Source organism: Myotis daubentonii, chromosome 2 (assembly GCF_963259705.1).
Source record: "Myotis daubentonii chromosome 2, mMyoDau2.1, whole genome shotgun sequence".
In the NCBI taxonomy this organism is placed as follows: domain Eukaryota; kingdom Metazoa; phylum Chordata; class Mammalia; order Chiroptera; family Vespertilionidae; genus Myotis; species Myotis daubentonii.
In genome coordinates, this window is record NC_081841.1 from 26,008,391 (window position 1) to 26,079,645 (window position 71,255).

At 44.8% G+C, this 71,255-nt stretch overlaps 2 protein-coding genes and 2 pseudogenes across 3 annotated transcripts; 2 read left to right on the top strand and 2 right to left on the bottom strand.

Annotated features, from left to right (window-relative positions):
- Positions 1-12,088: 12,088 nt before the first annotated feature.
- Positions 12,089-15,246, bottom strand: LOC132227314 (ATP synthase subunit alpha, mitochondrial-like; annotated as a pseudogene).
- Positions 15,247-15,977: 731 nt separating this feature from the next.
- On the top strand, positions 15,978-41,383 carry FAM234B (family with sequence similarity 234 member B). 2 transcript variants are annotated; one of them, XM_059682253.1, is made up of 13 exons: positions 15,978-16,148; positions 22,401-22,799; positions 23,850-23,948; positions 27,009-27,197; positions 28,201-28,331; positions 29,570-29,717; positions 30,083-30,224; positions 31,195-31,338; positions 31,497-31,578; positions 33,726-33,881; positions 36,050-36,167; positions 38,079-38,299; positions 38,828-41,383. In XM_059682253.1, exons 1-13 carry the CDS (start codon positions 16,112-16,114, stop codon positions 38,849-38,851), a joined length of 1,890 nt encoding a protein of 629 aa, XP_059538236.1. In that variant the 5' UTR covers positions 15,978-16,111; the 3' UTR covers positions 38,852-41,383. The 2 variants fall into 2 exon arrangements, with proteins under 2 accessions (XP_059538236.1, XP_059538237.1); XM_059682254.1 differs by having other exon boundaries at positions 15,990-16,148; positions 38,872-41,383.
- On the top strand, positions 36,174-38,068 carry LOC132227317 (ATP synthase subunit ATP5MJ, mitochondrial-like; annotated as a pseudogene).
- Positions 41,371-60,322, bottom strand: GSG1 (germ cell associated 1). Its single transcript, XM_059682255.1, has 5 exons — positions 60,012-60,322; positions 49,950-50,268; positions 46,342-46,512; positions 45,502-45,656; positions 41,371-42,500 (listed from the first exon to the last, which is right to left on the bottom strand). The coding sequence occupies exons 1-5, from the start codon at positions 60,057-60,059 to the stop codon at positions 42,186-42,188; spliced, it is 1,008 nt and encodes a 335-aa protein (XP_059538238.1). The 5' UTR covers positions 60,060-60,322; the 3' UTR covers positions 41,371-42,185.
- Between the last annotated feature and the right edge of the window lie 10,933 nt (positions 60,323-71,255).

Here is a 71,255-nt window from a genome sequence, read left to right on the forward strand (position 1 = left end):
GGACTGCTGGCTCCTAATCGCTCACCTGCCTGCCTGCCTGGTCGCCCCTAACTGCCACCCCTGCTGGCCTGATTGCCCCTCACTGCCTCTGCATGCTGGCCTGATCACCCCTAACTGCCTCCCCCCGCCCCCACCGGCCTGGTTGCCCCTCATGCCCCCCCTCTCCGCCAGCCTGGTTGTAGGTAGCCATCTTGTGAGGGCATGAGGGTTAATTTGCATATTATCTCTTTATTATATAGGATAAAGTTAGAGGCTAGAAGTTCAAGATCAAGGTGTTGGCAGGGTTGGTTCTTTCTTAGGATTGGGAGGAAAAGGTCTATTCTAGGCTTTTTTTCTAGTTTCTGGTGGTCTCAGACAAAAGAAGGAAGAATGAAGCAGAAAAGGAGGAAAAGATACCTGAGAACACCTCACTGAGTTGATCCCACTGTGGGGAGCTAGAGGTTAATCCTTCTTGGAATTCTTTGGGAAGCGATGTAGAGAGTGCATGTGAGAATTGTCTGCTTGAAAGGGAAGAAGGGAATATTTATCACTCACTCCCATTCTTGTATGAGGATTGGCCATGTGGTATTAACTTCCTTGCATTTCCAGTTTTTAGAAAAATTATTCGGTTCTTTTGTATCCGCTAAAGTTTAGGGTTTGTTTTTTAAAAAAATATATATTTTATTGATTTTTTTACAGAGAGGAAGGGAGAGGGATAGAGAGTTAGAAACATCAATGAGAGAGAAACATCAATCAGCTGCCTCCTGCACACCTCCTACTGGGGATGTGCCCGCAACCAAGGTACATACCCTTGACCGGAATTGAACCTGGGACCCTCAGTCCACAGGCCAACGCTCTATCCACTGAGCCAAACCTGTTAGGGCGGGTTGTTTTTTTAAAGTATTATAAACTTACAGACTTTATCATGTGTTATATGTTTTTATTGCAATCATTTTTCTTATTGATAATGTTCTATATTTGGCTATTGGGAGCCCTTTCACACTGTTTCAGTTTTGACCATTGCAAGCTTCTTCACATTGGTTCCTGTGACCTTTCAAAGTGACCCCAGTGGACTTCAATAGCGCCCTTGTTTCCTAGTATGAGTAGGTATTCCATCTTATTCCTGCTCACACAGGAACTCATCCATTTCCCCAAGGAACCCAGGTTCATTTTCATGAGAAAAGGTATTTAGAGATTACAATCTGGGCACTAGGGGTCCTCATTGAGTTGGTCATTGCTTTCAGGCCTTTTCCCTTGATAGAGCTAGAAATATGTATTCTATGAAAAAGGAAATACCTCATGAGTTAATACTCATATTTCCAATTCAAATACAATGTTATAGTTTTGTTTATCTAACTTCTTTGATTTCATATCTTTTTACTCTTACTCAGTAACATAATTACTTAATTTTCTTGAGCTTATTCTATGTGTATATATGGTAGTTTCAAACAGCATTAACAGATTTCTTATTTGCTTTATCTTATTATATACATGTGCATAACAATTTCATACTGTTGTTATTAGCAATAGGACCCCTGCATGGAATTTAAGATTCTTTTTGCAATTCTAGTTTTCCCTTTAGAATGTATTCCACTAGGATGGTATAGTCAAATTGCTGTATTTTAAGTTATCAAATTAATTCTTCTCTATATAGTTAACCTATTAACATGATACATTTGATATTTTGTTTTCCATTTTCAAGGATTGATATTCTATCTTGATTTAGTTTTGTTTTAAAACTATTTAAATGGTTTTTAAGTTAAAAGCTATAAAGCAAAGTATATTCAGAGAAGTTAACTTCTATTCTTTCTAACCTGCTCCTTCCTTTCTCCCTTTTCTATTACATTTTAATATATTCTTCCATTTTTGAAAATATGTGCATTTTTTCATATTTTCTCTATTTTTAGGTAAAAGGTGGAGTCTATACACTTTATCCTGCACTTGCTTTTTTTTCACCTAATCACACATCAGGGAATTCACTCCATACAGGTGTGAATTCCTTTCTACATCTGCATAGTTCTCCATTGTGTGAATTTATAAATTGAATACAGTACCAATAGATTTGGAATCAGTAACTAGACAGATAGAATTGTCACTTATTGCAACCGGGAAGGCTGAAAAATGACCAGGTTTTAGGGGGAATATCAGGAGTTTGGTTGAGGATACATTTTGTTTGAGATGCCTATTCAAAATCCACAGAGAGTTATGAATAGACAGTTTTGTCTGTATGAGTCTGGAGTTCAAGGCAAGGTCCAGACTAGATGTGTAACTTGGAAGTCAGTCAGGAAGCATGGTGAAGAAATGGAGGAGTACATGCTTCAGGCCCGTCAGTTCTGTCCTGTTTTTATTGACTCCTAACTCTGGCTGAGATTTTGGTTGCCTGGTTTTATTTGCTGGTCCCCTATTTCACCGATTTCCCTGGTGAACACAGAGGCAATCATTGCCTTAAAGCAGAATAGGGAAGAAGCAAAAGGAAGTGTAAAGTTGTTGCCACTAACCTACTTCTCTCTGCAATCTTCTGCCTCAGGCTATAGCCAATCCCTGGCTCACTCCCTTCAGGCATACTGCTTCCATCTCCCCAGAAGTTTCTTACTGTCCACGTCATTAGCTTCTAGAATTCATGCTCCCTTTAAGCTTTTCCTTGTTTGATTCTCGGGAAGGGAGTCAGCAATCTGTGCCAGGTTTCCATCGTTATAGGAACCAGAAATTCTGTTTGATTTTTAATTAAACAAGGAAAACAAATATTTATTTATTTCTAAGAGAAAAAAGATGGAGAAACTCTGGCTTATCATCCCTTTCAAACATCCTATGAAAACATAACAAAGAGATTGAACCTGATTAGAGTCAAGTCGAGGAAAACAGGGATTCAACAAAGCTGGGAACTGCATACTGCGTCAGAAAATGAAAAATTGACTACTGCTAGAAAAAAAGTCTATGTAAAGAAATATTATAACAAAAAATTCTGAAAATCTACCATAAACTTGTGTAATGTCTCCTCAAGAGATACTTTCCCTGTCTAAGTATGCTGAACCCAGGTCCAATCTGACCCCATGGATCAGACACCTGGTGTGCTCCTGCTACCTACAACAGAAATTAGTACTATATAACTTCTCTTGATTGACTCTGTGTGTAAGTGTGTGTGTGTGTGTGTGTGTGTGTGTGTATATTTTTTCTATTTCTGTTCTGATGGCAACTTAAAATTTTTTTTACAAGAAATATATCCTTTCAGTCCATTAGTACAGGTGAATATAGAGTCAAAGTAAATGTTTTCCTGTAACAGTAATCTCCCTTCATGGGTACAAAGCAACATACCTCCCAGAGATAACCACTCTTGACTGAGTATTTATCTTGCCTATCTTCATCTGTTCATGCTGCTACAACAAAAGCATCATAGACTGGGTGGCATATAAACAACAGAAGTTTATCTCTCACAGTTCTGGAGGCTGGGAAGTCTGAGATCAAGGTGCCAGTGTTGTAGGTGGTGGGAAACGCCACCCGGTGTCTGATCCATGAGGTCAGATTGGACCTGGGTTCAGCAACCTCAGTACTTGGGTTCTGGCTAGGAAAGAATTCAGAGCCAAGACCCAAACTGTAAGAGAACATTTATTGGGTAAATTACTGAGGTAGAAAAAGTAATTCCTAGAAGAAATGGGCTTAGGAAACAAGTTTTAGAGGTAAAGCAAGGGCCCTTGGAACTTGGGAGTGAGGAGGGTAATGGTAACGTGCCTAGGGGGTATCGGGGAGAAGGTGTGGGCATGCATGCTCCCAGGAGGGAGAAGGGGAGGGGGAGGGAGAGGGAGAGGGAGAGGGAGAGGGAGAGGGAGAGGGAGAGGGAGAGGGGGAGGGAGAGTACACTGGGCCCTCTGTCCTAAGAGTTTTAAGGGTGGTGATTTTAGCAAAGTTTCCAGGGGGAAGATCTTAATAGAATATTCAGTAGCTTTCCAGGTGTGTCCTTTCAGGGTTGTGGTCTCCACTGATTGATTGGCTGGCACCAGGGCAGGGGTTGTCCTTGCTGGTCCTGAGGCTGTTTCTGTTGCTTATCTGGGCCTAGAGCTGAAATACAACTTGAGGTCTAGATGTTATCTCTAGGAAAGGAAGGTCAGGGGGTCCAAACCACAAGACCAGCAATATGCTAGGGTAAGAAAGTCACCGTGGAGGGGAGGCCCCACTCTACAATTGATCTTCCGTTGCTAGGGACCTGGGGCTTTCCACCCTAGTGACCTTCTGTACTTGGCTCATCATCCTTGCTCCGCTCACATCTGTCTAATTGCCTCCCACACAAGAAGATTTAGTGTCTGGTAAGAACCTGCTTCCTGTTTCAGAGATGGCATATACTTGTGTCCTTGCATGGCAAAGTGGGGAGTGGGTTCTCTGGAGTCTCTTTTATCAGGGCACTAATCCCATCCCTTTGCCCTCTTGCCCTTATCACCTCCCAAAGACCTCACCTCAAAATACCATTACACTGGGGATTAGGTTTCAACATACAAATCTGCGCGTGTGTGTGTGTGTGTGTGTGCAACAAACATTCAGTCCATTGAGTCTTTTTGTATGTATCATACATTTTACATGTACACACATTCCCACGGTCACATTCCCATATTAATACATTTAGATCTACGTCATTATTTTAGGTAGCTGAAGTGTATTTTGTACATGTATGAATACACTGTATTTTTATTTTATTGAAATGACACACAAAAAGATAACATTGAAATGAGTCATACCTTCTTGGTTCTCTTAAAATGAAAACATAAATACAGGGTGGGGCAAAAGTAGGTTTATAGTTGTGAATACTACACAAGAGTTTATTCTTGAATTATTTATTAATTATTGTATTATTTTCCATATGAACAATTGTGAACCTACTTCTGAATAAGTAGTGCATGATCATTGGCCCCAGTTGTATCTCTTCTTTTCTAAGTTGCTATGATATGTATATTTTGCTCCCTCAAAGAGAGAACAAAGCCAGAGATCTATAATGCTCAGGGGTAAGAAGCAATCCATTAGTAACAGAAGCATCCTGATCTTTAAGACTGGTGAGCGGAGGAAAATGTCTTCAGCAGTTTCTCAGATAAGGGAACAAAGGTGCAGGATTAAAATGAACATTAAAGAAATAATTTGTGAAAGATTATATGGGGTAGGCAGAAAAGCTTCATGCAAAATTCCTTTCTCTAAGGTGCTTTCTCTTATTTAAGGTTGGCCTGTTAAAGAAGAAAGGAGCTGCATGCTTAGAAATGAGGACAAAATCTCAGGTCTTTAAGGTTAACATGGAAAAAGAAACAAGGAGAGAATTCTCCTTAAAAAGACTGCTCTCTATAGAATGTGAGGCTTGATTGCTGAAGGATAAATTAATGTCAAAGGAAGCCTCTTGCATTAGGAGACAAAACTTCATGTACTTAAGGCAAAGGGAAGGGGCGGGGGAGGAAAAACATTTTTTATAAAAAAGAGGAAATAACTTCCAGCGAAATTTCTTAAGAGCCCTGCCTCATATTTCAGGCATTTTAACAGTTGCCATATGGACCAGGGATTAGGCTTTGGAAGGGAGAGTTAGTATTGCTGGGTGTGGTCACGGGTAACAGGCACTAAGTTACCCAACCGTATATATCTACTGTATGCCACCCCCTCCCAGGGTCTGACAATGTCCACGCAGAGATGAAATGACTATTACAGAAGCAATTCCTACTCAGTGGGGATCAGATCTGCAGGCCTCTGAGATCCCTTCCAATATTGAGAGCCAGTGTTATTAAAAGAAACAACCAGGCATAGTCAAATCCCCTTCAGCAGGGCTGACACTGGACATGGGGTGGGAGTGAAGGGGGGGGGCTCTGTGTGGTGGGGAGGCTATTGGTGGGTGGAGGAGGGGCTGTGGAAATGTTTCCAGCAGGCCTCTTCAATCAAAACACTTAAATTAAAAAAATGAGACATATGCAATACTTTCAACAATAAAGAATTTAAATAAAAAAATGCATTGTGAAGTTCATGGGCATATGGGTGGGAGCAGGGTCGGAGAGCTCCCCCAAGGAGGGAAACAGGAGCCCGCAGGGATATGCTCCCCCAGAATGGCACCAAACCCCACTTGGTCCCAGGTATTGGAGGGGGCTGGGAATATTTCAAGGAAGATACTTCAAAGCCTGGGGTGCCTTGAGGCATAAGGCCTAGAACAGTAGCCCCTTTGCCCTAGTGTGAAGGTGTGAAGGCTATACTGCTCTTAAGACTGAAATTGTCACCCTGTTACTGAGGCATTTAATTGAACACCCCATAACACTTACCACCTACAACTTCTATACTTCATTCCTCTCCCCTCTTCTGTTTTTCTCCATAATATCTGACACCTTCTCCCCTGCCTGGCTCCCTACACCATGAGGACAAAGATTTTTGTCTATTTTGTTTGATCTTACAGTTCTAGCATCTAGAATAGGTTCCAGAAAGTAGCAGTCACTCAAATATTTGTTGAATGAATAATTTTAAAAAAATGAATGAATGAATGAGTCCCATAGGGAAATAGGTAAGCGTGTTCTCCTTCCTTCTTCTGACTCATCAATCAGAAAATTCACTTCTTCCATGGTGCTCAAGCAGAAATCTGAGGAGTGGGGAACAAGCATTCCCCTAAAAAAGTAATGAAGGAAAATATGACAACTTATTTGAAAATATCTCCTCAAACAAGACCATATCAAATAAGGTGGCATTTAAGACTGAGGAAATAGAAGATGAGCTTCATGCAAAATCTTCTAAGTGAAGAACAAAACTCAGGTTTTTAAGATTAACTTAGAAAAAAGACACAAAATGAGACAATTTGTGTTAGGAAGGAGGAAATACCTTTACACAAAATTTCATCTTTAAGCAAACCACCTTGGTTTTTAAGACTGGGGTAGGGAATAAAAAGTAGATACTCAGATGAAAGAATAAAATTTAAAAGTCTTGAAGATTACGGTATAAAAAGATAATATTTATAAGAGAAAGAGAAAAAAGGAATGAATAAGATTTTAGAAACTAGGTAAGTAAAAAGAAAAATTTCCTAGTTCTTTAAAGACAAGCTCTTGGGAGGAAAACAAAATAGAAAAGAATGAGTGAAAATATTTGTGGTGGCAAAGGTAGATTTATTTCTCATAACCTCTGCATGGTTTGTGGCCACATACATCCCATTCGTTTAGCTCTGCCATTGTGATTGCTCCTCTCAAACCCTCAAACAACATCTGAGAGATGAATTAAGCATCAGATTAAGTACTGTGTCATATTAAACCTCAGACTGACAAACCAAGCTTGTTGCCAAACCCAGAAAGCCAGCCAGATGGAATGATGATCAGTTTTATTAGATTATTATAGAGGCAAGATTATAATAAAAATATGTAAGAAATAATTTTTAGATCATAAGATTATAACAAAGGGCATCTAAGAAACAATTTTTAGGTCAAATATTTCTAGGTTTAATGTAATTCGTGAAATTAAATTATTATTTTTTTTTAAATATATTTTATTGATTTTTTACAGAGAGGAAGGGAGAGAGATAGAGAGTTAGAAACATCGATGAGAGCGGAACATCGACCAGCTGCCTCCTGCACATCTCCTACTGGGGATATGCCCGCAACCCAGGTACATGCCCTTGACCGGAATCAAACCTGGGACCTTTCAGTCCGCAGGCTGACGCTCTATCCACTGAGCCAAACCGGTTTCGGCCATGAAATTACATTATAACAATGTGCTTCCAGTGAGGAAAGCTGAAAATGTTCATTGTATAGAAATGAGAATAATCTATAGTATTTAATATAATTGTGTGTTAGAACTTTTATCTCATATCATGGCTGTTTATCTTTCCTTCAGGACAGATCAATATGGAGGGAAAGACATCGTGTGTTGGGCTGTCATCTAAGGGGATGGTTCCACATAGCCCAGTGGCATCGTTCAGGCTGGAGTGAGCCAGGAGCCTCAGTGTCTGTGTGGGTTGATCTAGTCCTTTGACAGGTGAGAGCAGGGAGACTGGCTGCTGGAGTGGCAGGTCCACCCTTCAGGCTGGGTATAGGTAAGTGTGCCATCTTCTCCCAGGAGAAGAAATACGAATTCTGTAAGGTTTAATAGTTTGTGTAATAAGAGGAAAATAAACAGGAACCGCCCTTTCTTTCTTGCTAGAACAGGAAAGCAGGTAGAACAAGTCAGAATCTGTGCACGCATTGTGTGAGAGAGACAAAGCATGAGTAACTTAATTCACTGTGACCTCTTTCTTGTAACTTGGTGCGACCAGAAGCAGTGACAGAATTTGAGAACATTTGGATGACACGAATCAAGGAATGTGAACTTAGAAAAAAAGGGTTTTATTAATTATAAAGATGTCTTCCCTGCTTTTAAAACTTTTCCCTAAGTTGATTTCATTTCTCTTCTATAATGTGCTATTCATTTGTGAATTTACATTTATTCAAAATCTGGGGCAATGTGCTCTGCATTGTTTAGGGCTAAGAATATATAAAGATTTCATTTTATTCTTAAGAACTCAACATTTAGTAGGAGAGTTTGAATATGGCAGACATATATTCCAATAATTACAGCACACAGATTCCTGTGATAAACACTCTAAGGAGAGAAAAATGAAGAGCTCTGGCATGTCAGTGACACACCAGTGGCACCCTAATTATTGACTTTTAGAGGATTACTTAGGACTTAACCAGTGAGCTAGAAGTGCAGAACTAAAAAGACTCAACCAGGGGTGTAGTCTAAATATTAACAAACCAACACTGCCTCGGTCCCGACCATCAATCAGAACGTGTCGGACTCATCAGCTGAGACTCCCAAGAGAGTAGAACAAACGTTGACCAAATATCAGCTACAGTCAACACTGAATACCTACCATAAATCAGGTACTGGATTAGCAGGGGTTTTAGTCTGGTTACTATGATATATGTGAGGCACGGGTTACAAATAATTTTCATTTTTCAGCAAAGTCAAATTGATAGGTAGTGGCCCCCTGGAGAGCTGAGTTGGGGATTCTGAAGCTGAGTGTAGGCTCCCTGTGAAAGAATGTGGTGACTGATGTGTGGTATGGATGATGAAAGGACAAATTGTAGTACATGTGCCATGTATTTGATGTATTTGCTCACAATTAAATTACAGACACCCCTGCATTCAAGTCCACTTTCAAGCACGTAGACCCTGTGACTTTGGGCAAGTGGCTTTATCTATCTAGCTTAAACATGCTCACTGTAAGACTGGGGTAGTAATACCCACCTCATAGGATCATCGTGAGACTTGAAATATGAGAACATATTGGAAGGGTAGTGTGAGCATTCCATTGTATGATGTGGCAGCTTCCGTGAAAATATTCTGCCATCTGTGAGATGGAGGTGAGATTCTAGCTTTATTTTGAGGCTAATTGCAGCAGGAGGCAGGAAAGGGAAGAGGAGAAAGATTAAAAGCAGGACACACCTGAGAGTGTCCTGGTGGAGGAGGTTGCAGTGATGGAGCCAGGAGCAGAGACCTGGGAGAAGAGATGTATCTAACATATTTTTAGGGGGCGATAGTCAGTGTGCCCTGTGATCCTCCCCCTGGTGCCCTTGAATCTTCAGGAAAACCACACAGGTCACAATATGCTTGGTTCACTGTTCTTTTTTCGGGGAGGTTGGGGGAAGCTGCTGGTGAACATGGTGGTATTGGTTCCAGGAGGAAGCAGTGAAATCAACTGAGAGGCTCAGGACCGGCAGAAGGGCCAGTGTCCAGGGAATGGTAAATATTAGATGACCAGATTTGATCATGATCCCATGCAGGACACTTAGCGATTCCGAGCAACACTTGGGATATCATCCTATCTAATAATAGACAAACATGGTAATTAACCATACCTTTGACATGCTTCCCATTGGCTAATCAGGGCGATATGCAAATTAACTGCCAACCAATATGGCGGCCGGCAGCCAGGCAGCTGAAGCGAACAGGAGGCTTGCTTGCTCCAGTGACGGAGGAAGGCAAGGTTCCCTGCCTGCCACAGCCCGGCTCTGAGCTGCAGTCTAAGAAACTATGCTGCAATTATAGAAGCTAAACAATCCCCAGAAACTGGCTTTCAGCCGGCCGGCCTCGGAGCTGGAGCTGAAATAGTGTTTCAAGTATAGAAGCCAAACAAACCCAGATCAGCAGCCGAGGTCTCAGAGCTAGAGCCGAGCCTCAGCTAAAGCCGGCTCTCAGTCCAGTGACAGCCATAGAAGGTAAATAAATCCCAGAATAATAAAAAAAGAAAAAAAGGAGAGGTTGGGAGCTTCAGCCACCCGCCAGCCTGAAAATGGCCCTCAGCCCCTCACCCAGACTGGGCAGGCACCCCAGTGAAGACCCCCACCCTGAAGGGGGTGTGACCAGCTGCAAACAGCCATCATCCCCTCATCCAGGCTGGCCAGGCACCCAAGCGGGACCCCCACCCTGATCCAGGACACCCTTCAGGGCAAACCAGCCAGCCCCTACTCATGCACCAGGCCTCTATCCTATATAGTAAAAGGGTAATATACCTCCCAGCACTGGGATCAGCAGAGCCGCGAGGCCTCCCAGGACCGGGATTAGCTGAGCAGCGAGGCCTCACTGCCCTGGAGTCAAGCAGAGCTGCGAGGCCTCCCAGCACTGGGATCAGCGGAGCTGGAACCACAAGGCCTCCCAGGCCCCTGGAGAAGCGTGATGGGGGCAGCGCCCAAACCCCCTGATCGCCCTGCGGCTCTGTGTGTGACAGGGGGTGGGGCCACAACCTCCCTATCTGCCCTGCTCTGTTCATGACAGGGGAAGGCGCCCCAACCCCCTGATCGGCCCTGCTGTGTGTGTGACAGGGTGTGGCACCCCAACCCCTCCATGGGCCCTGCTCTGTGTGTGACGGGGTAGAGCCGCAATCTCCCCATCAGCCCTGCCCTGAGTGTGACAGGAGGGAGTGCCCCAACCCCCTGATCTGCCCTGCTCTGTGCGTGACAGCGGGGAGCTCCCCAACCCCATGATCGGCCCTGCTCTGTGCGTGACAGGGGGTGGCGCCGCAACCTTCCCATCGACCCTGCCTTGAGTGTGACAGGGGGCGGTGCCCCAACCCCCCAATCGGCCCTACCCTGAGCGTGACTGGGGGTGGTATCACAACCTCCCGATCCGCTGTGCTCTGTGCATGACAGGGGGTGGCGCCCCAACTCCCCAATCAGCCCTGCTCTGACCCGGACCAGGGGCTGCACCTAGGGATTGGGCCTGCCCTCTGCCACCCGGAAGCAGGCCTAAGCCAGCAGGTCGTTATCTCCCGAGGGGTCCCAGACTGTGAGAGAGCACAAGTGGGGCTGAGGGACACCCCTCCCCCTCCGCTAGTGCACAAATTTTTGTGCACCGGGCGTCTAGCAAAGGTAATAAGAACCAACAAATATGGGTTTCTGCTGGAAGCTATTGGAAGCTTGGAAGCTTGGGGAAGAAGACTCCCTTGCATATCAATATAGGAAGAATAGAATCATCACTAAACCAGTATTATATGAAATGCTGAAGGGTACTCTTTAAGAAGAGGAAAAAGAAAAAGGTAAAGATAAAAATTATGAACAACAAATACATATCTATCAACCAGTGAATCTAAAAATCAAGTGAATAAAAAATCTGATGAACAGAATAAACTGTTGAATATAATAGAATCAGGGGCATAGAAAGGGAGTGGACTGACAATTCTCGGGGGGAAGGGGGTGTGGAGGGTGCGGGAAGAAACTGGACAAAAATCGTACACCTATGGAGGAGGACAGTGGGGGAGGGTGGTAAGGGCATGGGGTGGGTGGGAACCGGGTGGAGGGGAAAAAAAAAGAATAGAGAGGGCTCTTCTGCCTCCAGTTGTGATTTTCAGAAGTAGAATTTCTCCTCTTCACAGCAGGCACAGCAGTCTGGCAAGTTAATCCCCAACCACTCTTGTTTCACTTGTCGGAAAGGTAAGTCAAGAAGCCCTGGGGTGGGGTGTGACCTCAGAGGATGTTTAGGCAGTAAAGACACTCATGTTATGCCAGGTAACCTACTAGTAAAAAGGAACTCACAGGTTTTCTTGATGTAAAAGGTAGAGACCCTGATACATTTGATGGCTGCTTTGAATTTTTCCTTTAATTGGGAGGAAAAAAACATTACATTTGAGAAATGCTGTTCTAAACTCTGGTTCCTGTGTTAAAATGGAAAACAATGTGGGGGGATGGGAGAGATTTCCAGAGAGCAAGGAAGGCAAAGAGGAGGAAAGCTCCGGGAGCCAGGGCGGGAGCAAGCAGTGCCTTAGCGTCTGCTTCCCCCTGAAAAGCATTTGGGCAAAACTGAGGTGATTATAGGGACAGTGGAGAGTGGAATGCCACAGAGCGTAGCCATGGAAAGCCGAGGGGCTGGAGATGCCACATCTGTGAGATGTGTACACACTCACACGAGTTTATGTGGGCACATAGGACTGTGTTTATATACACTGGTGCTTAAGGTGACTACATCGTTTAAAGCAAAATTTTAACCAAACTTTAAACTGTACAACTTTATTTTACTTCCACAACATAGGAAGGGGCTCTCCTAGGATATGCCCTTTCACTAAGAAAGTGGGCAGATTTCCTCTTTCCTACTCTCCCGTGTATCCTGGCTATTCCAGTCCATAGTACCGTCTCCTAGAAATGCAAGTTCTCCTTCTGCAGCTAAAATGGACATTTTCTACATCTTGCTCACCTGAAAGGATCTTTTTATCAGTTTTCATATCTCAAGAAGGTGTTCAAATGAACTAATCTGATCTGAGGCAAGCCACTACTGACTTATTGTGACTTGTAGTGTTGCTTCTTTTCCCAGATGACCTACATAGATGTAAGATAAAATATATTGTGTGTTTTTGCAATATGGAACCTTTGCTTTTTAGGTGATTTCTGTACATCTGTGGTATGAGAGTAATCCTTTTACCAATGGGACTGACCACTAGAAGAAACAATGACAAAACCAAGCTGGTACTTCATGTGAATCCATAGGGGTTTAAGCTCCAAATCCAGCCAAGAAGTTTGTTACAGTCTCAGCTTTGCATCTGACTGTTCTGAGATCTTTCCACCAGCCCTGACACTGCTCAACGGGGCTTGGTGCCGGCTGATAACAGGGGACAAGAAAGTATTCTCAAACTTTGTGATATTGCTGGGCTCCAGTTTATCAAGATACTCCCTCACACTGACATAAATAGCAGTCACTTGTTCTTCAGTGGCCATGGGAGAATACTCTGCTTGCTTCAGAACTTAGACGCACACCAAGAGTTATTAAGGGGCATTGAGATCAGAACAGAATTTAGCAACAACAGCAATTCCCAATACCAATTCCAGCTTCATGGTACCTGCCACCTGCTTCATGGCCCTGGTTTAGACAGCAGCTACACCTGAGGACATAGACAAACCAATGTTAATGGCAGGGTGGATACTTTGGTAGAACAGTTCTGTTTCCAAGAAGATCTGTCTGTCAGTGATGGAAACGACATTCATTGGATGTAAGCAGACACATTACCAGCTTGTGTTTCTGTGACGGTTAGAGCAGTCAAGGAGCCACCACCAAAAGAATAATTCACTTTGGCTGCTCTTTCTAGCATATGGGAATGCAGGTAGAACACACATGAGGATAGGCCTCACGATCAGGGATTGGCACACAGCAAAATCATCTGGCGATAAGCAACAGCCTGTTTGGATAAGTCATCGTAGATGATCAAAGCATGCTTACCACTGTCCCTAAAATATTCTCCTATAGAACAGCCAGAATAAGGAGCCAGGTACTGCAGTGGGGCAGCCTCTGAAGCAGTAGCTGAAACTACTATGGTATACTTCATGGCATCTGCATCTCTAAGTCTCTTCACCAGCTGGGCAACAGTGGATCTCTTCTGAGCAGTAACAGTGTAGATATAGCATAGCTTCTTCTTTTCATCAGACCCATCATTGAAACATTTCTGGTTAATGGCTGTGTCAATAGCAATTGATGTTTTGCCAGTCTGTCGGTCACCAATAATCAGCTCACACTTACCACGGCCAATGGCACCAAGCTATCCACAGCCTTAATGCCAGTCTGCATTGGTTCCTGCACAGAAACTTGAGGAATGATCACAGGGACTTTCAGGCCAACTCACCCATGGGTCTTGGAACCAACTGGACCCTTTCCATCAATGGCATGACCAAGGGCATCTACTACATGACCTAATAGCTCCTCATCAATGGAAACATCCACAATGGCTCCTGTTCGCTTCACAATATTTCCTTCCTTAATTAGTTTATCATCTCTAAACACAACACTAACATGGTCGGGTTCAATGCCTGAAGAAAACTCTGCCATTTCTTCTGCTTGAACATTCCTCAGCCCATGTAGTTAGGCAATACCATCACCAATACTTAAGACATGCTCAGTCTCTTCATGGTGAACAGAGGTATATGAGCTCCAAGAATCTGCTCTTCAATAATAGAGAATATCTTGGCAGTGCCAATCTTTTTAAGATGAGTGTTAGAGGCATGGAGATTACTTGCAGAATGAAGGATGATCCCAAAGCAGTTCTGGAGACCAGCCTGGCCTGCTGAGGAAGAGTGCAGGCCACAGCTCTGGCATCACACATGGACAGCATTTTTCAGCTTCTCAGTAGTTCCTCTGCAGCCGCAGCCTCTGGACTAACTCAGTTTTTAACTGTATCCCCAGAAAAGTGGCAAATAATAGAAATTGTGGGTATCGTAGAAGGCAAAACAACAACAACAACCCCCCCCCCAAACTCCACCACCCATTAAATTATTACATTTATTATTAAATTGTAAAAAAATTAATAAATTATTATTAAAAAGAAGAGCTAATACTTATAAAACACCTATTAGGTGCCAGGCATTGTTCTCAGTGCTTTGCATGTATCCATTTAATTCTCAGGACAACTCTGTGGAATAAGGACTATTTCATCCCCATTTTGCAGATGAGGAAATTGAGGCAGAGAGGGATTGAGCAACTAGCCCTAGATTTGACAGCTAGGAAACGGTGAAGTTGGGGTTTGAACTAGTGACCTGGCTCTAGTGTCTGTGCTCTGTCAGAGTCAGTGACGTTTTTTCCCTGGGGAAATGGGTGATGGGGATGGCTGTTAAGAGTTTCTTAGATTTCCACAAGATAGTCCTACCTACAGTTTTTCATGGGAATGAGGCAGCTTCCAAGTTGAGAGGCATCTTAGAGCTTTTGTTTTGATACTAAGAAGTTAGGTCACCTTTTTAGAACTCAGTTTTCTCTTCAGTAAAACAAGGAGGATGGATCAGATATCTTCAGCATTCCTGCACTAAAACGCTGTTTTCTTGGTGCCTGTGAGGGAGAAGCAGGTCAGTTACTGCTTCCTAGACCCTTCAAGCTGGGAGCTGCGGGTAGGGTGTCAAGTACTTAAACTGGTAAATAAGAAATTAGGGTTACAGCTCCAGGAAGCCTCGACCTTTTCCTAAGAAAGAAACAGTTGCCTATTGTGCGCTGTGTTTTAAACAGATGATATAATCAATTCTCAGAGTAAACCTGTTAGGTAGATAGTATTGTCTCCATTAAAAAAAAAATGAAGCTGAACTTTCTCCTTCCAGGGAGCACACCCATGTCTTTCCCTCCCCCCTCCCCCCAACCTTACCATCACCTTCCTCTCTCCCAAGCTCCAAGGGTCCTTCCTTTACTTCTAGACTTGTTTCCTACGCCTATTTCTTCTAGGAATTACTTTTCCTACCTCTGTAATTTACCCAATAAATGTTCTCTTACAAAAAAAAAAAAGGGGGGGGGGTGAAACTTAGTCATACCAAGTAACTTGCCCAAGAGGGCCTTGCTAGTAAGGGATGCAGGCAGGATTGAAATCCCGTCTGTCTTGTCTCCAAAGCCCAGGGCGCATTTCTCAACACAAGAGTCGGTTATGTCATCCCGTTCTCACTGCAAACCTACGTGGTAGGCTTCATCTCCCCACTTCACTGAGGATAAGGTGAGACTCAGGTCCCTTGCCAAGTAAGGGGCCTGGCTCCGAGTGGGCGACAGAAGAGCCCGCGGCAGCTTGCAAGTGGGTCGGAGGCCACCAGCCGGCCCCTCCTCCTGACCTCGACTCGCCACGCAGCTCCTACCTTTTCGGACCCATCCCAGCGCACCGTCCTCCCGGAACTACATTTCCCGACAGGACGCGGGCGCGCGCACGCGCACCGGGGCCTCCGCCATGGCGACAGTGCTGTCCAGGGCGCTCAAGCTCCCGGGTAAGGAGTTGCAGCCTCAAGACCACCCCGCCCCCGCCGGGCTTGGGGAGACGGGGAGACGGAGGGCCTGGCCCTCACCCAGGCGGAGCTGCAGGCGCGCGGAGGCGAGCGGTGCAGCCCCCTTGGGCTGGGGGTTAGTGGCGCCTGGCGGGTCGGGGACCGCGGGCGCGGGGCGAGCCCAGAGCCTGGCAGGGAGCGACGCTGGAGGCGCGCTGGGCAGGTGGCCGGGAGCGGGCTGAGCTGCTGCGATGGCGAATGTCAGCGCGCGCGCCGCCGCCTCCAGGGAAGGGTTGTGAGGGAGCATCCTTTCCCGAGCGTCTCCAGCTCCTTCTCTCCTGGGTTGCACCTGGGCAGGGGCGGGGATGGGGATCGGGGGCGGCAGAGGACTTGTGACCCTCTGGAGCAGCCTCCCCACCTAATGACAGGTCTTTAACCTCCGAGTTTACAGAAGAGGAAAATGAGAGTTATTCGGCTGAATTGACTTGTCCAAAGTCGCTAAGCGGTATTGGAAAAACCTGAACTGGAATGCGGGGGGTCTTTTAACGCTAGATCCCGGGCTTTTGCCTCCACTTGGTCAGCCTCTGGCCGCCCAGGCTCAGCATTTATAGGAGGGAGATGATTTGGCACCTGCAAGTTGCAGATAATGTATGGGATATTCTTTAAAGAGACACTGGTGGTGAGGACAGCTTCCAGAGCTAATTCAGTACTTTGGGCAGCAGCAGCTCCAAGTTTTTGTTTGTTGTTTTGTTTTTAACCCCCAGAACGAAACTGTGCTGCTAGAAACTCGCTACTTTAGTAAATGTCTATTTTATTCTGCCCCAATAAATTTTAAACGTTAAGACTTTAAAATTTTTATGATCCCACCTAAATAAATTTTAAACATTAAGCTATACACATTTGTTTGCTGTTAACTTAAGGGTTTAGGGGGAAAAGCAGTTGCTTTCCCTGGCATCCTGAGAAGGGCTAGTTGTGTATCTGGTGGATATCCAGCATAAGGTGCAGGGGGGTTGCAGGGTCAAGGAACTTGCAGCCTGCTACACTGAGTCTTGGATGACTGCGTTGGGTATGGATTTGATATGAATTTGCATTTCTGTCTCCAGACTTCATGATCTAAGACATTTCTTTTCACATGGGCTCATTAGAACTTTGCAATGAGCATTGATAATATCTATTTTGGAATGTGTATTTAACATTGAAGCGGGGCGTGTCTCTATACCTGCAGGATTAATGAACTTTGAAGAGAGTAGCCTTATGTATCCTTAGTGTAGTATGATATTCTCCCAAGGGAGGCAAGGAGATGGTCAGACATATTTAGCTTTATTTCTTTATTCTTTTAGTTTACAGCATAGGTAATAGTTATTCTCTGAGGATGGGAATGCAAGAAAATCTTGCATTCAAAACTCTTGAGCTCTTCTGCATTCTCACATCCTGAGGCTGTGGCATTTCTACCCCATGGAGTATTCAGTTTCAGTAAATTGGTCATCTGATAGGGTAGAGAAAACACAGTCTGGTCCTTGGGCCTATGTTTGCACAGGAGCTTGCCCTGAGCAGTCAAGTATTTTGATACTTTTTAAGGCCCAGATACAATAGCCATATGTTCTTTTATGTGATATGGGTGTTTTTTTGTTGTTTTTTGTTTTTTTTTTTTTTTTTTTCCTGCTTGTACTCTTTAGCTTGGCTCCCTCTTGCTGTTTCTCCCTTCCACCCCAAATATATATATATATATATATATATATATATATATATATATATATATACATATATATATATATATATATATATATATATATATATATATATATTTGCTTTTATATTAGGTAAAAGTTGCTTTCTGTTAGCTCTTTTTGGATGCACTGTAGTTATTTGGCCTACGGGTTACTGTCATGTTACCTTTGTTAATTTACTATTTTTTTTAAAGGGGCAGAAGTGGCGTATAACATTATTTTTAGGTGCATAATGTAATGATTCAGGATTTGTATATATTGTGAAATGATCACCACAACGGTGTCCTTCCTATTTTTACATGTAAGGAAGCCGAATAGAATGGAGACTAAGAGCATGAGATAGGCTTGGATTTAAATCCGGTCTTTACCCGATTAGTTACTTAATCTCTTCAAGCTTCAGTTTCTTCATGTGTAATAATAATATTTTTATGAAACACTCACTGTATTCCACACACTCACTACATATTGACCTCATGAGGTTATTTGGCAAAGTATAAGAGATGGATATACTTGAGAGGTTTGTTAACCTTCGACACATGTTGGTTATTCAATAAGGGTTAGCTGTTATTATCATCATAAGCACCATGATCTTTTATGAATGTGATACTTGAAGGAAGGCCCGATGTAATCGTGAGGTAATGACAGATATCCTCATCCTCATGAAGAAAAAGTAGCCATGTTTCACAGCCTCACCTTCCACTAAGCTCAAGATAGATGTTTGGCTCACATGCATAGAATGAGGTTAATCAATAACAGAAGGACAATGTGACATTCATAAAGCAGCCTGTGGGACAATTACCTCTTAAGTATATATTTTCTTAGTTCATTTTAAAGTTTGAAGGTCAAACACTAAAGGGAACATCAGAGCATAATGTTACTGTAGTGATTTGTTTTATTATGTATAACTTAGAATGATTATGTACCCTGGATCAACTAATCCATGATATGAATTATTTACCTTTCATTGCAGTAGAGTCTATGTAAAGTATAGACTCAAGTATATATTATAGTATATTTTCCTGGAACCTTTGTGGATGGTATAGTTGCATCTCTTTGCTATTTATATTTTCCTCCATACCATTTTGGGAATGGTTATGTAACCAGCATCCTCAGTCTTCGTACGGGGGAAAGTGATAGCTATGGAAAATCAGTGTCTTCCTTATTCTTTGAAAACCTTCTATTGGTTTGAAATATATGGGTGATAACTGAAATCATCAGAGAAGAGAGTGCTAAAGTACCCTGAGCTTAGAAGCATGGTTTTGATGTTATCTTCTCAACCCAAAGAGTTGATGTTTATACACCCATGCTGTCTTTCTGTGAAACATAGAAAAAATATTTACTTAGGAGTTCTTAACCCAAAGCTTGCAGTCCATAATAATTAAGCTGAGGTTTGTCTTTGAACTACCTGGAAAAATATGTACTGTTAATACTGTAAAAGTAAATATTTATCTTAAGAGTTTGGACAAGAATGGGTCCTATTTTCTATGATCTTTAAGAGAAAGACACAAGAGTAAGATAGCCTGAGTTCTTGCATGCTTGCCTTTATAATTCAGAAACGTCATGTCTGGATGAAAGTTCTTGCATTGCACACCCATGTTTTTCCTCTCAGAACTTTTTACATATTGTGGCATGACCTTTTAGGAATGTATGTTATTGTGGAGAAGACTGCTTGATATTTGTTCCCATTATTAGTGACTTGATTCTTTTTCCTTTGGCCTGGTTGCTCATATGATTCTTTCTTTGTCCTTGAAGTTCAATGCCTTTACTAGGATATGTTTCAATGTTGATTATTCTCTAAGAGTTTTCTTTTTTAAAAATAGATTTGTATTGATTTCAGAGAGGAAGGAAGAGGGAGAGAGAGATAGAAACATCAATGATGAGAGAGAATCATTGATTGGCTATCTTATGCATGTCTCCCCACACTGGGGATGGAGCCTGCAACCTGGGCATGCCCTGACCGGATATCAAACCATGACCTCCTGGTTCATAGGTTGAAGTTCAACCACTGAGCCATGCCGGCAGGACTGTATCAGTTTTTCTTGGGACTCATTTTATCCTTTATTCTGCAGTTTTAGGTTTTGCTTTATTGCAGGAACTTTTTTTGTATATTTTTAAAGTACTGTTTTTGTTTCCATTTTCTTTTCTGTTCTCTTCTTCAGTTATGCATATATTGGATCACCTTTGTTTTCTATAATCATACCTTTCTGTCTAGTTTTCTTAAAAAATATTTTCATTGATTTTTTAGAGAGAGAGAGGAAGGGAGAGGGGGAGAGAAACATCTACATGAAAGCAAAACATCGATTGGTTGCCTACTGCACACTCCCTACATGTGCTGACAGCCTGCTTCTTGTGAAGATAGAAACCACAATTCCACTTTCTGTTTCTGTGACTTTGACTACATTACATGGAATCATACAGTATTTGTCTTTTTGTGACTGGATTATTTCACTTAGCATAATGTACTGAAGATCCATTGTGTCAGAATTTCCTTTTTAAGGCTGAATAATACCCATTTTTGTATATAGCACATTTTAAAGATCCTATTAGGTATATTCATTTAGTTAAAAGAAACACTTAAAAATATTAGGGTTAATATTATTACAACAACCTGTGGTTCTGTTTGTAAATTATTATCAAGTTACTTGAGATGGTTAGGGCATGAAATGCCCTAATTAATAAAATAACTTGGCTCATAGAATCCTAGATAATAAAGAGCTAATTTACTAATTAGACCAAACAGCAGAACGACTGTCCAGATGACCGTCTGGATGACCTTCCGGATGAAGCCAGGGCTGCGAGGGCCAAAACCCTTGCACAAATTTCATGCATCGGGCCTCTAGTAGATATATAAACTAGATGAGATTAGCTTGAACCTGTAGTGACTCTATGGCATATCCTGAAGTACTATTCTGAATGAAATTCCTAAAAATTGTTTTTTAAAAATAATTTATGCCTTTAAAATCAAATATAATATTTATCAGACAAAATGAATAGGTTTGAAGGTGAAAATATATAGAAATTTGTAGTTAACAGAATGCTAGGTTACTCAGTATTTTCTGTGTGTGTGTGTTTGTTTTTTTCCCCAAAATACTTAATGTTATAAAATTATTCTGTGGAATGTTCATTTTTTAATCAAACATTTATTGACACTCTATATACCAAACACTAAACTTTACACTAAAGACTTTACTTCCCATATGGGTCTCCATATAGTGTTTTATTGCTTCATTTCACATCTTGAGCAAACTGAGACGTAATGTATGAAGTGACATCAAGATCACAGTGACCAGAGACAGAGATTAGGATCGAGGATTCTTCTTTTTCCCTTTTTAATTAGACTTTTTATATTTCTTCTTAACAAAAGAGTTAAAGTAGCATTTACATTAGTAACAGCTTACCAGGTAATTTCCAAAACAGAAACTTTTTCTTGTTTTTCACTTGGTTATAACATGAAATAAAGGCAAAAAATCATCCAGTCATTGGCAGCGAGGGGAGCAAGGGGTGGCTTGCAAGGAGGTGTGCTTAAGCCCTCCTGTAACTTCTGCCTCTTTACCACCTCCAAATAGACATAAGGTTTAAGTAAAAACAGGTGCCTGTTGTGTAAACCAGTTTCAAGACAAGTCCACTACCTCTGTGTTCCTGCTCCCTCCTGGAACATGTGCTCAGAATAGCATTTTTAGAGATAAACACTATTTACTGAAACATGCACTGAAAGGCATTGGGATCCCAGTGAGGTTCTTAGGAGTGAATTTCCAGTGAAACATCTCCAGGTGGCATTTAGTGTTCAACTTTCTAAATTGTTTCATAGAAACAATTAGGAAGCCACAAATATTGGACTGTGAGAAGCAAGGTATAGAGAATCAATATTCTAAAAGTGTAGGGAAGTCCCAGGAAAGATCAGAACATCACATATCTAAGAACATCAAAGAAAATATTCATATTAGGCCTATGGAAGGTTGATGATATAAGAGCCATGGTTTTTTCCATTAGTGAGATTGAAACAAATTAAGAGAGTTTAAAACAACAACAACAACAAAAACCTACAAAGGTATTTGAAATTTCCTTTCTCCATTTCTTTTCCAGTTTCTTAAACTCCTGAAAGCAGTGATTCTAGAACAGCGGTTCTCAACCTATGGGTCGCGACCCCTTTGGCGGTCGAACGACCCCTTTCACAGGGGTCGCCTAAGACCATCCTGCATATCAGATATTTACATCACGATCCATAACAGTAGCAACATTACAGTTATGAAGTAGCAATGAAAATAATTTTATGGTTGGGTCACAACATGAGGGACTGTATTTAAAGGGGCAGAAGGTTGAGAACCACTGTTCTAGAACCCTGTGATTTTTCCCCTCCCCCATCCTTTCCTCCCTGCTGATGTCTGTTTTGCAGAGCCATGAAGGTCCAAGGTTGTAAATCTAGATTTGTTTCAGTTTGCTTAGTTCTGTGTGTTTGCAGGTGCCATGCACTTGGTGAGGGTTTCTCCTTCCTTGTTCCCTGCGAAGCCCTCTCTTTCTGTCTTTTCAGGGAAGAAGAGCCCTGACCTAGGGGAGTATGATCCCCTCACACAGGCCGACAGTGATGAGAGTGAAGACGATCTTGTGCTGGACTTGCAGCAGAAGAACGGAGGGGTCAAGAATGGGAAGAGTCCTCTGGGAGAAGCCCCAGAGCCTGACTCAGATGCCGAGGTGGCAGGGGCTGCAAAGCCACATATTTCGGAGGGCCCCACAGAGGGGTACCCCTCGGAGCCCCTCGGAGGCCTGGAGCAGAAGACAACCTCTGCCATCGTGTCCTATGTGCGCACATCTGTGTTTCTGCTGACCTTGGTGATCTCGATGGTCCTGGTGCTCGTATGTGCATTCCTGATCCCCTGTCCCCCCAGAGATCTGCACAGCACTTGGAGCCGCCACTTGGGCCCCCAGGGAGGTGAGCTGCAGGATTTTTATCCCTAATTCTGTAAAGCGTCTGATGACATTGACAATTTCCTCCAAGTCTTTAATGTGTGTCATATAGCATTTCTCCCCCTGTGTGCAGAGCTGCCTTTAGGAGGTTAAGATTTGAAGCAAAACCAAAAGATGGATTGATACAGCTCAAAAAACTTGGGAAGATCACTGCTTTGTTGTGTTTCTGTTGGCGTTGTATTTTTTAAACTTTGTATTTTTCAATTACAATTTACTTTTGATATTATTTTATATTGGTTTTAGGTGTACAGCATAGTGGTTAGGCAGTCATATACTTTACAAGGTGTTCTCCCCAATATTTCTAGTACCCACCTGGCACCATACATAGCTATTGCAATATGATTGACTATATTCCCTATGCTGTACTTTCCATCCCCATGACTATTTTGTGACTACCAATTTGTACTTCTTAATACAACGGAATATTACTTGGCCATAAAAAAAGAACGAAATCTTACCATTTGCAGCAGCATGGGCCTACAGGGTATTATGCTCAGTGAAATAAGTCAGTCAGGGAAAGACAAATACCATGTGATTTCACTTATATGTGGACTCTAAAAGCACAAAACAAATGAACCAACAAAATTGAAACAGAGTCATAGAGACAGAGAAGGGCCTGGTGGTTGCCAGAGGGGAGGGGACAGGGTGAAAGAGGTGTTGGCCTTGTCTTAATTAGACGTAGATTAGATGTAGAGCATTGGCTTGCTGGGTTCCTGCTATGCAGCCAACACTGTCCAGGGGAGAGCAAAGCTGCAGGAAGGGCGATTTAAAGAGAAAAGTAAGGCTCAAGGCCTGGCCAGACCTTCCAGAGTCTTCTCGTATTTGCTTTATGGATAATGCCCAGGGATTTTGGCTGTGCTCAGTGAGAGGAACAGGCAGAATTGTGTCTACTCTCTCTCATCCAGGAACTGAAAGTCTGCCTGGTTTTTATGAAGTGCTGGCACTATGTGTCCCTTTCTTGTTTTAACTGGTTTGTGGTACGTTGCTAAGTTTTTTTTTTTTTAATGTCTATCAGGTGGGGACCTGTCTCCATTGCAGTTGGCTGATGTGAATGGAGATGGCCTGCGCGATGTGCTTCTCTCCTTTGTAACTTCAAGGAATGGCAGTGCCGTCGGTAAGAGACTGTTAATTTTAGAGGCTGCTCCAGGAGAAGCTCAGTGATTGGACCCATGTGAGCGAAGAGAGAGCTTCTCCCAAGGGACCGTATAGAAAAGGGCCTGCCCTGAATAGGAAGGCACCACGAGCTGTCACACAAGAAACCCCCAGCAGGAAGTTCCTGCTTCTAAATACCACTCAGTCAAGGAACCATAGGGCTCTGCAGCTGGAAGGAACTCTTTGTGGTCACCAGTCCAGGGAGGAAGCTGAGGCCAGAGAGGAAGCGACTTGCCCACGTGCCTGCAGTGCTCAGCATTAGTACTGAGGTTTCTTGAGTTTTCTCCCAATCCATTTTCCATTGCCTCTTAGGTTACAGGAAATGTTGACTCTCCTACCTTCCCATCCCAGCAGAAAGCTCTTGTTCACATACTAATATATCACACTTACATCTTGCCTTTCATCCTTTTACTCCTGTTTACTCCCTTTGTCTCTGTTCTCCATTCTGCTTTCTGCTTGGGGAGGATTATGCATGGAATATGTCAGCGTCTCCCTTGCCTGTGGACTTCCAGTTGGGTTTGGCCAATGGGGAACACAGGGAAGAAATTGGAATGAGGAGAGAGAGAGAGAGAGAGAGAGAGAGAGAGAGAGAGAGAGAGAGAGAGAGAGAGAGAGAATTCCTCTGGCTCCTTCCCTGACAGATTACCTCAGCCTGGCTACATCCTTGATCACAGGTTGCAGCTCCTGTCAAGGTGGTCCTCTTACAGGACTTGCTTTTTCTGGGTTCCAGTAATCACTTTCTCCACTGTCCCTCTGGGCCTGGGAGCAGTAACAGTTCTGAGGGCTTTACTATTCCTGGTGGTTTTCCTATACTCTGACCACATCTTGTCTCTAGTAAACCTTTCACAACCTACCCTAACTGAGTGTCTGTTTCCTGGGACCCCAGCTGTTACACAGATCAACTGCAGAAGAAAGAAAAAAAGTGTTGGGTTTTCAGCATAGGTCCATGGGAGCTTTGGCTTGTCTCGCAGCCTCTGTTAAAGGGGTTTAGAGCTATAGTCTGTGAGCTGATAGAGGAACTCAAGTTTGAGGTTGAGGATGCACTAGTAACTACTTTTGAATCATCCAGGCCCTGGAATAAACATTCAAGTCTATTCTAGAAAATTCTAGGCTATGTGCCCCTCTTATAAGAAATACCTTTTTGGGGCTTGTGCCCTAAGTAGAAGCCATTTGGGGATAGATCTGTTACAGAGAGAACCTCCAGGCAAAATGCTGACTATGTGATTGAACCTGAGTTATATTTTTTTCCTGCCTATGACTCATTAGCTAGCCTTTGAAGTAAAACTTTCCCCCACCCACGCTTAGATTTAGAGATTTCTTTTTCGTCATTTGTTATTTGTATGGTTTGCTACATATCAGGATTCATAGTGACAAGGTCATAGGTTTAAGTTGGATACAATACAAACTAGCCTGATTTGGCCATAGATTGTAAAATTAATAACATCACTAACGTGTGTGCTGTGCACCATAGGAAGTCTATAACATATATGATGGATGAATTTATCCCTCATCTCAGTCCCATGAGGTAGACAATATAATTATTCCCTGTTTGCAGATGAGGAAAATGAGGCATAATGAGGCTAAGGAACTTGCCCAGTGTCCCCCAGCCGGTAAATGGCAGAGCTGGGATCCAAATCCTGGGAGTCTGGCTGTGGAGTTCATTTTTTTTGACCCTTATGTCAAACTGCCGCCCTTAACCCCAGACAGTGGGTTCAAAGCTCTTGTGCCCCTGAACATAAGAAGGATTGCGTTTTTGTTTGTTCTGTTGTCCATCCATTCATTCAGAGACTACGTATTGAATGTCTGCTGTGTACCTTAAGCAGAGTTGTGCTGGTTATATTGATCTAAACAAAGTGAGTGTGGTCTTTGCCTGAGGGAGTCATGGACTAATGGGGAAGGGATAACCCATCACCATCCAGAAAAAGATGTCAGAGAATTGATGTAGAGTCATAGGGACCCTTAGGGGGAAGGGCAGCATGTCAGAGCATCCATGAGAAGTCAGGATGTTAACATTTATCACCACGACTTGTCATGTGTGCCTCTGCTTCTGGCAACCAAAGCTGAAACTGTGAGCTACAGTTTGACTCTTGTTTTCAGCTTGTGATTTTAATTAGCAGCACTGAGGAATAGTGGCCACAAAGCTGTATGAGTTGTTGCTGGAGGTGGAAAGTGTGTGAGATAGGTTAATACTGAAGGTGAATGTAAAACTGGCACCAGAGAAAGTTACTATTCTGGTTTTGATTGACATAAAGGATTATTTATTAAAGAGGTGAGCTACTCCAGTCCTTTACCAGCTATCCTTGGACCTAGGTATTAAATTTTCCCAGGTAGTATTCTTTACTGATTGGGGCCATATCAGCTGATTCCAATGAACTCTAGGCCAGGAAGACCTACCTACTGATTGTTGTTAAGTGTAATCTTATGGTTTATTTAAGAAAATATGTATTTTTTGCCCCCAGAGAGCATTTGCTAGTGATAATTAGAATTCCGGTATTTTGCTCCCTGCTCTGTAGATAGTCTAGTTTAGTAGCCTCATTTTTCTGAGCATACTTTTCCCTCTCGGTTTGTTTTTTTATTGTTGTTGTTGTTCTCAACTTTTTCATATTCTCAATTTTTTTTTTGTTCCTGTCTTTATTCAGACAACAATTGGTTGCCATGTACCAGTATTTTTGTAAGGTACAGAAATTAATGCAATAGCCTTTATCCTTAAGGATGTCAGTATTTTGTTGGGCTCAGGTGACAGGCATGGGAGCAAAGGTGTTGGGGGAGGTGCAAGCGTGGAGTTGCATAAGGCAGCCTGGAGGAGGTCCAGGGTTCTTATCTTGGACGAGATGTGTTGAGCAGACAGGACGGGACAAGCTCTGTTTTCAGACCTTGTTACTAGAAATATGGGAGGGAGCCGAGTACACAGGTGTGGGTTGCTGCCTTACCACCACTTACTTTTGGTTTTCTGGCCTCCTGCTCATCTCTACTTCTTTCCTCTGCCCTCCTTTCATTTCTTCTCTCTTTTGTGTGCTTTTAGGTGTCTCAAGGCCACCTGCTGTTCTTGTGTGCCTTTCGGGGATGAACGGCAGCACACTATGGTCCAGTCCTCTCCCTGAGGAGGCTCGAGATATTACATGTTTGGATCTGATGCCAGGAAGCGTGGCCGGGACCATCTGCCTTGTGACAGGGATGCACAAGATGTTCCGCGCATTCAATGCGACATCAGGTGAAGATCATTTGCCACAAAAGGTTTCTGCTCCAGTGAGCCATGGTCTTGGATTAGAACAGTCTGGTGGGGGAGGACCTTTCCACTCTCACAGGGTGGGAAATCTGATTGACTGCTTTGGGGGGCGGTTATTTTAGGGAGATAACAGAAAGGGTTGGAATAGGTTGAGTGCTAGATCCCCAGTTTAACCTGAACAGAAACTACCTTGAGGCCTTTGGCTGCTAGGTAGTCTCCTTACTCTGTTCTTTGCACAAAAGACAGCTGAGCATTGCCTCTTCATATTTGATAGCTAGGGGGTCCGTGTGTGAACTTGGGCATCAACTACTTAAAAATATGTCAGTGGAGAAAGTAAGGTTTGTTGAGGCATGTTGTCTGGCTTTTTATCTTCCTATTGCACGTAGACATACATGACAAAAGGTATGAAAAAGAAGTATATGTAATGAAGGCTCTTTACAGAGTCCTAAGTATACTGCCGGTATGCTTGTTAACACCTTGGACTGAATAAATATCATCCTTCCCAATGTTAGAGGTTGGAGTTTGGTCCTGGGTAGTTCTGAATGGAAAAGGATTGCATGCAAGTTAACTCCAGAGCTGAGGTCATGTTGAAAATCTACGCTTGATTTCTCTACTCAGGTGAACATGTGGTAGGAGAGAGAGTTAGTTTTCTGGTTGGCTGCCCTGGTGGTTCCTTAATAGTTGTAATAATCTCAGATCAATTCCTCTGTCCCAGACAAGTGGGCTCCTCTCTCCCGGGGAGACGTTAGCACCTCCATTTATCTAAAAAATCCAGGTGTGAAGTTATTACATGGGTTTGTTAGCTAGGTACTTGGGGATTTCATCTCACACTCCCTGCTCCATTCCTCCTAGTAAGGTAAAAAGGAAGTAGGAGTTACTATCTGTTGTTTGGCCACTGGGTTTCTCTTTTCCGGCCTGGTGGTGGTGTGGCCACCTTTTCAGGAGGCAGAAAGCCATCACTGTGATCAGCCTATTTGTCCTTCCCTAGGGAAAGCCATTTGGACTTTAAACCCAAACTACCTATCCAACGGTACCCTGGCTGCCCCAGGGGTGGTACTGCCAGATGTGGACGAAGATGGCGTTCGAGATCTTGTGGTTCTGGCTGTTGGGGAATCACAGGTATGCTGTATAAAATGGTCCTTGTGTTTCCTGCAGGGAGCACTTTAACTTTAGTTAGTTCCTAGTATTGTTGTTATAAATGCTGCTTGAAACCTCTTATTACAAGGGCGTAGCTTTAAATAAATTTGCTTTGTGAGATTGAATGGATAAATTACCATTATGAACCCATTTCCCTGGCGGTCTCATTATGGTTCCACTAACTATGACAGGTGGAGCTTTGCAGCCAGAGAGATCTGTGTGTGAATTCTGAATAATTATCACTTTGTAGCTTTGTGGCCTTGTTATAGACTTACTATGGTGATGTTATTATTTTTACTGTCTATGGCCAAATCAGATTTGGTTCATATTGTGTCCAATCAAACCCATGACCTTGATAGGAATGATGAATAGTATTGGGACAAAAGCAGAGTGCTGTGACATTCCACTAAAACCTCCCTCTGCATTGTCACTGACTCCTCCTCTGGTACACTAAAAATCACTTGTCTTTATCTTATGCATAAGAACTCAGGATGATAAACTTTGTCAAAAGCTTTACTGAGGTCAGGATATTGATACAGTCCTCATATTTCCCAACCAGTGACTCTCCCCAAAAGAAAATCCTCTAGAGTAGAGGTCAGCAAACTATTGCCTGCAGGCCAGATGTGGCCCATTGCTGTTTTTTTGTAAATAAAGTTTTATTGGCACACATGTATTTATTACCTATGGCCACTTTCACACTGTAGTGGTAGAGTAGTTACTACAGAAACCATTTGGCTTGCAAAACCTAAAGTATTTACCATCTGGCCTTTCACAGAAAGTTTGCCCATCTTTGTTTGAGAGTAAGATTGAGAGTGGCCAGGCCAGGTATGTGATGTTAGGATGGGGGATCAGTGTCTGCACTGATTCTTGCTGGGACCAAATATTACTGGGGATTTCTGGGTATGAGAGCAGAGACCAGGGGTCAGCTGTCGTGTGTTTAGCTCTGAGCTAGAATTCTGGTCTCAAGAGACTGTTCATCAGCCAAAACTGTGTTTCAGAGAAATTGCCTGAGCTACCGTCAAGATGCCCTTTGCGGGTGTCTAACATTTGCCTCTCTTACTTCCAGGGAATAGAGGAAAGCAGTTGGGCTTGGTGTTTTCCAACTTTGGAAAGTGTTTCTGAATCCTTAGCTAACAAGGAAGCGATGATTATGTGGAGAAACTATGATGGGGAAACAGTAGGGCTTCTGTTGACTGGACCCCCTTCTTTCAATTCTTCAGCCAGATGTGTGTTTTCTGCTGGTGTCTGGCCGGACAGGGAGTCCAGTGGGCCGACCTGTGAAGTACAACATCGTGGGAGAGGGGAATCTGATTGGTCCTCAGGTCTACATCACCGCCAATGGGGCTGTCTACATCCTCTTTGGCTTTGGTAAGAAGCAAGGCTGGTTTTTGCTACTGTTCCCCATGGATGTAGGTGATTAGGCCTCTTTTGTGAGACTGGTGAAAGCTGGGGAATTGCTGACACCAGCCCTTTCATCACCTCCTATAGTAGGGAGAGCTCACTGCCCCGCCTGTTGTAGGTCATTCACTCTGCTCCCCCTTTGCTGCCTTCTCCAAAGAGAAGACTCTTTGTCCAGCATCTATATAATCATTCCCGGTTCACTCCTTGTTGGACCAGTCTGGGCGGGCTATGGTAGACCCATCTCATCAGGCTCTAAGTCTCTCTCAGATCCTCATCGTGGGGGAGGCCTATTAAATTCAGCTTCTCAGTGTTGGCTCTTCCTGTGGTGCTAGGAAATATCCAAGCTGTCGCCCTGCGGGACATTTTTGTTCAGGCCCAAAATCGAGACAGCTCACCACCTTCTCTGCAGATAGAAGAGCCAGAATGGGAGAAGCGAAGATCCATCAACCTGTCAGAACTCATTGACATTTATAGGTAGGACCTTGTCATTGAGCTTTCAAGCTCTCACGTGCCATGGAGTCTCTGAGTTTCGTTGGGCTGGTGAATGTGTGGGCAGAGGTTTGGGGGGAAGCAGTGATAGTCTTAAGCTATTACCTTCTGTCCCAGTTACAGTGAGTGAGAAATTTTCTCGATAACATACTGTGTTGCTCTCTGTGTGTTAGTGACTATGATGTGTGACCCCTTTGCACGTAGGTTGGAAAGAAGGATATTGGTTTAGGTTCTGAGTAGGGGTGAGGCTGGGGAACTTTAAATTAGGGGGATAGGTTTATTTAAAATAACTGTCAAACTGCTGAAATATCTACCCTCCTTTTCCTGTATTTTTCTCTTAGTTGAAGATTCATTTTGGCAGAAGCAGGAATAGCATGCATGAAATATTTTTTTTTGATTTTTGTTTCCTTCTTAACTAAAAGCATGTAGTTTGTTTGTCATATGCAGTGGATTTTGCCCATTTAGTAATAATTGTCTTCATTCTTTGATACTGGGAGTTTTCAATCATTTTCTGAGGCAGTGTCCTATTGTTGCGGTGAATTTGACAGATGTTAAATTAAATGGTCCCAGTTGTGCAGAGAAAGAAATAATGTGATGCTGTGTGTATTTACCGGAAGTCGCTGTCCACGCTTAGTGGTAATTTCAGGACTCCTGCCCAGATCTGCACCTCCCCACCCTGCCGCTCTATTTGGCTCTGTTTTCTTTCCCAGAGTGTCCAATGTGAGTGGTGTGTGGCACCTTTGTGAGTTCCTTATGATCTTGCGTGGATTTTCTAGGGATTCTTGGTTTCTAAAGGTCAGGAAAATGAGAGTTCACTGAACGGCAGACTTCACCTAATGGTGGGAGATGAATATAGAAGTTATACAAATCTGTGTGCCAAGAGAAAAGGTCAGAATAAGTGGGTCAGGAGCCTCATCTAATCCAGATACTGACTGTCGGGGTCTTGGTGATTCAGCGATGGTGTTGAGCTGCTCCAGATGGTGAAGGCACCGGATTCCAACTGCAGCAACCTCCTGATCACAACCGGACAGGCCCTCGTCCTGCTTCGGGGACAGAACCTCACACCACACTGGACCCTGAGTCTCCAGGGCCTACACAGGTTGGCAGTGCGCTCCTTCTCACGTTTGCTGCTTTGAACCACTTCCCAGAACAATTGTTTGATATCTGGGGCTGATGCAGGAGAAGGGAGGGAAGGAGGTCCTTGTTTTCCTCGTTTTCTTACTCACCGTCGCTCTCGTACCTTGTTCTCCTTTGTAGCCAGCCCACTCCTGGGTATTTCACTGACGACCAGACGTTAGACTTCCTCCTGCAGATACAGGATGGAGTCGGGATGAAAAAGGTAAATCCTTGGGACTCAAATCAAAACACATATAAAGTATATACGTTGTGTGCAGCTCTGCGCTAGGCACTGGGAGAAATAAAGAGAACCTAAAATACATTCCTTCCTTCAAAGAACTCAATGTCCAGCTGAATGGATAAAGTGAAAACTCACAACTCGGTGCTAACGTCTGTAGCATCGGAAGCGTTTCTGGCTAACCTTCCTCCTGCACAGGAGACCTTCTCGTGGATTCCTCACTTACAGCGAGGCAGTAGGAGCCGTCTGCCGTGGGGGAAGGCAGGCGTAAATAAATGTCATACTTTCGTGCATCCAGTGTACACCTAAGATTTCAGAGAAGGCTGTGGGGGGTGGGTTGTTATGGAGGACTTTATAGAAGAGGGAAGGATGAGCAGGGACTTGAAAGTTGAAGTGTATCCTGTGAGAGGGGTGGATGGGGAAGCATGCCAGGCCGGGAACACCAAGACCAGAGGCCCAGCGACAGAAAGGCATGGCATGTCCCGAGGACACGGGATAGTTCCTTCTCATTTTACGTGAGATTGCGTAACGTGAGGATATAATGATTGGATAGGCAGTGTTCATTTCTTGAACATTGGAAGCAGAACAAGAGTTTTCACGTTTTCCTTTTGACAGTTGACCTAGCTTTTTGGTTTACCTTCACTGTAAAATAATGTATCTATATATTGCACACGGTTCCCTGAGAGCGAATTCAACACACACTCAATCATCACCTCTAAAGGGTGCCCCATTCTGTGCCAGATACGCAGATGATGTGCTGGAGAACACAGCGTGAATGAAGGCCAGGCCACTGTCTGTAACTCATAGTCAGTGGGGTGCTGTTCGCACACAACTCTGCCAGGTTGTGCTGTAATGGAGGCTCCACTGCCGCGGGGACATGGAGAGCAGATGAGTGAAGGAGTCAAGAGATGCTTCATGGTGGTCGGGGGTTGGCTGTGCAGAACCATGGGGGCAGAGAAGATGTTTGCTGGATGGATGGATAAGGATGGGATGAGGGGTTCCCGCCAGGGAGGTCAGGATACAGTCAGCTAATGGAGGGTGTAGAAAGCAAAGCTCCAGAATTTGGGTGAGGTGTGGACACAGTAGGGTTTTTTGGTCACGAGCAGAGGACAGATCTGATGATCAAGTGTCACTTTAGGGAGAGCCTTCCGGAAGCAATGTCTGATTGTCTTTCAAAGGAACTTCAGGTAGAGATTGGAATGTTCATTGGCATTCCTGGCAGGATTGAGGGAGAGGGTATGTAGAGTAGGTTGGTTAAGACCTGGGTTTTAATCCTGGCTCCACTGTTTATTGGTGACCTTGGGCCATTTACATAATTTTTGCCTAGCTGCAGTTTCTGCATCTGTAAGATGGGTAACAACGCTGCCTACTACTTCATAGGGTTATCGTGGCAGCTAAATGAAATAGTACGCATGACTGGATAAAATTGTTCAGTGCTGTGTCTCTAGTCTTCTTTCCTTCCCAAGACTATCAAAGGGAATCTTGAACCCTGAGCCCATTTTCCTGTCTGCTCACTCTGAGGAATTTGTCTTCCCAGGACCTATGTGAGGCTGAGTCTGAGCATGGGCATGGGCGGAGAAGGGCAGGACCCTAGAGACTGGAAGAATAGGGAAGTGATGGTAGAAAGAGGTGTATGTAGTCTTTTCCCCACACTGAGGAACAGAGACACTGAGGAGACAGGGCGAAAGACACTGGGCTAGAGGTAGACGGGGGAGTTTTGGCAGGTGACAGGCTCTGCAACTGTTGGGTGCGAGGTGTTTTGTGGGGAAGGGAGCTAGGAATGCTGCCAGGGATTATGGATTCAGTTTCTATAATTATCCTGTGAGAGATGCAGCTAAGGAGTGCGTTTTCTCTTAATTTATTTTTCGCCTGTTTGGACTGTGCTCTTTTAAATGTGAGACTATCCTGGGGCTGAGCTACACATGCCACAAAGCTCTCACAGGACACGGCGTTCACTACATCATTGTTCTGAAGCGTTGCTGCTGCTGCAGGAGCGAAGGAGCAGGATGGAGCGATGCTGTTGGTGTCTATGTCAGCCTGTTAATAAATGTTATTTGAATGTGTGTGTGTGTGTTCCCTGGGCCTGCTGCCCTTCTGAGGACGGGCTCTCCTCCCTGTCTTCTCTCTCACAGATGATGGTGGTGGATGGGGACTCCGGCTCTGTTATTTGGAATTACACTGCTCCATGTCACTTGAAAAGAACACCGACCACCTCAGCAGTTACTTCAGACCAGAAGTCCGTCTTCCTCTTTTGGGCTGAAGGGCTGCCAGCTGCACCTTCCAATTCCGTGAGTGAGCCGGGGAGGGTCCCTCTGTCACTTTGTTGGATGGTGGCCGCTCTTGGGGCTGGCTGGGTCTGAAGGTGTCGTTAGACCAGCCACACCTCCAGGTGGTTGTGGGTAGAACAAAGCAGCCTCCGAGTGGGCAGAGCAGGAGCCTGCTTCCTCCTGAGCTCTGCTTCCCGCCCTTGCCTTCCAGCCACGCCGTGGGGCAGCCAACCACAGCCCCTTGGCTGCTGCTACAGCAGAGGGGCCCAGCTCAGCTGAAGTGAGAGCTTACTTGGGGAGATTGTGGGAGAGAAGATCTGACACATAGAAGGCGGATTTTAGAACGTCTTACGTGCTGTATTGTGGTATTTTGTTGATGAGTCAGGCAGAATAAGAGGTGCCGCTGAGTTTTTAGGGAGACCCACTTGATTTCGTTCAACACATGTTGACCAGTACCTACTCTGTGCCAGGTACCACGTTTTCCGTAGGGACCTCAGGATACACTGGAAACAGTGCTGAACCTCTAGAGAAGAGAGATGGTCCCCAATGATGGGGGCACGCAGAGACCGAAGGAGGAAGAGCCCTGAGCTCACCGACTGTGTGCTGTCAGACAAGTCAGTTAACGTCTCTGAGCTTCGAGCTCTTTATCCGCAAATGATGGTGCTAATATATTCCCTCTTACCGAGGATCAGATTGACTTAATATCTAGATTATAGTCTTAACTCTGTTATTCCCTTACATTGACCATGGGCAGCTTACCTAACATTTTAACTTTTGGGGTTTTCTCATGTAATAAAATGAGGGGATTGGACCAGATGACTCAGATGTAAGCATCTGAAAAGAACAAAGGCGCATGTTACACATGTGGAAATAGAAAACAGAGAGAATTTCAGATGGAAGTGAAAAGGAGATTCGTTTTGTCTGGGAAGATTAGAGAGTTTTTCATGGAAGAGGTGGCATTTAAGTCGGGTTCCTAAGGGCACAGAGTGTTCTAACAGGAGGAAAGGAGCTGGGTAGGGGAGTTAGTCTGAGGGAAGGGGGGTAAGATGGGCAGAGGTTAGAGCAAAGTGCAGCATGTGTTTGGGTAGTCACCAGACATTCTCGAAGCATGGGGTGGGCAGGTAAGTCATTGTAGGAGGAGGCTGGAAATGGCAGATTTAGATTAGATGGTGTAAGACCTTGGTTTTCATGCCAAGGAATTTGGGCCTATGCTGTAGGTGGTGAGGAAGGAGCTTGGCTGTTCTCTTGTCCTGGTAGCCAGAGACCTGCCCTGTCATGCCTGGGACCTAAGGGTGTGTGGAAAAGCCCTCTTCCGCTCTGTGAGCGTGTGGTGGGAGTGCGGTGGCTGCTGGCCTCCCGCCCACACTTCTCCTTAGTGGACTCCTTCCTGTGCTGACAATATAGAAGCAGGGGGGATAGTCATTTTTCAGGGTTTCACTTCCTCCTCGAGGGGAGACCCAAGAGGATCCCAGGAAAGGGGTGGTGATCCCGGGGAGCTCAGTAGAGCAGCCACGGCATTTCTGTGCTGTAGCCACTGCGTGGCTGCACCGCGTGCTCCTGCCGGAGATCATCCCTGCACAGCGGTTACTCTGCTACGGGAGGTTCCGGTGTGCATTTATCCTGCCACAGGGAGCTTGGAGACGGGCACTCAGGCCTTGGAATTTTTGTTTTATAATCAATGACTTGCTCTGTCTGGTCAGCCTTCTCTTCATTTCTGTAAATAAGATTTTTGTGACTCATATCCTGACACTTGCAATTGGCTTTACTATCCAATGAGAGGAAATGTCGTTGGCACACTATGTTTCATACGTAGGTAATCGCTGTCTGCACACATCCCCACCTGCTGCAGGGGATGAACCAGCACCGGAATGCTCCCGGAGGTGGGAGACAGTGAGGTCTCTACCTCAGATTTCTGTCCCGGGGCATGTGCGTTACCTTTCTTCCTTTTGCTTTTCTTAAAAGGGAGAAAGCATTTTCTAACCACAGTGGTTTGAAGAAGTTAGTGATTAGTTAGTATTTTGAGCTCTTTGGAACATGTCTCATACATCTGGGAGTTTCTCTCTCCTTGTAGTTGGGATCAGGTCTTAGCATCTGAGAGAAATGAGTAACCTCACTGTCTCCTCTGAGGACCATCACGTGTGGGAATGCAGAATTACTTTTGTTTTTTCCTTTTTGCTCCTCATTGTCAGGATGTCATCCTAGGAACTGAGCCACCCAGCCTTCACCACCTGTACCTCCTGCACCCGGCGTTCCCCTCAATTCTTCTGGATCTGGCCAATGCCACGGGCACAGTAACGGCTGCAGAGGGTCAGTCCTGGTGACGGTGGGAGTCTGTGTACACAGAGAGGGGAGCGGATGTGCTGCTGTGTGTGAGAAGCCCGGGTCCCCAAGGGAAGGGTGTGTGCTTTCAGACGGGGGGTGCTGAACCACTGGTTTTCCTTGGTGTCCCTGGTGCCCAGGGCCATTGCTGGAGCGTTCCCTTTGGGAAGCGCACCAGGCTCACAGGGTGAGGACCCACCTCCTCTGCATCTGCTGCAAGCTGAGGGGGAAGTGCGGTGCCATTCCCAGAGGGCTCTCAGTGGTGGGGATTCATGCAGCCACTCACTCAGCAGATGTTTATTGAGCACCTGTTGTATGCCAGGCACCACACCAGGGGCTGTGAGCACAATAAAAGTAGTTTCTTGACCCTCGAGGAGCTCAGGACTTAGAAAGAATTAACTGGAGGGATAGGATGGAGGTAGACTGTTTTCTCAGGGAATGGGTTTAGGATCAGTGGAGACTCCTTTGACTAGTAAAAGGGAACATGCCCATTGCCTAGAAATGGCAGCCAGGAGAAAAAGCAAAGGGAAAAAGACCTCTCGTCATGACTGTTAACATTTGGGAATTGTTTATATATGTATCTAAATAGTATCATATAGCAAAATTGGGGTCATATATTAGGGACCTTTAACTCCAGAAACAGAGCCCTGAAAACCCAGCCACTGCTACCTGCTAGTCTGGAGGTGCCCCGATGGTCTCGCCCCAGAGGTTCCTTCCCCAGGCTGGCCTCGGGGAATCTGTTCCTGCTGGGGAGGACGGGGAAGACCAGGCTGGCCACGTTCCTTACATCTTTCCATATTCTCTTGCTCTTCAAAGACTTGCTTTCTCCTTAGAAACTTATTTGCCTTAAGGTCGAAGCTAATGCATTCTGAACTTACTGGGATACATTGGGAACTTGCAGACACCTGTCCACGGGCTTTGTGTGTGGTAGGGGGCCAAGCAGGGAGCTGTCAGCTTACAAAATCCTGCAATTTGATCTAAATGAGCAATTTTTTAATATTAGCATAAAATACTGTTAGTGCACATTTAATAATGGTAATCAAGAATCAAGACCATTTTTATTACAACACATATTTTAAAGATGAGGCGAAATAAACACTGGCTAGGTAATAGCTTATATGATCATGTGCTGACAATCTAGGAATTCTCAGAGTTTCTAGCTTGTTGTGCTCACTTTTCTACCAAATTGGTACCATAGTTGGTATAACCTCTCGTTTCCTGATTTGGGGCTTTCTTAGAAGCAGCTGAAGAGAAACTATGGTACAGTTTGGCGACCTGTAGCTGGCTGTGCGGGTCACAGCTGCCTGAGCCATTGGTCCTGTGGCGAGATGTTTCAGAGCCTCATTAAAAATGTGTGGGTCCCCATGAAGCCCTACTGCACCCAGGTTTACCAGGAGATCTGGGTGAGGATGGGGCTGATGGGCCTCATCGTGTACAAGATCAGGAGTGGGGATGAAAAAGCTAAAGCTCTGAAGATTCGAGTCCCCCGCCTGCTCAAGGTCATCACTAGCAGCTGAGCCGAGTGTGCAGCGGGGGAGCGTCAGCTCGCATACACCTTGGCTGTTAGATGGGGACGAGGGACACGCCGTATCTAGAAGTGCCCTTTCCTTGCTGGCATGAATAAACATACTGTGAGACCAAAAAAAAAAAAAAAAAAGAGAGAGAAACTATGGTACAAAAGCCGAGAAGAATGTGTTGCTTTGCTGGCATCCAGCCCTTTGCCACTACACCCCACCGTTTAGCTCAGTGCCTTGCATCTATTAGGTGCTCAATAAACTTCTTGTATGAGTTACTGAAGGAGTAAATGAACGATTGAATCTGGTTGCTGAACCAAACCACTCTTCTGTTAGTGGAAGTCTCCTGTCCTTCTTAACTGCTCTTGTTTTTGTCCTTCCTCAGTTGGAATTAACGACCTCTGGAAAGATGCCTTTTATGTTACCAGGACAACGGGGCCAAGCTCCAAAGGCCACCCAGCACCCCTGGTGGTCAGCAAGCTTAGTCTGCGGTGGGCACTGATGGAGGGCCAAATGGTCCAGCTCAAGGAGACCACCCCCAAAATTGGCCGTGGGGAGCTGCGCCGATTCCTCTCTAGGATCAAGTTTGTTGATTCTCCCTTGCAGGTGAATAGCTTCTGACACAAATATTTGGTTACTATTGAGGGTTTAGGACAAATTCTACCGGCTTCAACAGTGCTCTTTAGAAAAGAGAGAGAATGGGAGCCTCTTGAGTAGCTGGGTGTCAAGAGCCAGTTGTTTCAGACCAGTGTTATTCTCTAAGGGTGCTTCATTACCACTGAGAAATGATGCTCAGTTCTTTTCAGAGGGAGATGGTACCACCTCCCTTAAGGGACATTGGTGGGGCCATAGTTTTTATTGTTCCAGTGACCGAGGGGGGTGGATACTACTGATGTTTTCTGGGTAGAGGCTAGTGATGCTGACATGCTGGGCTTGTGGCAGTTACATAGAATTACCTTGCTCAAATGCTAAAGCCCTCATCTGTGGTCTAGCTCGATATTGAAGAGCTTATCATGGAAAAAAGAGCAAGTCTCTGGGCCTTTATGGAGGGACACTTATGAGCTGTTGGAGCTGCACAGAAGGACAGGAAAATAGAGGAGTATTCTGACCTTCAGGTTTCCTCCATTTCTGTAGCATGAAGAAAATTCCAGCCACTGATACTTGCACCTTTTCCCTAGATCTAGTCGGTTGCAGCCTTTAGTTTAAGAAGAAGTGAGCAGAACGGATGCTGTTTCTCTCCTGTCAGTATAAAATCAGTGCTTTGGAGAGAAGGAAGACTTCTTCAACCTCTTCTCGCCACCCCTGCGAGGTGGTGGCAGAGCACTTTGGAAGGCACGTTGGAGTTCTTCAGTAACGGCACGAACCATGTGGTCGGGGTGTGTCACCTACTTTTTCAACCTGTGCATTAACCTCCCACCTCTAGGCACTCTGTGTGGATCATTTGGAAATGTGAATCTAATAATTGTTTTGGTTTTTGTATGTCTAACTTATAAACTCTTACTGGGAGATTCCAGTGAAGTTCCTCACTGGAGCAGTTTGTTTTGCATCATGCCATGTGTGTGTGGTTTTCAGCGTTGTGATGAAATATTTTCTAGCTATGTCCTAAGCTCCAGGGACTCAGTTTCTTGTCCTGAAATACATCTTGTTTGTTTGGTCATCTTGAGGCTTCCAGAGGCCTGCCTCTGATGATCAGGACCACTCATCATTCCTCTCCTCATACTTTCCCCACCTGTTCCTCAGCTTTTTCCCAACCTCAGCAGAGTGAGAAAGACTGATAGCAGGAGCCAGGGTGAGCCACCCCTACATTCACCTCTTCCTTATGTATCCTGTCTCCTCACACTTCCCATGTCTGCATATTGACTGACCATAGAACCACCATATTCCCATCAAAAGGGGAGCAATGATGAGGTCCACATGTTACCCTGTGGTTTTAATTGTTCTGCCGGTCCTCATCTTTTTTACTGCAGTAACGTTGAAAGTGCTTATGTGTATGCTGTCCTCAACATCGAGGAAAACTGAAGTTGGGAACAACTGAGGCAGATCTGCTCTTCTCTGCTTCATCTCTACTCTGCTTCCTTAGCATTTCCTCCTTACTGCTTCTCTTTTGCTCTCCTTTATTCAGGGATATTTTTGCTTTGCTTGCATGAGAGCAGAGCTGTTTTTGGACCTTTCTTCTTGCTCCCGAGCCCAGGATGCATCTCTTTTGCCCTGTACACCTCTTTTCTGGTAGAATCTTTGAAGCATTATATTTTGAGAAAAACTCCTATGTAAATACTGTAACTTTTATAATTGGTTAAGTACTTTAGAATTTTCTCCAGTGGTTCTCCCTTCTTCTACTAAGTTCTCTCCTAAACTTCTAGGTCATGTATATTTAGCCGAGATCCCGTGTTAACTGGAGGAGAACTGCTTTCTCCCGTGAAGTTTCGATAAGTCATCTCTGAGTGCCACTCAGGTTCTCTCTTTACTTGAGGCCGTATTTTTTAACTTGTGTTAATAAAGGAATTCAGAATAGAGAGAGATTACAGAAAATTAGGGAGCCTACATTGATGGGATAGTAACTACCCCATTAGGCATTATGACATCACAGAAGGTTGGTAGCAATAGCTCCCCTCAGGCATGTAGCCTGTCCTGAGGTTGGCCTTGCTATAGGTTTCTTGCTGCCTTAAGTCTGTGAAAGCAAATTTGGTTTCAACACTTTGGAAGGCATGTGTTGGGGCATGAGTAGGCCAAGCTTATTACAAACTTGAGGGACCATTAACAGTGTACCCAGGAGTATGGGGATGATTCCAGATGTACTTCTAGGGTTTGAATCTACCTGGATAGAAGAGAGTAAGGTCTAGTAGAGAATGCTAAGACTCATTATTTATAGTTGACAGAATACCTAAAACTTGGGTGGTGCTCCTGCAGCCTGGGCTGAGCCATGGAGGCCTCAGCCTGGTTCTCTACCCATGTTGAGGCCTTTAGGCAGGAGTAACATGTGAAGTTGTTTTCTGAGGACCTGGTTTAGGGGATTGTTTTAGGTAGTTGTGCTGGGTGAATCCCAGAAACAATGTAAGAGGAAGCTAGAAAAACATAATGCCCCTAAATTCTTCATGGTGTGTTTGCAAATTAACATAGATTGTTTTGACTGTGATAAGTTTGACTCTCTTTGCTAAACATGGTACAAGCTCTAGGTTTCCTCTCCCTCTTGCAGCCAGTACAGAAGGTGTAAATGGTGGCAGAGATGGTGGAAGCTTCATCTGACCAGTGTGGCTGCGGGTTTCTTGTTCAGTGTGTCTCTAAACAACTTTTCCTCTCAGGCAACCACCCACCCAGATTTCATTCTTCATTTCCTACATGGGGTTGCCAGCAAGGCCAATGTGACAGTTCCCTAGAAATAGTACTGGCTTCTGCAAGTGCAGGGGTCTTTCTCCTCCCAGTCTCTTCTCTTTCCGTCCCTTAGAAACCCTCTCCACCCCCCAGACGGTGTATGCTGCCCTTGAATGTGAATTGCTGTCCTTATTGCCCATGTTAAAGAAGAGCCAGCTGGTGTGTTGTCAGGAAGTACTATTTAAAATGTGAACTGTTAGGTCAATGGGGGAAAAAGGAGACATATGTAATACCGTCAACAATAAGGATTTAAAAATAAATAAATAAATAAATAAAATGTGAACTGTTACAGAACAAATAAATACCATGAATAGGAACATACTTGTGTGCCATTCTCATTCTTAACTATCAAGGATGGTTTTTTCCCCCTTGTGGATGGGTGAGAAGGTGGGGACCGAGAGAGGAGCACAGCCCGCAGCCTGTTCACTGGGTGTTTCTCCACTGGGGAGGCATAGTCCTGACTTAGTAGCCTCAGTGGGCCATTTCTGGAAGTGGGCCTGTCCCCACATGTGGTTGGAGCCTTCTCATCCACACTCATCTCCTACTGGCTTCTAGGATCATACTTAATTACACTTTCATTGGGTGTCCACTGTGTGGAGGCAGAGCACGTAAGAGGCAGTGTGAGGGACATCTACATGTCACAGCCCTAGGATTGCCTTCGTTTCCTTCTGTGACTTCCAGGACATTCAAGTGCACCATGCATAATTGAGCCACAAGCATCTGCTGCTGATTTGCCCACCTCCATTCCTCCAAACCCCAGACAGATGACCAGATTGATAAGCCCTTAAAGGGCAAGCACTGCATTTTGCTTCTCTTTTTTAAAATCTTCATTGCTTAGCCCAGAACCCAGCTCATAGCAAGCAATGAGTAAAGGAGAGAAAACGAATCTGAACGCGTGAGGTATAGACAGTGAAAGGAGATTGAGCTGTGAAGGGAAAGGGAACAGTGGCACCCGGCACGCCCCACACAAACACTTTGTACTTGTACTTGGACATACCCTTGTCCTTAACCTCTAAAAACCATGCTCAAGAAACAGACTTCAGCTTAAGCACGTGTTGACAACAAGCATGTAAGGTGGGGCTCAGCCTGCTCTCCAAACCCACTTACTCCTAACACTATTCTTCTACCGGAGACCCAGCCAGTTCTTATAGCCCCCGGCTGGTGTCTTGTTGGAATTCCTGGTTGCGTAGAAGTCAACTCCTTCGGAGACAGGGCGGCTGGGCTGATTGTGGTTCTGGTGGTAGCTGGTCAGAGGGCCCCCGTGTGGGCTGCACTTGGCAGCGGTTGGAGGAAGCACTAGTGATGGTGTAGCAGGCAACTCAGGTTTCCTTTGAAGCTCTTCCTGTGCTTGCACTTGAACTCCAGCACCAGCTTGGTGTACGTCTTGAGGGTGGTGACAGCTGATGCCATGTAGCAGGTGAAGGAAATTCTGGCTGTACTAGGAACAAACAAACATACAAAAAAAAATTACACGGAATCTTTCTTACAGGTTTGAAAGAAAAATGCCCTGATCCCTTCCTTACTGGTAAACTAGGCTGATGCCTCTTAGGGACTTAGGGACATAATTGTGCTGTCTTCCACTGTGTAGCAGGGAAAGAACTGTGGGTAAAAGGACTTAATTTGGTCTGTCATAGTAAGTTACACTCCGGATGTTTCATAGTAAAAGAGAATGACGCATGTAGTATTAATACCTTAATCAATAAAGAAATTAAAAAAAAAAAAAGGCAGACAAGGAGTTGAGCGGATTCCTTTTCACGGAATTGATTACTTGTTAATACTGTGCTTGTTTATACTCGGTGTGCCTATTTTTTGTATATAAACACATACACTTAGCGTTGTTGCCTACTGTTTCTCAAGCTGCAGTTACCCTTGTGTAATCTTCAAGACTCCATAGACCTGCACCACTCCCCTGTAATACTCCCCTGCCCCCTTCTCCCTGACCCCTCCCCTCCCATACACACTCTGCCAAAGATTTTCCTTCACTTGGATGCTGGAGTGATCATCTCTCCTCCCTCTTCCCTTGTTCTGAGCTTAGCAGTTTTAAGGGCCCACAAAGTTGAGTCTCAGGAAGCACTTACTACAAATTTGGATGTATTAACAGGTTGCACTAAGTGGAATTTGCCTATTATGAAAACAATTTGGTTCTCGACTTTAGGGAGTTTACAATGGATGGAAGAGACACTAGAGATGAAGGGAAGCTGGATGGATTCAACAAAGAAGAAAAGACATCAGGAAAGTTTATCAGACACGGCTCTAAAAACTTGGAAAGTCAAATCCTAAATCTCCCTGTGATTCTGGGTGGCCCAGGAAACAGGAAGTTATGTGAGGTTAGTGAGAGATTTCATGAGTCCAAGGGATGGTTAAAGCCAGGCCACATGCTGGTACTACGTGTTCCTGTCTGCAGCCTCTGGTGGTGGCCCCCATGATGTATTCACAAGTCTTCCAGGCAACTGCCAACGGGTCCAGAAGACTGGAGGCCACATGCTTGGAATTATGAGTGGACAAAGTAGACTTAGGCTGGGGAGGCTTCTGATGGGAGTTTTGCAGTCTGAGCTCTATAGTAAGGCCAGCAATGGCTTGGAGACAGGCAAAGATGAGAAATAATGAGTCTGGGAAATGAGCTAAACTGATACGGTGGCTGGAGAATTAGACCAAAGACCCAGCCTGAATCAAATAGCACGTATTATGCAGCGAGAAAAGGGATAGGATCTTGTAACGACATGTGGAGCTTTCCATATTGCCTGCTTTAGTGTAGAAACTCGAGCTGGTGCTGCATCTTTTCAGCACTGTTAAAGTCCATTGCACTCTCCAAATAGTTACTGTCAGTTCAGGTTGCCCCTGTGCCTGAATCGAGCATGTGCTTCAAAGGAGAAAGTGAGGAACTCTTAAGCAAAGGGGATGTTTATCTCAACTATATTTGTTTTGTCTAAGGCTTAGAGAATGACTGTAGGGGAAGTTTTATTTCTAACACAGTTTGGTGGAATCAGAATGGAGGTAGGAAGAAGTTAGTCTTCATTACAGGAGAAGAATAAGCCATTCACAGGGAATAGAATTCAATCCAAATTTCAAGGCCAATTGACCATTTCTCTGTCCTCTAATACCTCAAGTTATAAAAAATATAAAACATAGAGCATCATTTCCATAAGCCATACACAATCAGTCTTGTTTCCCAAGGGCAACATACTTATCAGGTAAAGAAGCAATTGCAACAGTTATACCAGCAGAAAAACTGGGCAAGACAACAGCCTCACAAAACAAACTAGAACCCTCTCTGTACCTGTTCAGAAGGTGGGGGAAGAATGGGTATGGCCTGATGGTCCAGCCTTCTGTTTGATTGACAGGCTTCTGGGATGAGAGGTGAAGGGAAGGTAGGAGAACACAAAGCAAGTGTCTATGTGAGGGAAGCAAATCTAATGAAAGTTGGCTAGGGGCCAAAAGTTCAGGAGATGATGGTAAGCACTTCCGAGAACAGTGATGGCGAACCTATGACACGCGTGTCAGAGGTGACACGCGAACTCATTTTTTTGGTTGATTTTTCTTTGTTAAATGGCATTTAAATATATAAAATAAATATCAAAAATAGAAGTCTTTGTTTTACTATGCTTGCAAATATCAAAAAATTTCTATATGTGACAGGGCATCAGAGTTAAGTTAGGGTTTTTCAAAATGCTGACACGCTGAGCTCAAAAGGTTCGCCATCACTGTCCTAGAAGGTCCACCCATAATTCCAAGCATGTGGCCTCCAATCTTCTGGACCCAAGTTGGCAGTTGCCTGGAAGACTTGTGAGTGCATCAGGTGGGCCACCATCCCCAGAAGGCCTACGGAGGGAGCAGGAAGGCAGCACCTTTAGAGAAAGACTGACATTGCCGTCTACAGTGAACTAGACTTCAGAGCAACTTTCTCATTGTGTATCAGGTGCAGTCACAGGTCTGGGAAGACGAATCTGTCAGGGAGACTCCCTGCATGCAGGGGGACTTTCTGCATCAGGCTGCCCCAGACTTTAGAGCTATGGAGAACGTCTGAGTCAATGCTGCACTCAGGGCTACATTCCCCTTGACTTCTCCCCACCCATACCCCCAATGTGAGCTTTATTCTTGATCTGATATATGCATCTCTTACTTCAGCCAACAGTCTTGAAAAGCTCTGTGTGTCACAATGGAAAAGTAAACCAAGCTAATTTACACATCGAGGCATTTGCAAAGATAAAGAACCTAGGGATAAACCATTTCACAAAGTACATCATGATCTAAGATGACATTTCACATGTTATCTCAATTTAAGATGGAAAACGCTTGCAATGTACCTCATACCTCTTCCCTCCCACACACACCCCGCCCAAGGTTCCTCTTTCCTCTCCTCAGGGCAGAGATCAGCCAGCCAGCTAGTGCTTCAGAGGGCGCAGAGGACACCCACCCTCTCCGGCCGTGGGGGCACTCACCTGACATGACAGAGGAGATAGCGGCAAAGGCTCTCTCAGCTTGAGCCCGCAGCCAGGGTTCCCGGTGAACAGCAAGTCCGTTAATAGGAGGAGGAAACCGATGAGTTCAAGTCCGATGCAGGCAAACCGGGCTCCCAGTAATAGCCATAGGATCTCTGTCGGAAAGCAGAGGAAGAGGCACCCTCACCCTGCCAGTTAAATAACTGGACGGTGAACCATCAGATGGGAAATTAGGTGATGCCTATTGAAAGAGAAAAGCCTTGCAGCATCAGAGAAGGGGAGGGTGAGACAAAGCTGAAACCAGCTGGGAACATTCCTTAATTTGGGGTTCTTTTTCTAGCACCCCACAGCTCTCACTCTACTCGGTACCCAACCTATAATCAAGTAAAATTGATTGACTGTAAATACTGTTAGAGAGATTTGAGAAATCATTGAAATCTTGTAGTAATAGGCTTTGCTATTTATCATTGTTTTTTCTCTTTTCTTAATTTTGGACAGCCAGTTTTGTTTCTTCCCTCCCTCCATGCCTCCCCTTTTCCTTCTATTTTACACAGACACAAAAATATTATTGGAGAAAAAAAGGAAAAACCTAAGCTTTTCCACATGGTTACTTGGCAACAGGAGTAGGTCAGAGCTGTGGTTTTCTATCTGTGAACTTGATTTGTCCCTGCTGTTTCTTTCCTTGCATGCCTGCATGTGAATGAAAGGCAGCCCTAGAAGGAATCTGTGTCAGCCCTTGGGAGCTCAGAAGAAGAGAAAAGCGGGAGATCATGGTACGATTTGGATCCAGAGAAGCCCCAAAACTCAATGGCAACTAAATTTGTTATCAAACCCACATACTTGCCACAAGCCCCAAGGGAGGGTGGGGGAGGAAAGCCTTCTCCATTAACCGCTTCCCTCCATATCGGAGAGTGGGGTGATGTAGGCCTTGCAACGTGGCATATTCCAGTAGTCCTTTCTCACCTCTCTTGGTTGATGGTGTGAGTTCAAGGGAACCTCGGCGTTTCTCCCCTGAAACAGACAAGGGTCAGTTTCTTGGAGGTGCTTCCTTGGACAGTTGGGAGGAAATCTGTCCCCAGTCCCATGCCCAGTACCACTCCATTTGTTCTGACATGGTGCCTGCCCAGCAGACAGTAGGCAGGCAGTAAACGGCTCTTTGAAAGTAGTTAAGAATGCATGGAAGAATGAATGGCATAGACAAGAGTCACCTGAAATTAATTTCTCAATTCCTGATAATGAAGATGACAATGTTACCCTGAGAGGGAAATGTTCTCGCTCCCGTTAATGACCCCAGGAAGAGTTAATGACTCCAGTGTTAACCCAGGCCATTTGCTGAGGTGGTCCCACTGATCTGAATGGCTCTAAATTGTTTAGGGACTAGGGTTGGAGTGGTATTAAGTGGCACAATACACATTTATATTCCTCTTCTGGCTCCTTTTCCCCTTAGTCCAAGCCAGGAGAAGGAGAAGATTGCAAATTGTCTGTGATTTGGGGCTTTAGAAAAGCTTCAGTACCAGGTGACATTTGAATGCTTTGAGCAGGAAGCGGGGAGGGTGATCTCGACCTAATTGCTCTAACCTGAGGACCAGGGGTGAGGGTGCATGCTGACACAGGAGTCCTGACATCCTGATAGGGCCTAATTACTCTCTCTGAGCTTCAATTACCCTGCTTTCAACATTACAAGTAACTAGAGGCCAGGTGCACAAATTTGTGCACATTGAAATTAATTAGAAGAAATATTTTAGTACTAGGGGCCCAGTGCACGAAATTCGTGCACTGGGTGTGTGTGGGGCGGAGTGTCCCTCAGCCCAGCCTGCCCCCTCTCACATACTGGGAGCCCTCAGGCGTTGACCCCCATCACCCTCCAATCGCAGGATCGGCCCCTTGCCCAGGCCTGACGCCTCTGACAGAGGTGTCAGGCCTGGGCAGGGGACCCTCATTTCCCCCCATCACTGGTTCTGCCCCCAGCCCAGTCCTGATGCCTCTGGCCCAGGCATCAGGCCTGGGCAGGGGACCCCCAGACCCCTCCGATTGCTGGCTCTGCCCCTTGCCCAGGCCTGGTGCCTCAGCCAGAGGCGTAGACCCCTATCACCCTCCGATCGCCTGATCAGCCCCTTGCCCAGACCTGACGCCTCCGCCAGGGGTGTCAGGCTTGGACAGGGGACCCCCATCTCCCCCCGATCACTGGCTCTGGCCCCCGCCCAGGCCTGAGGCCTCTGGCCCAGGAATCATGCCTGGGCAGGGGACCCCCATCTCCCTCTGATTGCTTGCTCCACCCCCCCACCCAAGCCTGACACCTCTGACCCAGGCTTCAGGCCTGGGCAAGGGGACCATCATATCCCCCCAATCCCCGGCTCTGCCCCCCGCCCAGGCCTGATGCCTCGGCCAGAGGAGTTGACCCTCATCACCCTCCGATCACCAATCACCGGATCTACCCCTTGACCAGGCCTGGGGCCTCCAGCAGAGGTGTCAGGCCTGGGCAGGGGACCCCCAGCTCCCCATGGTTGCAGGCTCCGCCCCTGCCCAGGCCTAATGCCTCTGGCTGAGGCATCCGGCTCGGGCAGCGGGGACCCGCAGCTGCAGCGGCCCCGCGATCGTGGGTTCCGCTTTAGGCCCAGGCAAGGGACCCCTAGCTTCCGGGACTGCCAGCTTCGACCATGTCCAGCTCCCATCGCTGGCTCCACCCCTACTTCCTGCTATCACTGGCCAGGGCGGCAAAGGCGCCTGATTCTCTGATCATGGCTGGGGGGCAGGGCAAAGGCGGCCCCAGGGCCGCCTTTGCCCTGCCCCCCAGCTCTTAGCTCCCCCCTGGGTTTCCAATCACTGTCAGTGGCAGGGGGCTTCTTCCTGCTTTCCCTTTCACCTCCCTGCATTGTGCCTACATATGCAAATTAACCGCCATCTTGTTGGCAGTTAACTGCCAATCTTAGTTGGCAGTTAACTGCCAATCATAGTTGGTAGTTAATTTGCATATAGCCCTGATTAGCCAATGAAAAGGGTATCGTCGTACGCCAATTACCATTTTTCTCTTTTATTAGTGTAGATTGCTATTCGCCCTTTCTCTATAATAAAAGTGTCAACCAAATTCATGATCGACAATGACAGATGGAAAGACATGCATTCAATTGGCACCAGCGAGAGCTTTATATATATTTATTTGCTTAATTAGACCTGCTTTCTGATTTAGCTAAACTTTTTCCAGCCCAGTGAAGCACCCCAACTTCTCTTTCAGGTAATTGTCAGCAACACAGCAGTAAATATCAACATGAAGCAGATTAGTCTTATAGATCATGCGGTAGAACAAAGGGTGAAATATTTAACTGTAGCAGTGTTTGACTATATTCTGTGCAGTGAGAAAACCTGAAGTCATTTTCAAATTCCACCATTTCTTACTTCTTTTCAGTTGGGTCAAATTTCTAAACTTTTTAAATCTCTGTTTTCCAGCTAATGATAAGAAAATAGGATTCTACCTAGTCTCCTATCTACCTACTCCAGGACTTCTGTGAGGATCAAATGAGATGAGGCATGTGAAAACGCTTCATAGACATTTGGTTAAAGTGTGAAATGTTTGCACCTGTCTCTAAAGCAAGTTGTGTCCTGGGCTGAAGAAACTCCAAGGAGGCTAGTCACTAGGGAGAGGAAGCTGGGCGTTGCTACGTGATATCATTACCCGGTACCCACAGCCACGTTTCTGAGCTCGGATAGGCTGGGCTGGGCTGTGGGCTGCATTTTGCACCATAGGGGTCTCGACAGCATTGGCTGCAATTTGATGGGCTGTTGCTCCATGGTGGTGACGGGCCTGTGTCCCACTTGGGGGAAGCCAAGTGCTGCTTGTCGGCACCAGGTCTGCAGTGCCATTTCTTTGTAAATGGCCTGTCCCAGCAGCTCCTGCATTGATCATCTGCCCTCTGGTGGTCAGTGAGCATCATAGTGACCAGTCGAACAGCTTAGCATATTAGCCTTTTATATATATAGATACTTAGAATGAGAAAACCCTTTTTCAGGAGGGAGGGAAAGGAAGGGGCTTTAAGGGCGATCTACTCTGATCCATCTCATTGATGAGAAAATCGAGGCCCATAGAAATGAAGTTATCCCGATAAGGTCACAACTGGGCAGAGCAAGGCTGTTCCTGTAATATCATCTCCCCTTTTTTGTTTCTAAACAGCAACTTCAGTTTGCTAGAATGGAAATGCTTATACTGTTGAAAGTCTAAATGGAACCCTTTAAGGGTAATGCTATTTTAACCCAATGAGTCTACTAGACAGGCAGGAAGTGAAAAGCCAGATGGACTTTCATCCTTATTAAAAAGGGGTTCCCTAAAGAGAAAGCACACAGTACAGTGGTGGGAAATGCTGAGCTTGGGGGTGAGGCTGATGTGGTGTGGGAGAGGGCTATAAGATCCCAGGGGGGGAAGGAGGTGGTCAGGCAGCTGGGGATGAGGAGTCTACCTGGTTCTTCCACAGTTTCCTCACAGGATAGCCGCATGCCACTCCGGAAGGTATGGCAGGAGAAGTGGTCATCCCCAGTCTCCCAGGTGCATTGCACCACCTCCTGGGATGATGTGCTGCTGCTGCCCCCATCCAAGGGCACTGGCAGCTCAAGGCACTTGGTTGCCAGACCTTCTCTGCACAGGGGCTTGGGCACCTTCTGTGTGTCCACAAACCAGGAGTTGCTGAGCAGGAATGCTGTGGAGAGGCCGAGTGATAGCAGGTTGAGGATGGCAGATAGGAATGTCCATTGGCCAGAGAAGACCTTCGGGAGCTCCATCTGTAACAGACAGACAAGGGGAGAGCCTGCTTTCAGACCCTCCTGGGCGATCTGGACACCCTTCCCCGCGGCTCCCTAAGCTCAGGCCCCTTTCCTCCAACCTGCCGGTGCCACCAGCCGCTTTGAGTTTCCTCCAAAGAGCCGTGTGGGAGGTGGGCTTCAGCTGGCCTGGGGCAGACACCCTAGCGATGATGTTTATTTAAGCCAGACCATATTACACTAAAATGCTTACTGAGGATATCCGAAGTGGCATCAGAGAATACCTCAGTCAGAATGGGATGAAGCCACTGAGGCTAGGCTATAGATCAGGTTGAGAAAAAGAATTGGGAGCACTCTAAATGCTCTTGCTGGTCATCATTTTTGGTGTTGTCTGCATTGAAAGGTAACACTGCATTTAGTAGCACTGTCTCGCTGAGGTGTCTGTTATGGTAACTGAGTTTTCCCTGTCCTCTTCCCTGCATCATAGGTTCCTTTGAGAGGGGAACGGGGGTGGGGGGGGGGAGGGGGGGTGGTTGTCCTATCAGCCAATGATTAACTGGATCACAGGGGATAAAAAGAAACAGTGGGCCCACTGGGATGGAGAGCAGAGGGAGCTGCGGGTTCTGAGAGACCTGGTTATCTGGGTCCAGCTTTCTATCCATGGCCACTGAGATGCAGGAATCAAATGGAAGATGGCTGCTTGGTGCCCATGGAGGCTGCGCACCAAGTGCCGAGGCCATGGAGCCACGGAAAGGGTGACTTTGGCTGGTGGAGGGGCACTGCTCGACTCACAGCGGGGACACAGGGTGTGGCAGCAGAAAGGTCAGTGGCCCGTGTGGCTCTGGTGGGAGCCCCTGACCTTGTTATTTTTAGTGTAAGAGAAGGGCTATTTGAAGAATGACCAATGCTAGACGTTTCAACTTTGGGGAGTGGTGGCTTGGAGCCAGATTTAACAAAAATAAATTTGACAGGTCTTGCACTTTGTGTAATGGATTGGTTTATACTATTGTGTTAATACGTTCTGAATGGAAAGGAAGCCCATACTTAGCTGCTGACAGATGCTTCTTAAAGTAAACCATCTTGAGCTTTCCAGGGGATCTCTCATAGCAGAATTAATCAGACCCAAATCTGCTTCGCTTAAGAGACATAAATAAAACCATAGCTAAATGGGATAGGCCCATTAATCTGCCTTTCTCATCATCTCCAGCTTAACATTTTCTACATTTAACAGAGAACTTTATCTCAGAAATATAACAGTTTGTTCTTTAGACTTTCCAGGGACTAAAACAGTGCAGGCTACAGACAAAACGTGGATTATTTTATGACAATAAGAAATACACAAGACTCTTATATATATATAAATCAATATACAAAAAATGATAAACTGTTTCTGGAAAGCAATCTGCTAATTTGGTGGTGTTGTTTTTTTTAAGCACTCAAAACAAATTAAATCCACCAAGAACTGTCAGACTGTATAAGACTCTGGGTGACCTTGGTAAGGACTGAAAAACCACAGCACCTGGAAGGGAGAAATATCTTCTATTGCTAGATATGGGAATCATCTGTTGGCCCATCACCCCCACCTGCCACCCCCCCCCCAAAAAAAAGACTGTTTTAATGTTGTGTTTAGTCATAGAAATCCTATTGGTTTTAGTTATTCTGTTACATTCTAATTATCTTCCTGTCCATTGCCTGAATAGGAAATTGCCTTCCAGATAAAATACCTTCATTAATCATTTTGTCTAAGGATTTAGGCAATTCTACATTTTCAACAACTTTATTTTCAGTCTTCAGTGGCTTGGAAATTAGTTTATCATCATCATATCACATCAGATTTCAATTGTACCCTTGCTTCATTTCAATTTACACATATTTTTAAGTTCTGCAGGTTATTCAGAAATAAGAATAATGAACCCCACACCATGTACAACCACTTTGCAGCACCAAAGTGACAACAAATTTAAGGAAAGGTGATTTGAGAAACAAAAGATGAAAAGAGCTTGGAATGTAGCCCAATGAGGCTGCTTTCAGAAGGAGTGTCCACCAAGGATAGATATAATGACCCTCATTCAAGAATTATCTTTGACACCTATAGTACCGTACTTCTCATCACATATTTTATTTTTACCCCACAATATGCCTTCCCCCCCCCTCCAGGATCCACATACCTCTTGAATGGAAAAACAAATCTAATTTTTCAGGGGTTTCCTTAAGGTGATCATGAAGCAGCAGCAGCCATAAGGAAAGTTATATCTTTGCATATGCTGACAAGCCCCATGCCAACGTCATTCTACTCCACAGAAAAGGGACAATGAGTGACTTCCCGACACTTGGGTTCAAATCATTAGGAAGTGCATAGGTACCAAAATGTCACTAATTCTTCCATCAACATAGGTTAACAGAAAAACTCATAATTAACATAGGCTTAACATAGGCAACAAGTGGGTGAGACAGTCACACCTCTTAGAAGAATCAGGTGCAAAATAACTATGCAATGTATGTTCTGAGCAATGGGAATGTGAAGCTAGTTAGCTTGGCCATGGTCAGACTCTTGCAGCTTGTGTGGAAGGACTGCAGGATGCCATCTGGGTTCCAAATCTCTTTGGTTTAATGTTGAAAAATTGGAAACTAGCCTTCCCACCCTCTTCTCCCACCCCTTACCATCCCTCCTCTTCTCTCTCTCTCTCTCTCTCTCTCTCTCTCTCTCTCTCTCTCTGGAGCACCTCATGATTAAAGGCTTCCTTGCAGGAAACTTGGGCATTTAATAACTGACAATACAATCATGGCCCAGCTGTTCTGGGAGATTATGTGGGAGAGTTTGCCAATGGGGATCTGGGATTAATCACAGAAAAGCAAAGACCTGCACCCACAGAGGGACATTTCTTTACAAAATAAGTGATGATTTAGTTTCCATCCCACTGCCATTCCCTAGGTAACTGGTGTGAATTGATTGGGCTTCATTTTATGGCAGACACACAAATATTACAGAATCACTATTGATGCAAAGGTTTCCATCCCCTTGTGTAGGGCTTTCCATCTCTTTAATAAGTTCTATTATCTGCAATGTCAGAGCTTCATGGATATGAAATAGCTTCCTGGTATGTTGGGTGGTCTCCACCCTCCAGTTAGCATCATTACTAATGATTATTAACATCGTCCCTTTGCATGGAATGCTGAGACAGTCAGAGAGTGTTGGGTGGGGATGTGGTGAGGATGCAGATGGAGTAGAATAGGAGACAAATAAATTCCAGGGTCAGCAATGCTACAGCTATCTACCATTTCTCCCTGATCTCCAGGCAAAGGAATGACAATTTTTATTTTAAACTAGAGGCTTGGTGCACAGGATTCGTGCACTAATGGGGGGGCGTGGTCTGTGGGGATTGGCCCACTGTGGGAGTGCCGCTCATCCTGGTTAGCTGAGCAGCGCTCCCACTGTGGGAGCCCACTGACCACCAGAGGGCAGCTCCTGCATTGGGCATCTTCCCCCTGGTGGTCAGTGAGTGTCATAGTGACTGGTCAACCAGTTGTTCTGGTCGTTCCACTGTTCGGTCACTGGGCTCTTATTATACAGGATGGTTTCTAAAACTTAAAAAAAAAATCTGACAAATGAATAAGGTGTTGATTGCATATATTCTTGTTCTGGTCACCTAGAAGTTCATATTGTTCTTTCTGTCCTCAAAAATCATACCAATTAGGATGACAAGGGTGGGAGACATTCTGAATTACCTTTTTACTTGGTGATCTGCCTTTCATCAAGATTAGTGTGAAAGTCACTCATTCTTTAAAAATGAATGGGAGCTGTTCCCTCCTTTCTGTCCTTGTCACACTGTACCCCTCTCCTAACACTTTGTCTTGATTATAAATTTCTCTTATTGAGAGCAGTAATTCTTCATTCTGACTAAGCCTCAGAACTATCTGAAACTTTGGAAAGATGTAGATTTTTGGTCCCCCATCCTGAGATTCCATAGTAGTTTTGGGGTGAGTCCCAGGAATCTGTAATTTTAGGACACTCAGTATATACCCAGGATGGACTTCTTGTTTCTGGCTCCACATGTAAGCAACTTGTATATTGCCACTTTGACCTAACAATTGGTGAAAAGCTGAACAGACTGAAAAAACATATAATCAGGGAATTAAGATAATACCTGGCTTAACTGGTGTTGCTCAATGATTGAGCATCGACCTATGAACCAGGAGGTCACTGTTCGACTTCCGGTCAGGGCACACACCCAGGTTGCAGGCTCCATCCCCAGTAGGGGCGTGCAGGAGGTAGCCGATCAATGATTCTCATCATTGATGTTTCTATCTCTCCCTCTCTCTTCCTCTCTCAAATCAATAAAAATATATTTTAAAATAACACCTGTTTGACTCATTTTGGGTTTATATTTAATGAAACCCTCTATTCCCAACTCTTCCAGATTCACCATCAACCAAGTGAAGGTTTTCCCCATTCTGTGTTTGTGCTGTCAGCTTAGGGAATCAAAGGTAGGCTCTCCTCAGAGTGTTTGAATTAGTCTACCTTTTAGCCAAAGGAGCCTCTCTGGATCTCACTTCTGCCACCCAATATATTCTCTATTCTTCTCACACGGATGTGAACAGCCTATTTGATGCAATATGCTTGTGCCCAGACATAATTCCCATATCACCCAATGACCCTTCATTCATTGTGACAGAACTCCCTATCTGCTGGGACCAGGGAGCAGGAATTCTGTGGTTACAGCTCATGATGGAATTGGCTGCTGGTTTCCTGGCTACAGTAGCCATCACAACGCTGGGTGGCACCATCTCCTCAGATTCTTCCTCTTTAGTCATGTGCTCCCCACCAGTCAGCAACTGTGGGTGAGGTGGCGGCTCCTCCCTTCGGGATTGTTCTCTTTTCCCCGGTTGGCCTGCTCCCCACACTAATCTATAGAGCACATGTGTCAGCCTTATGGAATTCAGGGCTCCGAATGAACCAGGATTGTTTCCTTTAGCACATTTTTGTGGCCAATGTCAGTTTTCGGTGATTCAGTTGATCCTTAAGTATTTCCCATGGGAAGTGCTATGCCACAGTATCAGAAAATACAGTTATCTTTGTTTCCCGATGAATTCTGTGCACATTCTTATTTACTTAGTTGCACCCTCATTCCCTGTCCACCCCAGAACAGTGAACAATTCTTTTCCCTTCTCTCTGCTGACACCCTTCAAATACTTGCAGGCACTCTCATATCCCGCGTGAGTCACCATTTGGCACAGTCTTATGTCTTTGGTTTTATTGCCTCTGCTCATAAACCGCACCCCCTGTGTCTTAACAGACTGACATTTGCCTTCTCCAGGGAAAGGCGGATGGGAGTGGCCAAGTCTTACATGAGGAGGCCTAGAGGTGGATTAAGCTTCATCGTTCCCCCTCTTATGCAGGCCCCTCCCAAGACCCTGCTATCTAATTTGTACTTGTCATGTTGTATTGTTTTTCTTAAAGAGTGCCTCCAAATTATGTTATTTTAGGCCTCTCCAAAGCCTGAATCTACCCCCTTAGGAGGCTGTGCATTTTGTGTGAGTGCTTGGCTGGCTGGCTGGCCACTAGTTGTGATCAACCTTGAGATCCCACACCCCCCCATCCCAAGGATCTTGGGCCACAATGTCTAATTTCCTCTCTCTGGCAAAACATGAATTTTGTGCCTGGCCACAAAAATCAGAGGCTAGCATCCCACTCACTTCCTTTCATTGTAGTTTAGGCATGTTAATATTTTTTTCTTCTCTTTCCTCTCTTAGAACAGAAGAAGTACTAATTGCTAGTCAATGCAACACAAATATAATTAGGTTCAGCTCTGAAGCTCGTGATTCAGCACAGACACGAAGATTCCACATCTCAAAACAGTATTTAACTTCTGTATGTTGGACTGTTACCATCTCAGGATGAGCCCCACAGGGATAGATAGATATGCAACTCAGTGCTGATGACATCACAAAGCCAAGGGTTGGGACCAACCTATATTTGTGAGGTTCTCAGTCAGTTCCCCACACTGTACAAAACCATATTTCATAGGCATCTATGAGAAACAATGGTCTTGGGGCCACACATACTGTGTAAACAGGAATTCAATTTGTGAGTCCACTGTAGATAAGAGGTGATTAAAACAATGGGTAAGCACACTGAGCCAGAGGAGACTGTATAGCACACCACTTCCCTGAGGTCAAAGCCTGGGGCTCAGGTTTCCAGCTGGTTTTTTTTTTTTTTTTTTTTTTTTTTCACTATCCATACTGGAATATTCTCCCAACAAATGTTCACTCACCCTTCTGGGCAGTAGTTCTCTGTCCTTTTCCCAAGAGTCAGATTTCTGGCCCATGCCCATTAATGCCCTCCTTTTTACTCAGTAGGTAAAAGGCTGGAGTGGGGTGTCAGTGTGTGGGCTCTCACTGGCTCTGATCGACATGCACCTGTTCCTGCATGTTCTGTGTGCCTCTGTCATGTAACTCATCACATGGTTTACTTGTCTGTTATGCTCACATGATTTGAGTAGTTAGATATGGTAGCAGCCAAGTTTTATTCATTGTTGATCCTCAGAGCCTAGCCCTGTCTAACATCCATGAATGAGTGAAGTGTGTAATGGAAAGGAGGCCCATGAATACAGTTAGGGAGTCTATTAGGTGAAGATAAGATGTGAATAAAGAAAAGTGTCCCAACAGCCTCCGATTGCTGAAGGAGAGAGGAATCCTCCTGATTCACATACATAACAGCAGTGAGAGTCCACAGACCCACAGACACACCCTCTGCCTTTCTACACCGATGCACCCCTAGCGTCACCAAACAGATCCTGGCCAATACATTTCCTCCCACCTGTGGAAACATTCCTGCTTTTGGATGACCAAAGCCCCGATAACAGCAATGATCTCATGAACAAGTATTATCTTTAGTTCACAGAGCCCAGGGTACAAACACATTGCTCAAAGGCCAGAGACAGTTGGGAAATGTGTTGTCCTTTCCCAAGCCCGGTGTTTCCCTAGGGATTGGAGCCCTTATGGATGATGTATCTTGAAGCATCTGAGATAGTGCTGCTATAATTATATATTTTTTTACTTCAGTGCCTCATATTTGAGTGTTCGCCGATGAAGATCACAGGAGGTCTCCACACAAGACATTTGACACTGGAAGGGAAGAGTAACGCCAGCAACATGCCCATGCTGAGTGTCCAAAATATTCACGTCACTCTTGGGCGCTTAGCTCTGGGATGCCCCAGCTTCGGGTCAGTCTCAACTGTAAGCCTGTTTAATGTCCACACGGCCGCAAATGCTCAGAGAATGAAAACGACTCCTCTCTTCCTGACGTGGGTCCCAAGTTCTGGGAACACGTCTACGTATGTTCAGTGGCAAGGACCACAGTAAAGCATCTGGGGGCCTCTCCTGTGCGGCGCCTTTCCCTTTCCGCTTTTTAATGTAATTGTTTGAGGGCTTTAGCTCTAGCAGTCATTTCCAGGAGAGGAAGCCGCCTTATTCAATGTCCCAAGCATCTGGAGTGAATCAGCGGGTCAGCCACATTTGCACATCCTGTGGGGCAATCGCTCACGCGCGGATCACGGAGTCCTCGGGCCTGCTGGGCCCTGGGCTCTCGGGGACGCGGGGCGGGGCAGGGCTGCGGGCCCAACGCCAGGGGCCTCTGGAGGGGCGCTCAGGGCGCGGCCGCGGGCAGGCACGGCGGGGCCAACCCATTTCCGTTCCTGGTGAGCCGCCCTCGTCCCTTCTATTCCTGCTCTCCCTCCCCCCATCCCCCAGCAGTCTGGGTGCGGGAGCCCGGCCGAGTCCCCGCCAGCTCCCCTTCGCCCCCCTCCCTGGATGAGTAACACCCCGCACGCGGTTTACTACGGCGCCGGGTCGCCTAGCAACGGGCGCGCGTTGCCACGGCGACGCGCCCGGGGAGTGTTTTGCATTGTTTGGCTGGTCCCGCCCTAGCGGCCGGGGCCAGGACTTCCCGGAGGGCGGGGCGGGGAGCGGGGGTCCTTTCTTCCTCCCGTCCTCCCGCGTCTGAGGAGAACCGCGTCGCGGGGCCCCTCCCAGCGAAGGAACCTTCGAGAGCAAGCCGGAGGGCGGGCGGTCTTGGGGCCAAGGCCGCGATGGGGCGTGGCCGGGGGCGCCGCCACGTGGACGCCGACTTGGGCGGGGGCTGCGGCAGGGAGTGCTGGGGCCGGGTCGCCCGAGGAATTCTCCCACCCGGGCCTGTGGGTCCCAGTGTCAGTCCCCTCCCTGCGCCCATCGTCCCGGTCCCTAGCTCCTGTTCTAAAGCCAGGCTGTGTCTTTGCCTCACTTCTGTGAAATTTTGGGGCCGCGAATCCCTAAGCAGACCTGAGTTCTAGTCCTTTCTCACCAAGGGACGATTTCCGGAGTTAAATCAGGAGAACGAGCTGAGGAAGGGAACCATACTGTGTACCAGACACCTTGCCAGACTGTTCACCAGCTCCTGCTCGCAGCCTCAGCACCTGAGGAGTCAGATTCGGAGCAGCTGGCTGCGCGAGGCCAAGCTAGTAAATGCGCCTGACTCACCCGCAGGCTGCCCCTCGGGAGGGAAAAGGGGAAGGCACGGCCACCTTATCACACGGTTCACTTGGCAGGCCGGATGGTGGAAACTCACCCAGAATGCGGCAATGGGTTACGTGTACTTTATACTGGTTTTCAGGTAAAGACTGATAACCAGACTCTCCCACATTCCCCGAGCCTCTCCGCATAAGCCAGTGGCAAATAAAATTTACCCCGGCTGGCCCTTTCCATCATATTCTTACCCACTTTTGAGGATTCTTCAGTTGAGCATCTATTCACTTTGGGGCTGCTTCTGAGGTAGGGCGCAGTCTGAGCCCACACTGATGGCTCCTCAATCACTCGCTCTGCTCTGCAGTCCCACCGTGTCCCCTTCTTAGGCCCTATCTTACCCTTTCTTCTGAGACCCCTAACTTCTAGCCAACGAGCAGCATGCCACATTGCTCTGTGCGTGTATTTCTCTAGCTAACAGTAAGCTTCATTTTTCTCTCGAGAATGGCAAGATATATGATAATGAAAACTCGTTCTTAGGAACCTTTTGAGCTGAAGGTTGGTAGTCCCCAACCTTTTCAAATGGGAGGCAAGTTACTTTCAGATATAGGTTCTTACCTAAACAAGCCAAGACATCTTTGCTGGCTGTGAGGGTCTTCCCGGGTCTGGGAGGACCCCTGCAGATTCTCTCAGATTCTCTGAGACCAAAAGAGCGTAAGGTTATGCTCTCCTTAGTTCCAGCAGATTCCAGGCCGGAGCTGGCTTCCAGCAGGACCATAGGGGTGCCTCCTCATTCTTTGGAAGAACTTAATATCTACTCTTTCAGTTCAGTAGGGTCATATGCATCTTTTCCGTTCCCACCACCACTGGGCCTTTGAGCAGGAGCCAAATTTTGGCAACGGGAATCATACAGATGGAGGGAAAAAAGAAAAGCTAGAGGCTGTAAGCAGCTCTGGGAACAGAGAGGAAAAGTAAGATGAAGAGGCAAAGGAAGAAGAAATGGACATTTTTCATAGAAGAGGATGAAAGAGCAAGAGGCCACGGTATGGACATCTCTGGGCTTATCAATAAAAACTGGGCTTGAGTAATATATTTTTATTCCATTTTATGTAATCCTATAGTGTGTTCTCAAGTTCCTTACCATAAGCTCATGAAATAAATTGGTGAATTTGTATAACCTGTATTACAAATCCAACATTCCGGGATACACATGACAGAAGGGATAACACACGAGGTAGTCATGGGATGTCAAAAATAAAGGTACTTACCTTCTGGGTGAGACAAACATTTTGAGTCAGTTGAGAGGACTTGTTCATTCACTTGAAGTTCTGAGTCAAAGAGTTTCAGTTTATCGTCTCTGTTTTAACTGGTTGAGTGGAATGAGTTTCTTGTGTGAAGATGAATCAGGCTCCCTCTTGCCTGCAGAGTGCTAAGGTGGTGTAAGGTGGTCTGGAGAGGATGGAAAGGATGTCCTGCAGCTAGTATACCAGTCAGGGTGGGGCTGGCTGACACATGAGGTTTACTCTGTGACATCACAGTGGCAGGCAGGGATCTCCCTGCTGCGCCCTCTCCCCTCCCCCAACTCCCAGAAGGACAGGGGCCACTCTATGGTACCTACCAGAGGCCTGTATGCCTTCTAAGGCATTCAGCTCAGTGCTTCTATGACTGAGCATAAGAATCATCTGGTGTGGGAGTGTCTTTGTAAACTACGGATTCTGAAGGTCTGGGATGGTTTCCACATGATGCTGACCAGACCACACTGAGTTGTTTATTTTATTTAATATTTTTTATTGATTTCAGAGAGGAAGGGAGAGAGAGAGAGAGACAGAAACATCAGTGATGAGAGAGAATCATTGATCAGCTACCTCCTGCATGCCCCCCACTGGAAACATGTTAATGTTCTACATTATCAAAAATAAAATTAAAGCAAGATGAGAAGGGAAAGAAAAACCTAAAACTGGAAACAAGTGGAAACAAATGAACCCAATTATATTTCAAATAAATACTACCACCACACTGAAGAGGAAAAAGCAAAAGAAAGAAAAATCCAAGTAACTTATGAACACAGTATTTGACTATTTACCTTCCTTCTTGGGTGAGGTTGAGTAGGGGAGAATTGAAACCAACTACTGGATTTTTTTTTAGTATATATACCTTATTCATCTTGTGGTGGATATGTTTAGCAATTTTGAAACTATTTTAAATGTATTGTGGCATTGGGCAAATGAGAAAATGTGTTCATGCTGTTGGGAGCTAGAATTCTCACATGGGAAAGGGAAATCAAATATGGGTGGGAGAGTAAAGAAGGAACCCTATGTGGGGGTGCACTGGAATTAGAGGCATTGGTGTGAATTCATGAGTTTATCACACATATGTATCCATACATAAATATACACATATGTATACACTAGTGACCTGGTGCACAAAATTTGTGCACATTAAAAGGGGATTAATTAGAGGAAATATTTTAATATTGCTATTTGCCCTTTATAATAGAAGTGTCAGAGATGAAAGAAAATTAGTAAAATGTATATGAAAATCTTCCTCCTGTCAGAGTCTGGGGCACGCCACGGAAAGCAGTCAAGTCCCTGCCCACCCACATGCACCTTGAAATTGCGCAAGATCCAGACCTGGTTGGCCCCAACCCCATTGGGCTAGATCCAGACCCGGCTGGCCTCACCCTCATCAGGCCCTTTCGGGTGGTGCAGCCTCAGGTCTCCTGGCTGGTGCCAGGGTGGGGGGTATGGCCTGAGGTCCCCTGTCAAGCCCTGCCAAGTGGGGGAGTGCAGCCTCAGGTTCCCCGGCTTGGGGCAGGGTGCACGGCCTGAGGTACCCCGGCCTGGGCCAGGGCAGGGGGCATGCCTTGAAGTGCCTGTCAAGCCCTGCTGGCGGGGGGGCATGGCCTGAGGTCCCCAGGCCCAGGCCAGGGCAGGGCATGCCTTGAGGTCCCCTGTCAAGCCCCACCAGGCGGGGGGTGCAGCCTCAGGTCCCACGGCCCGGTACTGGGGTGGGGGCATGGCCTGAGATCCCCCATCAAGCCCCACCAGGAGGGGTCACAGCCTCAGGTCCCTGCTGATTGCTCCTTAAGGTTGTTACAGGAACTTGGCCTCCACTGTGGGCACAGCCATCTTGACCATTTGGGTATAATGGTCAATTTGCATATTCACTCTTTATTAGATAAGATAAATATATATATATATATATGCATATATATTTATGTGAATATGTGTATATACAAATAGTATGCATATTTGTATTATATTTGTGTATATGTAAATTCAGGTATGTTTTTTCTAGTTTTGTCTATAGAAAGACATGTCCTCTCTGAGCCTTATTGCTTTTACTTTAGAACATAGGAAAATTGAATATGTAGAGATTCTGTGAGTAAAGGAACAAAGGTCTCAAAAACACATCCCCTTCATGCAAGCCTTTCCTCCCTGTAATCCAGGTAAGTGGTTCTCAGCCTTGCCTTCTTTTCCTGATCCATTCAGACATCACCGGCACAACATGATCCCATCTGACTATATGAATAATCCTACCTTTTGTCTTTTTCCTTCTTAAACCATTGTTGGCTGAGAAAAGGATCCAATTCTGGATTTTAAAAAAAATAAATATCCAATTGCATGTATGATTAGTCATACTCTTCTCAATTAAATTCAATATACTTAATCTGCTCTTCAGAAGCAATAAGAATAATATTATATTTTAGTGATTATACATGGTGGGGCAAAAGCAGATTTATAGTTGTGAATACACAAAACAGTTTATTCTTGTATTATTATTTATTAATTATTGTATCATTTTCCATATGAACAACTGTAAACCTACTTTTGCCACACCCTGTATAATATAATGCAATATAATATTGGCTAGCTAATATTTATTGACTACTTACAATAGACTATATAGTATGGCCTTTTTGTTCATTGTCTCATTTAATCCCCATAATGAAGTCAAGTAGGCTTATTAATATTATTTTACCCAGGAGGAACCTGAGGATGGGACTGTACAGATGGTGATGTGACTTTCTGATCATTTACAGCAGAACTACAATTCCCAGAGTTTTGTGCAAGCAGGGGTACCAGGGACTGGACACACTCAACTAACTAGGGTGATTAACCAATATGGCAGAAGTTCAAAGAAGGTGAATCGCCAAGGAGGCGACTTGAGAGTGGACAGGGCTGTGGAGAGGGATTCCACTGGACTTTCATGTCTGCTGAGTCATCAGTGATTTCAACATAACTGCTAGTTTTAAATGGATAAGTGCTCAAGGGAGCCTGCCCAAGGTTCCAACCTTCACTGGTATGATGTGGCTTTGAGAGAGTTCAGGAGAGGAGTCTTCTTAAATGTGGGTCATTGCCAGCTTGGCTTTGAAGTTCCAAACCATATGCATTCTCAATTGGGTAAAGGGTAGATTTTTAATATTTGAATGCAATGCTACCCATGTAGCAAAGAACAATTTAAAACTGCATGGATTGGACTACTTATACTTCTTTCTGAAGGATAATTAGATAATTCTGGCTTTCCCTCTTGATGTGAGTAGTTTCTGGTACCATAGAAAGACAATGGGATGGATACTAAGTAGAATGGAGTTGCAGGGTTACTGTCCAAAATCTTTGTTAAGTCACTGAAACTTTGGATAAATGTTTTCTCATCTTTAAAATGGGATTACTAAAACCTTTCCCACTTCATGAGGATGCCATAAAGCTAAAATGAGGAAATATAAACTTTAAATTTTTTTAATTGATTTCAGAGAGGAAGGGATAGGGTGAGGGATAGAAGAAACATCAGTGATGAGAGAGAATCACTGATTGACTCCCTCCTGCATAACCCACACTAGGGATTGAGACTGCAACTTGGGCATGTGGCCTGATGGGGAATCGAACTGTGACCTCCTGGTTAACAGGCCAATACTTAACCACTGAGCCATGCTGGCTGGGCAAGAAATACAAACTTTTAAAGAGCTTTGTATTGAAGCAGATCTTGGATCAAATCTACTTTTTTGACTTACAAGCTATATGACTTTGAGCAAGTGTATTAAAAATCTCTCTATTCCTTATGCTTATTTTGTAATTGCTGGTTTGTACTTCTTAATCCCTTCACCTTTTTTACCCAATTCCCCAACCCTCTGCCCCTCCTATCTGGTAATCATCAGTTTGTTCTCTGTGCTTGTTTCTGCTTTTTTTTTTTTAATATATATTTTATTGATTTTTTTACAGAGAGGAAGGGAGAGAGATAGAGAGCTAGAAACATCGATGAGAGAGAAACATCGATCAGCTGCCTCCTGCACATCTCCTACTGGGGATATGCCCGCAACCCAGGTACATGCCCTTGACCGGAATCGAACCTGGGACCCTTCAGTCCGCAGGCCAACGCTCTATCCACTGAGCCAAACCGGTTTCGGCTGTTTCTGCTTTTTTTAACTCAGGTTTTATTCTTTAGATTCCACATATATGTGAAATCATAAAGTATAGCATAGGGCAGTGGTCAGCAAACTCATTAGTCAACAGAGCCAAATATCAACAGTACAACGATTGAAATTTCTTTTGAGAGCCAAATTTTTTAAACTTAAACTATATAGGTAGGTACATTGTTATTAACTTAATTAGAGTACTCCTAAGGCTTAGGAAGAGCCACACTCAAGGGGCCAAAGAGCCGCATGTGGCTCGTGAGCCGCAGTTTGCCGACCACGGGCATAGGGAATATACTCAATAACTATGTATGGTGTAAAGTGGATACTAGACTTAGCGGCAGGATCACTTTATAAGTTATATAAATGTCCAGCCACTATGTTGTTCACCTGAAACTAGCATAATATTAAATGTCCACTGTAATTGAGAAAATCTCTCTAGCCTGGCCAGTGTTGCTAAGTGGTTGAGCATCAACACATGAACCAGGAGGTCACAGTTTGATTTCCAGTCAGGGCACATGCCTGGGCTTTGGGCTTGATCCGCAGTGGGGGGGGGGGGGTATTCAGGAAGCAGCCAATCGATGATCCTCTCTCATCATTGATGTTTCTATCTCTCTGTTCCTCTCCCTTCCTCTCTTAGAAATTAAAAATATTTAAAAAAATAATCTCTCTAATCCTCAATTTCTGTAACTGAAGAGTGAAGATAATAGTTACTTCATAGGGTCTTAGAGAAATTAAGTAAGATAATATGTATAAATGTAGTAAATGCATTTTATAGTGCAGGCACAGAATAAGCAACTCATTAATAGAAGCTATTTTATTAACTAGTGACCCAGTGTATGGATTTGTGCACATTGAAAGGAAATTAATTAGAAGAAATATTTTAATACCACTATTCGCCCTTTCTCTATAATAGAAGTGTCATAGATGAAAGAAAATTAGTAAAATGTATATGAAATAATATATAAATTGATTAATAAATAAACCATAATAACATGATAGAACAACAAAAAGATATGATATAAAAACAATAACATGAAATAAAAACAATAAAAACATAAAAACAGCATTGGTAAAAACAATGACTAATAAATTGATTAATCTTATTCTAATATATTCCTGTATACCACATTAAGAGTAAAAACACTTTCAGAGTGCTTGACTAATTTCCCTTGTGATGAAGTATTTATAGCTTTAACTTTAATGTCACATGCTCTTCGAACTCTAGAGAAAGCAACTTTTAACTGACCATGTCTGAAAATGGGTTCAGATAGGAATATTCCTACTGTGTCTAGAGTTTGTCTTTGTGATTTATTAATAGTCATTGCAAATGCTGGCACCATGGGAAACTGTCTTCGAATTAATTTAAATGGGAGGCCGGTGTTAGATGGGGATAAATTCTTGGAATCAGAACAACCTCTCCTGCAGATCCTGTTAATACTTCAGCTTCGATTATGTTAGGTTGAAATCTTGTGATAATAAATCTAGTACCATTGCAATGACTCCATTTTCTATTAAGATTTCTCAATAGCATGATGATTGCACCTACTTTCAATTTTAATTCTATGACATGGCATTCCCAAAGGAGTAATACTATTAAGAAATTTGATGGGAAAATTTTCCTTTTTAGCATCATCCATTGAATTGATGGAATCGTCACTCAAATGGTACATTGTGCCAACAATAGTTGGTCTTCAGATATATTCTGTTGACAATGCCAGCTTCTTTTGGCTTCAGAGGTGGTTGTACCAATAGTTGGTTTTTAGACATATTTCATCGATGCCGCCGCTTTCTTTCATCTTCAGAATGTCAACAAAACAACCAAATTCACAATCAACAATGACAGATCAAAATGCATGTGTGTGATTGGCGCCAGCAAGAGCTTTATATATATCATGCATGTGTGAGTCAATGTTTATTTTTAAATTGCCAGTGTGCATGTACCAGCCAGTTAGTCGGACGGTTAGACGGACATACAGTTGGTCACTTAGCCTATTATATATTTATACTAGAGGCCTGGTGCATGAAATTTGTGCACTCTGGGGGGGGGGGGAGGGTCCTTCACCCCGGCCTGCGCCCTCTTGCAGTCCAGGAGCCCCAGGATTGATTGCCCCGCAGAGGGAGGCCCCACCCACCACCGCTGGCCGAGTAGCCTGGGCCTCCCTCTTTGGGGTGATCGCTGAGCAGACTGACCAGTGGCCTGGGCCTCCCTCTGCAGGGCAATCATGGGGCAATGGCGGGGCCCCCCTGACCAATTGCATTGCACCCGCATTGGTGGTGGCAGTCAGTGCTGGGTCACCGTGGTGCCCGCGACCGAGGAGGGACTGAGAGGTCAGCAGTTCAGCCAGCTCACCAGTCCCCGCCCACCCGAGCCTGTTGTGCAGGCAGCCTGGTGTTTGGTTGTCCGTTCGGTCGTTTTGGATGTTACGGAACCTGGCTCTTTATATATTAGGATAGTCATAATCGACATAAAAAGGATTAAAAGGTTAAGAGGAATTGTGCGGTATAATAGTTGTAGTAAATGCAAGGCTTGCAAAATCTAAGCATGCCTTTGAAAATATGCAAATATGTTTTTATTTACTAAGGACACTGAGCAAGGCAAATATTTTCATTCAAGTAATTATCTTTAGATATAGAAGTATGACCAAACCTTAACGATTCTTCCTCACTTGAGACATTGTCCACCTATAATTAGATTTCATATACTGTTAATCCTGGTGTTTTGTGAAGCATTTTATCTCGTGTGTAACTTGATATGCATCTTTTCCTACTTCCTCTTCAGACTGTAAATTCCTTGAGAATAAAGACAGCCTTTCCTCTGTGGCCATAAAGCCCTGTGGGGCTTGGTGAGGACTGCGTGGGTGTTCAATACATCAAGTACTAATTGGTGTGGGAGTGCAGCAGGACTTGTTATTAACTTTTCCACCCAGTGCGGTTCTGGGGAGCTGTGTAGAGTGGGGAGTGAGCAGGGAGAGGCCCCTGATTTGCCAGGGACTCAGAGCCTCTTACATAGGAAAGCGCACACACTTTTCTCCCTGGGGTTGACACCCACAGTGCCAATGAATGAAAGATTCTGGAGCAAAGCAAAGATGACTGGTTATGTCTCCTTTCTTTCTTTTGTTGAAGTACTGCCTTTCATTAATTCAGACATCAGAGCTTATGCTCTGACGCCCTAGCTGTGGGAGGTTGACTATATCATTAGGTCACTTTGAGCCTCAGTTTTCTTATTTTTAAGATGGGGTCGATAATATCAGTTTTATTTACTTTGTGGGGTTGACAGAAGCATCTGATGAGATAGCATACATAAAAGCTATGTACACTGTAAAGCCTGGTACACAGACATTAATCTACACAGGTACTATTATGATGTCACCCACCCATGGGCCTGGGTCTTTATTGGTGGCTTCTTGCTCAGAGATGACAATCAGATACATTCAAAGCATCACACACTTCGCTGGCTTCCAGGAGGCGTTGCTCTACAGGGCAATTCAGGAAATGTGTCCCCTCCGTGGCCCTTGTTCTCTGTGCTCTGACAGACCCAAACCTGGCTCTCCAGAAGCAAAAGGGGATATGCTTGAATATATTCTCTCCACCCAACACTCGTGTGTTTGCACTGTCTAGTCGCTGCTTGGTCCAGAGCTCCCTGTGTCCACTGGCAGGCATTTAGGTGGCAACTGCTGTGTTTGGGGTGCTGTTGGAAGACTCCAGAATAGAATTTCCCTGTGGAAAGTTGACCAGTCCCCAACTGTTTGGCTTCCTGGTGCTTTAAGGGTATTTTACCCTAACACCTCCCTATTCCACATTTTGCTGATTTTCTCCTTCCAGACTCTTTGCTTTAATTTATGGTGATGGGGGACTCACTTGTCTACCTGGTCCTTGGAGCTTGACGCCTGACCTGGCTAATGACAAAATCAGTTGCTTATGCCACAGAGGTCTCCTATTGGTGCTTCAGGTCACTCAGGAGAAGGGACCCTGTCACCATGACCAACCATTTTTGGAGGGGATTTCCAAAAGAGAGAGGGCCATCTGAAGTTGCTTTTGCTCCATGTATTGACAATCATAAGGCATGGAGTAGGATAGAGGTCATTGATCCCCTGGAAAAGTCTAAAACTTCCCTGCTTGCATGTCTCATGGGCTCAATTCCTTCTTGCAAACACTTGAAGACACTCATGGGCAAATTCTCTTCCTGCTACTCTTTCCATTTCATCACTTGACCTGGAGAAAGACGTTCCAGGGCAATTACAAGCTCCTTTAGACTTTAATCACTGATGTTCAGAGTTAGAAGGGACTTTGGAAGTATCTCTCATAAATGTTTCTTGGGGAAACATGTGGACCCTGTGCCTCAAAGAAATGAGGTGATTTAAAGTCCCAGAGTCAAGCAGGGAACGGACCAGGGGACTCCCAGCCAAGTGCTCCCTGCTCTCTCACTGCGCACAGGGCTGAAATGTTTCTTCACAATAATTATCATAACCTGGAAGGGAACTCAAGTCTAGTCCTCTGACTGAGGCAGCGTGGACCTGGTACCCAGACTGCCTGAGGACTTACTCACTCCATCTTCCTATATGACTTTCTTTAACTGAGGTCTCTTATAAGTCTTCCCATAAACTGTAATTAAAAATGATTATTTTACAATCAAGACTCAACTACAACAGAGAGCTCACATAACCCTCACAAGGGACATTCTTGGAGCACCTAGCTTAGGTGATTAGGGAGACTGTGCCCCACAAGACACCTATTACATAAGGCCACTGTGCCAAGATTGGGAGGTATAGCAGATCTACCTAGTACACAGAAACAAATATAGTGAGGCAGCCAAAATAGGGAGACAAAGAAACAACCCCCACATGAAAGAACAGGAGAAATCCCCAGAAAAAGAACTAAATGAAATGGAGGCAAGCAATCTACCAGATAGAGTTAAAAACAATGCTTATAAGGATGCTCAAGGAACTTGGGGAAGAATGAATGAACTCAGTGAGAACTTAAAGAGATAATAAACATAAAAAAGGACATAGAAACCATAAAAAAGAACCAGGAATAAATGAAAAATACAATAACCAAAAGGAAGAATGCACTAGAAGGAATTAATATCAGGCTTGATGAAACAGAGAATCAAGTCAGCAATTTGGAGGATAAGGTGGCTGGAAACACCGAATCAGAGCAGCCAGAAGAAAAAAAAAGAATTTGAAAAATGACTATTTTTAGCCCCTAAAATAGTGATATATTTTCTTTAAAAAACAAAAAGCACAAAGCTAAACTAAGCTGTGCCACAACAGGAAAAGACAACTGCATCCCTGTGCAATGGTTGTCCCCTGGCACACAGCAACCCCAGGCCTGGTCTGGCTTATCCCTTCTGCTCTTCCCTCCCATTTGTTTTCAACTTAGATGCTTTCACCAAGTTCCCTAGGCCCCAAAGAACACCCTGTTCAGAGAGCTCAGTCACTTCTCCACCCTGCCTGCCACATGCCGTGGAATTCCAAGTCAAACAGGGCTTTCCTGCCTTTTCCATTCGGCACAACATTCCTGGGCTTGTTTCCTTGGCTGGCGTGGAGCTCACAGATGGAGGAAAATGGAGCAAATCTGGGAAGAAATAGGCTCAATTCCATAATGGAAATGATGGAACAGTAGATAAAAAGTATAATTCTTGCAATGACAAGTCAATTAATAGGACCATTATCTTAAAAAATCTTGGATATGCAAATTTAAAATGACATGCTTGGAAATGTTTTGAAAGCTACACAGGTTATCCAGGAGCTCAGGGGCTGTGTTCCCTCTTCCTGGTGACCATTAATTTAGATCCAAACTAGAACTCTTTTGAGAGTGAAAGGATATGTTACTAACAAGGGTGCCAATGGTCTTGAGTTTAAACTTAAATACCTTTTACTAAGACTCGGCAGTCCATGCGTCTTTGGACAAGCTCTGAGCAGTAGCTGGAATTAGCGTCTTTGCCTTTGTGTGAACTCTCCCTCTTGGGGTTGTCTCCCTCTTGAGAACTGATCAGCCAGATATTTAAGGCTAGTTCTCTCTGTCTTCTGAGTCTTTTCTTCTTCAGTCTAAACATCTCTAGTTCCTTCAGCATTTCTTTTTTTTAGGAGGCCAGTGCCTTGTCCACTGGGCAACTGGAGCATTTCTTTTTTTAAAAATTGATTTCAGAGAGGAAGGGAGAGAGAGAGAGAGAGAGAGAGAGAGAGAGAGATCAATGACGAGAGAATCATTGATTGACTGTCTTCTGCACGCCCCCTTTTGGGGATCAAGCCTGCAACCTGGGCATGTGCCCTGACCAGAATTGAACCATGACCTCCTGGTTCATAGATTGACCTTCAACAACTGAGCCACACCAGCCGGGCCCTTCAGCATTGCTTTATTTGGTGTTGTCTCCTGGTCTTTCATTATCCTGACTGCTCTTCTGAATGAGCTCCACTTTGTATCTGAACACACGCTAAACGCAGGCCTCTTCAGCCTCTAGCTGTTAGATGTCTCAATCTGACCTGACACAGTAGCTTCTTAGACAGACTTAAGAAGCAGATGTTCAGCAGGTACCCCCTTATTTTCTGGAGCTTCATTCCACACACTTTCTTGGGCACAGTGAATGGATTAGCGTTCATCTATGACGAGGCCAGAGGTACAGAGGGTGGAACGAGGGCAGAAAGATGGGACCCCAGACCCACCTGAGCTGGCCAAGTCTTTATGAAATGAACAGGATTAAATAGCTTTGTCTCTCTTTCTGTCTAGAATTTAGTTTCCAGAATCAAAACTACTTGGATTCAAATCCTGTCTTGTACCACTTACAAGATGTTTAAAAAATTTTAACATTTTATTTTTCAATTACAGTTGATATTCAATATTATATTAGTTTCAGGTGCAAGATGTTTACATTTGAGCAAATTAATCTTCCTGTGTCTCAGATTCCTCATCTGGAAAATGTAAAATTACACTGTTGTTGTCAGGATTAAATTAAAGGATCTGAGAACAGCATCTGGCGACATGGTTAAGTCTCACCCATGCTATTATTGTTACAAGTGTTATTACTCTCCCTGCCCATTTTTCCTTGGTGCTGTCCAGTCACTCCTGGGGAGGTTTTCTGAAGCAGCAAAAACTGCCTGTC

Bases quoted from the DNA above. Each gene is read 5' to 3' on its own strand.
- GSG1 (XM_059682255.1), bottom strand. From the start codon at position 60,059: ATGAACAAGTCCTCTCAACTGACTCAAAATGTTTGTCTCACCCAGAAG. The intron at 45,657-46,341 runs GTATGTGGGTTT...GCTTTCCGACAG, and splicing joins TCCCTTGGGGCTTGTGGCAA to AGATCCTATGGCTATTACTG. The intron at 42,501-45,501 runs GTGAGTGCCCCC...GTTTGTTCCTAG, and splicing joins TATCTCCTCTGTCATGTCAG to TACAGCCAGAATTTCCTTCA.
- FAM234B (XM_059682253.1), top strand. From the start codon at position 16,112: ATGGCGACAGTGCTGTCCAGGGCGCTCAAGCTCCCGG. The intron at 28,332-29,569 runs GTATGCTGTATA...TCAATTCTTCAG, and splicing joins TGGCTGTTGGGGAATCACAG to CCAGATGTGTGTTTTCTGCT. The intron at 31,579-33,725 runs GTAAATCCTTGG...TCTCTCTCACAG, and splicing joins ATGGAGTCGGGATGAAAAAG to ATGATGGTGGTGGATGGGGA.